Source organism: Macadamia integrifolia, chromosome 7 (assembly GCF_013358625.1).
Source record: "Macadamia integrifolia cultivar HAES 741 chromosome 7, SCU_Mint_v3, whole genome shotgun sequence".
NCBI classification, from domain to species: domain Eukaryota; kingdom Viridiplantae; phylum Streptophyta; class Magnoliopsida; order Proteales; family Proteaceae; genus Macadamia; species Macadamia integrifolia.
This window is the reverse complement of record NC_056563.1, coordinates 11,517,258-11,588,879: the sequence shown is the minus strand read 5'-3', so window position 1 is coordinate 11,588,879 and position 71,622 is coordinate 11,517,258. Positions and strand designations below refer to the sequence as shown.

General features: G+C 37.4%; 4 protein-coding genes and 3 pseudogenes across 4 annotated transcripts; 1 reads left to right on the top strand and 6 right to left on the bottom strand.

Annotated features, from left to right (window-relative positions):
• Positions 1-706: 706 nt before the first annotated feature.
• LOC122084739 lies at positions 707-9,927 on the bottom strand. The gene is made up of 3 exons (XM_042653179.1): positions 9,315-9,927; positions 818-900; positions 707-770 (listed from the first exon to the last, which is right to left on the bottom strand). Exons 1-3 carry the CDS (start codon positions 9,570-9,572, stop codon positions 707-709), a joined length of 405 nt encoding a protein of 134 aa, XP_042509113.1. The 5' UTR covers positions 9,573-9,927.
• A 1,066-nt stretch (positions 9,928-10,993) lies between these two features.
• LOC122085130 (actin-interacting protein 1-2-like) lies at positions 10,994-20,463 on the bottom strand. Its single transcript, XM_042653571.1, has 6 exons — positions 19,957-20,463; positions 16,785-16,946; positions 16,232-16,418; positions 15,693-16,115; positions 12,077-12,484; positions 10,994-11,672 (listed from the first exon to the last, which is right to left on the bottom strand). Exons 1-6 carry the CDS (start codon positions 20,346-20,348, stop codon positions 11,415-11,417), a joined length of 1,830 nt encoding a protein of 609 aa, XP_042509505.1. The 5' UTR covers positions 20,349-20,463; the 3' UTR covers positions 10,994-11,414.
• A 1,101-nt stretch (positions 20,464-21,564) lies between these two features.
• Positions 21,565-24,929, bottom strand: LOC122084738 (annotated as a pseudogene).
• Positions 24,930-34,751: 9,822 nt separating this feature from the next.
• LOC122084737 lies at positions 34,752-37,825 on the top strand (annotated as a pseudogene).
• An 845-nt stretch (positions 37,826-38,670) lies between these two features.
• On the bottom strand, positions 38,671-41,539 carry LOC122084736 (annotated as a pseudogene).
• Positions 41,540-50,905: 9,366 nt separating this feature from the next.
• Positions 50,906-54,660, bottom strand: LOC122083159 (multicopper oxidase LPR1 homolog 1-like). The gene is made up of 3 exons (XM_042650870.1): positions 54,300-54,660; positions 51,635-53,095; positions 50,906-51,172 (listed from the first exon to the last, which is right to left on the bottom strand). The coding sequence occupies exons 1-3, from the start codon at positions 54,531-54,533 to the stop codon at positions 51,119-51,121; spliced, it is 1,749 nt and encodes a 582-aa protein (XP_042506804.1). The 5' UTR covers positions 54,534-54,660; the 3' UTR covers positions 50,906-51,118.
• A 6,619-nt stretch (positions 54,661-61,279) lies between these two features.
• LOC122085192 (multicopper oxidase LPR1 homolog 1-like) lies at positions 61,280-64,716 on the bottom strand. The gene is made up of 3 exons (XM_042653655.1): positions 64,395-64,716; positions 61,708-63,165; positions 61,280-61,494 (listed from the first exon to the last, which is right to left on the bottom strand). Exons 1-3 carry the CDS (start codon positions 64,632-64,634, stop codon positions 61,441-61,443), a joined length of 1,752 nt encoding a protein of 583 aa, XP_042509589.1. The 5' UTR covers positions 64,635-64,716; the 3' UTR covers positions 61,280-61,440.
• Between the last annotated feature and the right edge of the window lie 6,906 nt (positions 64,717-71,622).

The following is a 71,622-nucleotide window of genomic DNA, read 5'->3' as shown; positions in this document are numbered from 1 at the left end:
AACCATTGGCCACTCCTGAGCAGTACAGAAGATTCTACAATGAATGGGAGACCCACTACCATAAATATTTCGACTGGGGTAAATATTGTGCCTATATCCAACAAAGAAAAAACTTAAGAACCCTCATCATTTTGAACATTTTCAACTCAATATATTTGTCTATCAATACGATACCCTCTACTTAAGTATTTATGCATTCTACATGTTATATATAGCTTTTTTTAACTGTTTTTTAATGCAAAAGTGTATAAAAATGTGTTCCCTATCCATTTATGTGTGTATCTTTAGCGTATTTTAGCGTATCTCCGATACGATACGATATCCTCCAATACGTATCTTAATTTTGATCGACCGATACGGTGACCGATACCAATACTTTAATCCTTGATCCCGCGTCCTAACTTTAGCCCCACTAAATATGGCTTATAAATTAGGCCCTTTACAATAAAACCGCAAAAATAATAATAATAATAATAATAATAATAATAATAATAATAATAATAATAATAATATTATTATTATTATTATTATTATTATTATTATTATTATTAAAAAAAATCCAAACCTATAATATATGTCAATTTCATCCCACTGAACTACCACCAACACCTTATGAGCCTCCCAAGCTTGGATATGGGCCTCCATATGGGATTAATGATACAACTGCATCATGTTGTAACGTAAGTACATTACAAATCATCAGTAATCAAATGCACATACAACTACAAGCACATAAATGGAACAGATTTCTGCTTGTTGTCATGGAATAACTGCACAGAGACACACCTCGAAAGAAAGATAAATGAATCAAACTAACCTGTTTGAGGAGCTATAATATACAAAATGAGGTCCAGGAGGGATCATCTTTATACCCTTAAAGACGGGCCCCACAGAGAACATCTGCAAGAAATATAAAAGAATGGTGTAGCTTTCCAAGATTGGATAACTTATAACAAACATGGAGGAAAAGGGAAAAGTATTACAATGCAACCATGCGTAGAATTACAGATCCAACAGAAACAGGTTTTTTTTGCTCCATATCAAAGAGCTTTATTGAAGAGGATAAAAGGAGAGACCAGTACAAGAATGTTTCCAACCCAAATAGGGATTCCAAAAGGATACAAAAAGAGAAAATTCTGAAGACAACATAACAGGATTGGCATACGCATATGCATCATCCCTTGTGATCACTTGTTCCACTATTTCATCAAAACAATTAGAGAACTGTATTCTCTCAAATGAAGAAAAACGCAAGACATAAGCATCTATGAGATCTCACAACAACCTCCAAGCGCACCCTGAGCAACGAGAATTAAATTGCTAAAGAAGAATCCCCCTTGGTAAGTGATCTCTTGGCAACTAATGAGAAAACCATTTGGTGACTAGACATCGCAATTACAGCACTAATGGGATTGCGTAGGAGGACTACATCTACAGCAGACAACAAAATCAAGTTTTACCTTGATACTATTATCCGCACTAGGACCAAATTCTAGCAATATCCACAAAAGCCTGGTTAGGGGGGGTGAAAGACCAGATCTCAAGTCTGTCATGCAAAAGAAGATTGCCTGTAGGTAATGCATCCAACTAAATATTTCGAAGCTAGGATAATTTATTAGTTAGATTTAGAATAAAAAAAGCATGTCCAACAAGGGAAATCTGCTAATAGGGTTCTGAAATTATAAATCAGATCAGGGCTAAATCAAGACTGACAAGGTTAATCAGGCACAAGGCACAAGCTAATAGTGATTGTCAAATCAGTCCTTTGAATAGAACATATGGTCTTGTATGGTCTCACACTCTCACCTAATTTTAAGAGTTCAAATAAAGATAAATCAAGGCATGATTTAATTGTAGTTGCTTTACATCGATATGGCATTAGACAATGACAAGAATGCAGGATACAATTATTTGTATCCATAGTGAAAAATGTTTCCTCCATACCAATTTCTGTCTCTCTTTCCAAGCATGCCCACCACTTTTGATCCACTCAGTAATTTGGCAGGCTGACCAGTGGAGAGACTTGGTGGCCACATATCAACCATATGGCCCACCATGTATGGGCCTTTAACCTTGATTTGCTGAGTTCATTTAGAATTTATTTTAAACCATTATAACAATACATGGGTATGCCCGATCAGTCTGAAAGTTTGATCTTCAATAGGTGATGGTATAGGTGATACGTCCATCAAGTATGGGGTCCGCTGAACTGCCATAGGGGAATAATCACGGGTATGACGAAAGGAGTTCCGGTTGCAGGTGTGACAGAACTTCACTTCCAAAATGAAAAATTTATTGTCCTAGTATCAATTAATACGGTGCTAATCCAGAAACATTGAAATCCAGTGGGAGATCAGCTTGCCAGGAAAAAAAAACAAAGAACAAACCAGATTTGAAAAGAAAACTCATAACAGAATAACAATAAGTCTGATTTGGCCAATAATCAAGTCAAGGGTCTGAATTTAGTGTAAAAAGATTTCTGCAGAGTGTGATCAAAATCTGATGGTCAGATTCACACTTATGTAGTAATCCTACTTGGGGAAGGGGAAAGGACAGCTCAGCAACTGCAGAATTGATGGACAGAATTAGGATTTAAACAGAGGTCCACTAAGGCTCTAATAACTGGTGGAATAACAACAGATATAGAAACAGAACAAAGAATTTGAAAATTGTATGAATTCTAGTTACAGTAGGATTTCAGGTTTTTAATTGGAAAGTTCAGATTTTGAAACCGTCACAAGATTCTGAACTTGGAGAAATCCAAGTTGAAGCAGGAAACTAGAATTCGATGGGAAAGATAAGTTATAAAAGAATAGATAAGAAAAATATATGATCAGGAATCACTACTTAATCACAGGGCTGGAGTCACCACCAGTACCCAACCTTGGAATTACCACTAAGGGTTCCTGGAGTCACCACCGGGAGCCTACAGAATCACCAAAACAGGGAATATTCTGAATCACCATAAAACCATAGGCAACAAGCCAAATTCATTACTCAAATTCGTGTGCAAGGCTATAGCCCCTTACAAACTTATAAAAGACTGAAAAAAGACTCAAACTCAAAAAAGGCCTAAACCAATGCAAAACTAATAAGGTAACATAACCTGACTAAGAAGCTGAAATAATAAAGGAAACTAACCCAAATAAGGACTCTAATTAAATTAATGAAGTAAATCCTGTATTCCTACCTTTTACCCATATTTTAGACTCATTAAAATGGCCTATTACAAAGAAAACCCATTTGACCAAAGGGCAAAGGCCCAACATATATAGAATCCACCCCAAGGCTTATTTTAGTTTCCAAGGCTTATTTCCATTAAAATAACCCCACATATATGATTTGTCTGGATCATTAATCCAAAAAATTGACCTAACAGCTAGATACAATGAGCAGATGAAATATTTACAAATCTAGTGGAGAAACGTATACAACACAAAACTCCTGAAGGAATGCTTTGTAAATCATGTGCATAAACTCATAAACCCAATATTCACCTCAAAAAATTGATTCAACTAGCTAAATTATCAGTAGCCCGATCTAAAAAACCCACGTTATGCAAGGCAAATAAATAGGGACCTAGAGCAGACCCTTATAGATTTGATAATAAAAATGCGAAAGAGGAGTTAATGGTTGTGACTCCTTCTAATCAGCAACGGTTTGTAACTTGGATAGAAGAAGGAATAAGAATATATTGCTCTTAAAATCAGAAGTAAAAAACCCAACGGGCTTAGTTTCTATGGATTTTTATAGAATCCGAAAAGTCCCAACTCTTCATAAAAAAATGCTTACAACATGCCTCTTCGGTAAAGTGTTCATAGGAGGTGATATTCAAAAATTGCGACTATTCACGTAGAGGTACCAAATCCTCTTGACCACTATCACGTTAATCTCTCTCTATCTTTCCAAGCAGTTAATATAAACACAACTCTTGGTAAAGTTACAAACCACTGCGAAAGTAACTCTTTCCCTACGGATTGGTTTAAATTTGAAAAGATGTAGTAATCTTATGTAACCAACTAATTATGTGATTCAAATATTGTTAACAAGATCTAACGTTCTCCTACTTAAAACAAATACAAAACTTTGAAAAGTTACTTACCATGATTTATTGACCATCTTGTGAAGCTTATGAGACTATTCATCCAAAAACTTAATTTATGTTAATTTCCCATATAACTGAATAATGCCATATTCATTTATATTAGAATTCAGGTGCCCCTGAATTTCCCTAATATATTCCATAAATATGTAAAAACCCCATAGATATCCTTTCAAAATTCAATACATTGTATCTAAGCTTTTAAGTCCTTAGATCCATCCTTGCCTCATGTTCTTTGAATCTCTCCAAAGTCAATCTTTTGGTCATAAAATTGGTTAAGCGTCATTCCACTATATCTTGTATCTAATGATAAATGACATCAATGTGTTTGCCCTTGGAACTATTTGTTCCACTTTTTATTAAAGAGATGGAAGACTCATTGGCACAAAACACATTAATATGTCTAGGGATCAACTCTAGTTTCAACTTGTCTATGATATGTCTGATCGATACTGTAAATGTTGTGATACTGCATGCAATATATTCAGTCACAGTACACCTTGCAAAACCTGTTTGGTTCTTGCTCGCCCAAGAAACTTTTGTTTCACCAATCAAGAGAACATGTCTGCAAGTGGATTCTCGGTCATTTGAATAACAGGCAAAATCTGAATCAGAGAATCCTAATACCTCAAGTTCACCAATACCAAAACATAGTTTTAGACCTTTGACAGCTTGCAAGTATCTTAAAATCTGCTTAATATCTTTTCAATGTCCCAATCCTGGATTAGATTGAAATTGGTTCACTAATCGAACTGCATAGCATATGTCAGGTCATCTACAAGTCATTTTATACATTATACCTGACCATTTTTCAGGGCACAATGACTTACTAAGCTTCTGTCACCTTTCTTAAAGGTGTACTAATTGCTTTATAAGTTTCCATCCCAATTTTTTTAAGCACTTTCTCAATATAATTCTAAGTTTTGATTCTTTGTCTCTAGATATCCTGACGTCAAAGACATATGAAGCTTCCCCCATGTCTTTCATCTCAAATATAGAGCTCAGATATGCCTTAGTCTTCTCTATAACATCCATGTCATTTCCTGCTAGCAATATATCATCCACTTATAATGACATAATGATAAATCCTGACCTTTAATGCTTTGTGCATACACAATGATTAGAGAAGTTTGCAACAAAACCAAACTCTAGCATGACCTTGTGAAAAGTCAAATACCATTGCCGACGAGATTACTTTAATCCTATAAGGATTTCTTCAACTGATGGACTTTGATTTCATAGTTTTTAACTTTAAAACCACCTAGTTGTTGCATATATATGTCTTCAGCTAAACTTCCATTTAGAAAAGCTGTTTTGACATGCATTTGGTCTAATTCCAAATCCATCCTTGCAGCGATTGCAATAATAATTAGTGACACAAGTATTGCAACGGGAGAATAATGTATCAAAAAATTTTATCTAGGGTTTTTGTGTAAAATCATTTGCAACTAACCTTGCCTTGTTATCTTTCTAGAGCACCGTTGACTTTAAGTCTCTTTTTAAGAAGCCCCTTACAATCAATGGATTTCCTGCCTTCTGAAAAATCTGTTAGTTCCCAAACTCCATTTTTTCAATGGACTCTTAACTCTTCTACAATGGAGTTTTTCCAGTCTTTTGGCATTTGCTAATTTCTAACCCCATTAGAAATATTTGAATCACATATAAAAGGGGTTTGATATAAACTTAACTCTTTAGTAGTTGGTTACCCAAAGATAACTGTAGAAAAAGCGAGAACCTAAAACAACGCAATAAAGAATGGAAATTGCAAACAAACAATCACACAATGCAAACACGAAGATTTGTGTGGCTCAACAAGACCGCCTACGTCCACAGTGAGATGATACCTGCTTCACTATCAATGGATAATAGGGTTACAACAGCTCATCCTCACACCTCAGATTGATCATAGAGAAAGAATTCTTGCTACAAATATATAATGAAACCCTATATAGGTAATTTACTGAAATACCCATACACTCCTAAAAAAAATTTCTTAGGGACTGCTACAGCCGAACCCCTATGAATTCATTAGCTCGCCAAGTCCCCAATTGTTTAGGGAACGATATCTTGTATTCCACTACTTTCATAAGTGGGCTGATTTCGAAGGGCTGTTAAGAGGCCAAAGGCCCCGAGTCCTAGAGGAATCGGCCCACTGTACAAGTTATCATCGTAACTAGCTGAGCCTCGATGAACTAGTGGGTCCATGTAGGGGTTCGAGGGTGGGAGCCCTGAGAAACATTTTTAGGGCTATATGGGTATTTCGGTAAAATTACCCATATAGGGTTTCACCATATATTTGTAGCGAGAATTCTTTCTCTATAACCATCTGAGAGGGGTGTGAGGACGAGCGGTTGTAATCCTATCTTTCATTGATGGTATAACAGCTCTCATCTCACCGTGGACGTAGGTAATTTTGTTGAACCATGTAAATCTTTGTGTGCATTGCGTGATTGTATACTTGCAATTTTCATTCTATTTTGCATTTTTATAGGTTTCGTTTACATCAGCAAATGAAGATAACACACAAGGTGGGCCAATTCCTCTAGGCCTCGAGGCATCAGGCCCTTTGGGCCCTCAACCATTTAATGACCCTTCCAAATCAGCCCACTTATGCAAGCGACAAAATACAATATATTGTATCTCCAAGATAACTACATCTATTCAAATTTAAACCGACTCATAGAAAAAGAGTTCTTCCCCAACAACGTGGAACTTTACTAAGAGTTGTGTTTAAATTAATTACTTAAAAAGATAAAGAGAGATAAAGTGATAGAGAGTGGTCGAGAAGAATCTATACCTCTACATGAAAAGTCATCTTTTTAAAATCTAACCTCCTACTAACACTTTATCAAAGAGGCACTTTGTAAGCACTCATTGGCGAAGAGTTGACACTTTTTAGATTCTATAAAATCCATGGTAAGTAAATTGTTGGGTTATTTACTTTCAATCTTAAAATCAAAATAATCCTTCCTCTCTAAATTGCAAACCATTGTGATTAAGAAGAGTCTCACAATCATTAACTCTTCTCTTTCTCATTTGTTATTAACAATTAACAATTCTATCTAGTAATCATAAAATTCACAGTTCACACAGCTGATTTCAGAATTGGCACAGCTAAGGGCCAACTTATGCTAGAGGGAGAAAAGAAACTTGACTAGCTAGTATATTTTGGGAGAACTGCTTCAAGGCTTTCTGCTCATCATTGCTCTCCCATTCTTGATAGGCTCCGTAAGAGACTCCAACTTTGAAAGAGAAAGATTCTCTCTTTTGTGGGTCGTTTGGAGCTTATTAGATCTGTCATGCAAAGCTCTTATATCTACTGATCTGGGATTTTTGGGCTCCCTACTGCAATCTCTTCTAAGATTGAGTCTCTTATGTCATCTTTTCTTTGGAAGGGTAACGATAGCACTAACTTTCTTCATCCTTTGAGTTGCGTCAAGGTTTGTCTTCCCAAGAAGGAGGGAGGTTTGGGCCTTCGTAGAGTTAAAGATGCCAATATTGTTGGTATTGTTAAGCTTATCTGGAAAGTGGCCTCAAAAAACAAGAGCATTTGGGTAGATTGGGTGTATTCAAGATACCTCAAAAGTGAGTCTATTTAGACTACCACCTACTCTACGGATGTCTTCTGGGCATGGAGGAAAATACTAAAATACTGCTACCTTGTCTCTGATCATATCAAATCTTTCATTGATGATGGTTCTAAGACTTATCTTTGGCTTGATAATTGGCACCATGATGGGGTTCTAATTGTTAAATATGGTGATAGAATTAGATGTGATATGGAATCGGATAGGTTGGCTAAGGTGTCTTCCATTCTTTGAGATGGCGTCTAGGACCCTGGTCTTGTACTTCAAATGTTTTGATTGAGATGTGGAACAAATTACCAAGTATTAAGTTGAGACCTAGGGGTAGTGGCGACACAATCCTGTCGATGGCTAATTCCTTTTGTTGCTTTACCTCAAACTCTGCTTGGAATTTGGTTCGTTCTATTGCCCTAGTTGTCCCATGGTACAAAATTGTTTGGTTCTCCTCTGCTATTCCGAGGCATTCATTCTCAATCTGAAGAGCTATGACCAATTGTCTTCCCACTCAAGAATTTGTTATGCATAGAAATATTTTTATTCCTAATTGTTGCCAATGTTGGAATTCCTTTGAAAGCCTTGAGCACTTTTTTTTTATTATCCTTTCTCTAAGTCGGTTTGGGGAAGCATTCTTTGCAAGCTTTGGTCGAGTCCTAGAATTATTCTTCCATTTGAAAGAGAATGGAAATCGATTTTAAATGCTTTTAATGGTAAAACCCTTTGTGATCATCTTGGCAAGCTGGCATTCAGTGCAACATTATATCATATTTGGTGGGAAAGGAACAAAAGAAGATGGACTACCAACTCTCATTCATTGGAGCAGATTAGGGATGCTATTACTTTTGATGTGAGGAATAAAATTCTTCATAATTTTGTTGTTTGCCCAGATACAAATAGAAATCGATTCCTGGCTTCTTCATGGGACCTTCCTCTCTTCTCTCCACCCCCTTAGATTAGGCATATTCTTGGGGCCTTCCTCTCTTCTATCCCTCCTACCCCATTTTCTTGTATCATTCTCCTTTTTATTATTTCTCCCCCACCCCCCCCCCTTTTGGGTTTGTCCCCTCTCTTAGGGGATTGAGACCCATCTATTTAGGGCTTGGTAGGGTTTTCACGCTGGTCTAGCCAATTTGGCTTTGTTGTTGTATTTGTTTTCTTTCCTGCTTTAATATAATTTTCATTCAACAAAAAAAAAATTTTTTTTTGGGAGAACTGGTCAACTTGGTGTCATGAATTCTTGCAGAAATTCGAACGACCGAACCGGGACCAGCTACAACATATCAACAATAGGCACAAGCATGTTGAAGAGTTTCAAAGAAAATTTCCAGTTACTTAATATTTAAGTTGAGCCATTCCTAAAGTTCTTATGGATACGAGGGAACATGACAGGTTCATGGTTCCCCAGAAATCCTCTATCAAATTTTGCTCCAAATAACCAAATATTAATTGAAAAATGGATCAAGCTCCCCAAAAATGCAAAGGGTAATATTAACTTTCAAAAGAGAACTGAGAAACAGAAAGTATACTCAAACTTTTCTATTCACACAAAAACAATACCACTTAATCTGCCATTTCCAATGGTTTCTTCAGTTCTCCTTGATAAACGAATAGAGACAAGCCTCAAACTTTACCTGAGTATCGATGCTGACGAGTGTGTATTGAGGGACGTCGAGGAGGAGAAGAGTAGCCCCTCGCTGTACAAGCCCTAAAGCCATTTGAGCATCCATTTGCAGGTTAAATGGAGCAGATTTTAGCTCGTTTTTTGCTTCCATTCGTGATTTTTTCTCTTGTCTCTGTTCAGAATGGCGGGATGAGAACCGAGGAAAGGGAACGAAATAAGGACCGAAAGGTGTCACTCCAGTGACCCAGTCTCGAGGTTCGTACTCCATAGTCGAGAAGGCTCCTTAAGTTGGATGAAATGACGGGAAATCTTTACGATTCCAAACATTGACAAGTATGTCCCAATGGGCTGTGCTACGAGTCCAGCTGTCTCTAGCACAAGAAGAAATGAGGTCATGAAGATGGATGCCCATGACTCTAGTGCCAATGTGGGGCCAATGAGGGGGTGTACATGGGTTTGTCCCCTCTCTTAGGGGTTTGAGGTCCATATCTAAATCGCGAGGATAGAACTCCGGTCCGAACACCACATGGTTCCCATCAAGCCACTCAGTCTTAGCAAATCAAATGAAGAAGAGAGACCCATTCAGGTTCGGTTCTCAGTTAGCCATGGATAGTATACCAGGTTCGGTTCTCAATTCAAACTGTTTTAGTGTCTGCAACACATAGAGAATGAGAGAGAGAGAGAGAGAGAGAGAGAGAGAGAGAGATTGGAAATAAAAACTCGACACTGGAAATTGAGAAGATTTTCCCGGAAAAGATCCCTGAAATTTTTTTAGATTTTAACTGTTCCAATTTTTGGCCAGAGTTGGACGTCTTTTTGGAGCTTAGAGTGAGAGATATTTTGAAATGAAAGATTTTCAGGTGATGGGGAGTCGAGGAGGAGGAGGAGGTAGAGTGTTCGGACTTCGGAGTAGACCGGAGAGCACGTCCGTTGCTGAATCAAACCCTGAAATGCCCACGCTGGGACATGCTCAACGCCAAGTTCTGCTACTACGACAACTATAATCTCTGTCAACTTCGCCATTTCTGCAAGAATTGTCAGAGGTACTGGAGCAAAGAGGGAGGGAGGGAGAAGAAGAGGGGAAAAAGAAGTTTAAACCCGCGCTCCATCTCCCATCTGATCCATGTGTCACGATCCAAAATCGTCTCCCCCAGATTCCTCTCCGTAGACGAGCTCGATCCGTACAGGGATATCAAGAAGTCGATTTTTCACATGAGTGGGGGCGTCATTTTGCAGCCCTGTTATTTGATTGTCAAAATACATTGAGGGAAGGAAATTGAAACCGTTATTGGGAATAAAAGTGGAGAAGCAAACATGATGAACTAAAAAAATGAGAACCTGAGGATTGCACATTTGGTAATCTTACCTCTGCTTGCCTTGTTTTCTACATGTAAAGCAGTTAGATCAATTGTTGCCTTTGTCTGAGTTCCTCCCAGTTTTGGAAAGAATCATAAGTGTTTGGGATAGATTCCGCTCCCAATTGTAGTGGCGTTGTAGGGTTTAGCAGGTTTTCTGTCGATGAAGTGTCGAAGAAGAAGAGGAGATTTCGATCAAGTTTTAACTTACTAGAAATCCCATTATGCAGCAAGCGACCTTCTCTGAAAGTGGCTCAAAACAATGGCCCGTAAACATCAGGGGTCTTAGGCACAATTCCAAAAAAAAAAAAATCAGAATATTCAAGAGGCAATCCAGAAAACTGTGGGTCCACTTAATCCATATAAAAAGCTGAAATAGAGGACACATTCTCTTCATAATTTAGAGTAGGCACATCACTGTGACATAATTAACAAACAAACATTACTGATTTTCTATTCTGTGACATCCATTTCTTTGTGGAAGCATGTTCATGAGCAATATTCATGATGAAACACTGCCTGGTGCCTGGCTTGAGATAGATACACACATTGAAGAGAATTACAATTTCATGCCCAATCGACCTATCCTTTTGTTTTTTTTTTTTTTTTTCCTCTTCCATCACCCCCCCCCCCAACACAAACCCCCAAAATGTAAAGCACAAACTCTCAACAAACAAAACCTGCATAAAACAACATTTCACACAATTTGCCAAACTTCTTATTGTCAGCATGAGATCTGCTTGAATTGCCACTCTCTACTGTGATGTCAACCTCCACAGTCTCACGCATGCATCCTCTCCTGAACTCACCAGACTCTGCTCATCTGTGAAAGCCACTCCATATACACCACCCAAGTGAGCTCCCTTAATGGTTATTCGACTGGATGCAGGCTTATCAACTTCGTATATGATAACACATGTGTCAAGTGATCCGGTTGCAACTTTAGTGTTATCAGGAGACCAAGCCAGACAGTTTACACGGGCAGTATGGTACAACATGTTCTTGAGCTTCACCTGAAAAAAGACAATTTGTCAGAAAGAAATGTTTGTTCAAGGAACCTGAATCCATATCTAGGTAGGAGAAGTATGCTCAAGATGTTCTATGTAAGTATTTCTTATTCTCCACTTTTTCTCCTTTCCCTACCCTCAAAGTGGGTGGGTGGGTGGGTGGGTGGGGGGGACGTTAAGATTGCTTGATTGCCAATTTTTTGTCAATCAGCAACCCGAAGGATTTATTAGAGAGAACAGAAAACTCAGGCAATAACGAGAAAGATTAACAAAAACAGAGATGAAACCAAACCACCAGAGATAGGAGAGGAAGATCAAATGCTACGATGTCTCCCCCCAAAAACAAACTCAGCTTATTGTTGAAGACCTAGAGGGAATACCAGACGAGTTTAAGAGAGCATTTGTTTTACCTCTCGAGATGCACGATCCCATACAACAGCTTCTCGATTAAGATCCCCTGAAGCAATCAGAGAAGAATCAGGCGAGTAACGAATAACATTTATAGCACCCCGGTGCTTCTCGAGGACTGTTTCTTCCATTAGTGTATCCCCTTTGATGGAATATACATGTAATTTACCATCCTGCGCACCCACGATAGCTTCACTTCCATCCGGTGAAATTGTTGATGCCGTCACGGCAAACCCAAGGTTGATTGTTGAAACTACTTTTGACCCACGAAGTAGAACTACTCCTGAATCAGTTGAAATCAAAGCAAGTTCAGGACAAAGAGGTGCAAGGCTCAAATCCTTGGGCTGACTGCCAACATCAATGGATTCTGCCTCTCCACATTGATCCCCAAGCAAAGTACTTCTCCTTACCTGAAATTTTGGGGAAAGGAAAAAAATAAATAAAAGAAAAAAGTTGAAGCTTACCCAATAAAATGTACAACAATTTTTTTAAAATAAATAGAATTTATGCCGATGATTTCAAGGAATTAAAAAAAAAAATATATATATATATATATAAATGAAATGCAGGGGCAGTTGCATCCAAATAAAACAGAAAGAGTTACGACAATGCATATGCTTGAACTTTGCAAGGGCCATGTTTAGGCTTCAATAAGCTTGTATACAACAAAAGGTAGACTAATTCTGCTAATTGCTCTTCCTGATAGACTTAGTAAGTTAAATGGGATCTAATCATGGGAAAAATGAGGATGTTACTCGTAAGGCAGAATAAAACCACCAATTTTGCATTAGCCATGACTTTCAAATCAAAAGAATCAAAAGCAAATTATAATTTATAACTCCTCTGTGATCCAACAAGGTTGGTATGAGAGGATATTATCATAAGACTAGTAACGATGCAACACCCATACAAGTTCCCTTCTTGAAGTAAAACAAAGCCAATTATTTGAGATCAGAGAAATTTGAAGCTATTGGAGTAATGGATAATTCTCGAATGTATAGCAGAAATTTTAGGGTTCGGTCAAAGAGTAGATAGAAAGAAGACCATTGAAAAAAATTGATCCTAAAGGAATAGAAAATTGATTATCTCTTTCAAGAAACAAAAAATATGATATAAGCAAACATTTTCTTATTTTAAAGTTTAATTTTAAAAGAAGCAGAATAAACAGAACTTCACAAATAAAAGACCGATACTATAATACCAAAATTTGGTCAATCACCTCGTAGTGGGTGTATCAAGTTGTTAGGCATCTAAAGAAGAGTTAAATGTGAGAAGTTGCAAAACCAACTCTTGTTTGTATTTAGAATTCCAAAAAGTTAAATGAACTACTTCAACCACAGTTGACATATCAGTAATTTTATGAAAAAAAGGTAATGTATGCAAGTTGGAATTCGCAAACACAATACAATTGTAACCACTAGTGAACCACCAAATATTAGTATAGAAAAGTAATTTTTGTATTACACTTATCTGGATTCAAGTGCTGATTGAATAATTTTGAGAATACAATGTTGTTCTTCCAACAACAGCTAACCTCAGTAAATGTAGGACTTCCCAACATTCTGCCAGCAAAAGACAAGAAAATGGCTATATATATTGACAGTTCAATTCTTAAGTCCGGATGAGCATCAGCCTATTCTGAAATGGTAACTGGGTGCTCCAAAGCAGTCATAAGTATGGAAGCGGGCCGGAGGTCCTGAAAGATATCACCCGCAGAAGATGATTCCTATATAGATTGTTGGCATTGTTAAAGCTCTAGGGGCAATTCTGTCCTGTCGAGCTTAGGTTATTATTATTAGTTTCCTTTCATTTATTGTAATAAGTAGGATAGGGATATTTTAGTCCCCTTACCTCTCTTTTTGGACACATATATATATGTGTGTGTGTGTGTGTGTGTGTGGAGTAGCCTGCGATAGGTAATAATTCACTATCATAGGCTGCCTCCAAGGCTCCAACACAAGTTCGGTAGTCTCTCTCTCTCGCTCTCTCTTTGTTGTCTCTTGGTTTGATTACTCAGATTCTGGTTTGTAACATGGAATCAGAGCATAAGTAATCAGATTAAGGTTTTTCCTTCTCCCTTCTGCTGATTTCGATTCTTGTTTCACTCTATTGAGGTGTGCAGCCACCTATTGCTGCCTATACTATGGATTAAGCCTCATTTGTAATTGATGGAATGCTCTTATATTGTCTACTTGATGATTTACTACTGCTAGGTAGGAGAGATCTCCCTAGTCTTATATCAATTTTCCTCTCATATAGGAAAAATCGATTTCTTTTAGGGTTATTTCCCTAAATCGATTGTTGTGCTTCTTCTTGGTTGATGTCTGTGGCTGCTTTGTGGTTATGTTTGGTATTTCCACTGTGGTTGCTGGTCGTCTTGCCTTATAATCTTTTAGTAAATAACTCTAAAAGGATTTGTGCTCCCTTGGTTGATGCCCCATCAAAGAATCGATTATTTTTAAAGGGTTTTTTTCCCTAAATCGATTGTGATGTTTCTATTTGGTTGATGTCTGTGGCTGCTTTGTGGGATATATTTGGTACTTCTATCATGCTTACCGGTCTCCTTCCCTTATAATCGTCTGGCAAATCACTCTACCAGGATTTGTGGTCCCTTGGTTGATGCCCCATCAAAACCCTGAGAAATCGTTTTCTCCATGTGACTTATTTAGGGCCTTCTCTGCTACTTGGGAGATAATCTACTGCTGGTTTGTTCTTCCAGCTCTACTCTACCATCAATCTGGTATGATTTACAGTTGATTATTTGGACTCTGTGCTACTATCTATTACCTATAGATTTGGGGTGGTTTCAAAACCCTGAAACCCTAATCGATTTTGTTCTTGGGATTGGTTTTACTTCCTTTGTTGCTGATCATTGTTGTAGCCACCTTGTTTTTGTTGCTATGGCTGATAATGTACGGGATCCCAATTGTCACCCACTATTTCAAACTGCAGCAACAGAAATCACCTCACAAAACCATATTGATCTGAAACTATACCCTAGAGGCCTAGACAGATAACAGAATGACATCAAAAATCCATTTACTAAAGCAGTTGATACCTGTGATAGTTCCTACAGGAAAAGAGTTCCTTATACAAATGCTTCTCACATATCTGCTTCATTTATGCCCTGAATCTCACTAAAAGAAATGAACAACTTGGCAAAAAATTCTGATTTGGTTTTGGAACTTTACAACGTCATGCAAATAGTCCTGGAAGTAGATGCAAGTGTGTGCTTACTGTAGTCTACCGATTTAGACTTTAAGCTGTATAATTTCAGAAAGTTAAGGCAGTAAACCAGAGGACTATGTTCTATTTTCAGTGGTAGAGCATGTGCATAATACAATAAACATTGCGACTAGTTATTTGAGGGTGTAGTATAATAGATATTCATGAAGCGATAAACATAAGTTAAAGTTCAGAATGCCTCAATTCTATTCTGCATATTCAAAAATCAACTGAAATATAACACTACACAAAGGAAAACCTAGTGCTCTGACACTGTACTTACATAGAACATATAAAATAACCAGAATGAAAACAAATTTGAGAAGAATGCCTTAAATTGGTTTATCACTGCTGAAAAACCAAATCAGAAGCATATAGATCTGCATGACTCACCTTATTATCAAATCCAGATGAAACAATCTCTTCTTCAACAGCAATAAAACACTTAATTTGAGAAGCATCTTTCCTTTCTAATTTACCACTGTAACCAATTCCTTGAATCCATCTAACAATTATGCCATCGTAGCTGCTAGACAAGATGACTTTTGGGTTGCTTTGAAGTACAGCTAATGAACTGACACTCTTCATATGCCCAGACAATGATAGTGGGGTTTTATCTGGATCACTTGCTGAAAATAAATTAATTGTACCACCAAGAGAAACAGTGACAAGATGGTTATTCTGCCATAGACATCCAACTAGCATATCATCCACTCCTCCCGATCCAGGACATGCTAGTGTCTTCTTCACCTTCCCATTACCATCCTCTGAGATTTCCCATATTTTTGCAGACTTATCAGCAGAAACTGTCAGCACCTGAAACAGTTAACATTACTACTTTGACTCGGTACGTAAAAAGTTAAATGAAGAGATGTTTCAGGCATTCAGAAGAAAGAAAATAAACACAGGAAGGATATGAACTCAATGTTAACCTGTTTACTATCAGGACTCCAACTAACAGCATATATGGTGCCCCCGTGGCCATCTTCAGATGACAGCTGTCCAATCTTTTCTCCAGTCTTGCCATCATATATTATTCCCTTCTTATCTGAGCTTACACTGATGAATTTGCTTCCATCAGGAGAAAATCTGATACAATTGACAAAATTTGAATGGTCCCTGCAGATTCACAACAGATTTTCAGGAATGCAGCATAAATCACCATCCTGATCTAGTAACATACAATACCAAGATTTCTAGTAAGTCAGTTGCAGAGGAAAATCCTAAATGCAACTACCAAAATTGATACTCAGAATCATGCTCTAACAGATGCATTTCTTAGACTGTAAAACATGAAAGGAATATCATTTAAGGTTTTGATTGCGGTTGAATTTCCTAATCCACGACAGGATTGGATGATCCACTTGGATCTATCTGAACCAACAAATGAGTCAATCCTGGATTGGTCCCAGCTATATCGAGATATGCTAATTCTTAAACCATAATATCATAACAATCTGGTTGTGCTTATAAAGCTTATCAAACCTGTGAGACTGCTTGAATTTAAATGGTGGTCCTTCATAGAAATTCACCAAAAAATCCTCGCCACACGTGACAATGCGAAATGGTCTTGTTGGCTTAAATGCGCAACTCAATACACGCTTTGAATGGCCATCAAACTGCCCCACATTAGTGCCTGAATCCCACCTACAAAAGAATATGCCCTTGATCATTTAATCGCCAACAACCATAACACTGTAAAAAAGCATAAAATTGAGCCACGAAGGAAAAAGAAAAAAAAAAATATGCATGAGACACAATAGCAGTTACAGAGATAGAGAAGTTACAAATTCGTATTGCATGCAATGAGACTGCAGATTTGCAAAAAGCAAAACTAATGGAAGGAGATGTTATATTCACTAAAAACCTCATATTACAAATTACATATAATTGGAGCATGCATTTGCCAGAAACTAGCACCAGATCATCTTATGTCAGTATTGGTAAATTCAAATTCACCCAAGAAATTTTTTTGTACGAAAGATCACGGACTGAGTACCCTTCCGTCCATTAGATTTCTAGTAAACTTCCACAGTCAGTGTCTTGGACAAAGATGACCAAGTAATGGTTGATTTCTGATTTGCAGGTACAATAAAGAATCAAGCCCTGTGCCAATTTTTTATTTCTTCCTTTTCCTGTTTTTGGGATTAAATGATGAATTTATAAAGAATAGACTACATATTCAAGAAAGAAGAAGCCACCACAGCAAATTTTGAGGAATATGTTCACGTGTATCGATGTCTTCTGGTACTAATCTTTTTTTAACCTTAAAGACTGCTGTACAACACCAAGGATGTGCATTGAATTATTCTTGAAGTTGTTAAAAAGAAAAGGAAAGCCTTGTATGGTTAGACACTTTCCTTATTATAAGATATTTTTTGCATTCAAATTCAGCAAATTTCTTTTTTGTTTTTTGGGGCCTCCAGCCCCCTCGCACTCATGCTTGTGGCCTTTGCAAACTCTACAAGCCTGGTTTATAGTAATTTTCAGAGTATGGGTTTATTTTCTGCTTTTATCGAATGATAACTATAATAGTATATCTACAGCGGTTACTCCAATGTTCGCAGTGAATGATCCTCTTTTTGGAAGGACTGACCCGCATTGTGGCTTCAACCCAAGCTAGGTAAGCGTTCTAGTAGCAGCTGTTGCTGCAGTTTCTCAAGATCTCTGAGTAATCTGCCTTTCTAGATGGCATTAATGTAATGTAGCAAAGATTTTTTTTTTTCTTTTCTTTTCAGTTCCAGCTGCAACTATTAGAAATAGGCTAGCGAACTGAGCGGATAAAGGCAAGAACCAGGCCAAGCCAAACAATCATCAAAATGAAAGACACAAGCACGTTGCGAAAAACCAAAATGCTGAAAAAATAATATAAAAGAGAACAGTTTAGCAATTTCCAAGCATAGTAGTAAAATGTTTTTCATTTATTTCTAGGATTTACAGTACACATATGACAAATTAAAAAAGGTGAATGGGGAATAGGGTTCTCTTAACAAATATGAGAGTAAAATTTATGATAAATCAGAGGAAAAATGTATGACAGGAAAGGCGAGCCAAATCCCAAACATCTCATACCTAGCTTACCACACAACAGGAGGAAAGTCAGGAAATATAATTCGACAACAGTCTCTCTGCTTGATCTAATATTTTAAAAGAATAACAATAACAATAAATGAAAAACACTCATACAGTAATAAACTTTTTTGATATTCTTATAATTAACAGTAGATTGCATTGGAAACAAATAAATAACAAGTACAGGAAAGATCAGTGCAAAGACAACTTGTGAAGAAAGGAAACACATCAACACATTGCAGTGGCAGTAAAATTCCATAAATCATGGCAGATATGGTTATGCCCTGTCATAACAGAAGTAAGCCCCAACTGTCACCACTGAGATGAGATGCTCATCAAGGATGCAAATGCATAACCTTTTTATGCCAATTAGCTTAGCAATGAGCACTGCAATTTGTGGGTCATTGGTGTAGGCGACAGAATTCTGGAACAGAAAAATCAACTTATTGGGGAATATGTATATAATATTCTGTGTTAACCCACACTGTGGTCCAATGCAAGGTAAAAGCAATCAATTTGATGCAAAAGGGGAAAGAAGGAAAAATCAACAAGCGTAAAATTCCACAAAAAGGAGCATATAAAGTTTTCTAGAACAGAGCCTTGGTAATATAAATTGGTACCCATATCAATGTCCCTTGGTATGGATGCAAATACCTCCATTGAAGTGCACCGAGAGATTCTTAAAACCAAAAATAAAGATTACACTGTGGAAAATCTATAACTTAACTGTAACTACCACTTTACATTGTTACTTAAGTATAGTTGTTAGTTTGAAATAAGTTTTTAAAACAAATGAAGATTCAAAATAGTTTAAAATAATTGTTTAAATACAAAAGAAGTTTCACAACACTTGTCTCTTCATTTACTCATCACTTCAGTTCTTCATTGGATGAACTTATGTCTCTTCATGAAAGCTTCTTAAAGGCATTGTTTCTTCAGTTTTGTGAGATCTAATGCTTCCCCTGTAGAAATAGAGGGAAGCTTTAGCCTTTTGAGCAATGAATCAAGTCCCTCTGCAGTCATCAGTGTGTATGTGTGGCTATTCTTGCTCTTCTCTGTTTTTGAGTTTTGAAAGTGATACTACCATAAATATTTTCCTTTTAGTTTGACCACAACCTTGTAGTACTTGAAGGGGTCTAGTCATCGAGTGAATGATTACTAGGGAAGCCAGTGGACTGTTTTATCTTAGAGGCCAATTCATAGTACTCCTGGTTGCACTGTAGGGAGTGTCTAAGGTCTTAAGGAAATTGTCAAGTGAAACGACTCAGTCCGTCAATTTTTCTAACGATTTCTGTTACAGGTCTATGAAAAGTCTATGATAATTTCTTGCAAGTGATTGATCCAAAGTTTTCCTACCATAAAGACAACAGTTAGGTTTGATCTCTCAATATCCTGACATATAATTCCTACAATAGTTTAATTGCATTAGAACATGATCGAGTGGGGAAAATGAAAAATTAAAATTAATTTCACCTGTCCAATTTCAAAATGCAACCATAATCAATAGAAACTAGAAAAAAAAAAACCCTTTGGAGCCTACAATCACTTCCAATAGAACCAAATGAAAATGAAGCATGAAACTCACATGAAAGCTCGCACAAGTGATTTGCCCTTGCCGTCACCAGAAGCAACAATCCTCTGACCATCAGGCGACCACTGGAGATCATCGATCCGACCAGAAAGAACCCTAAATTCTTTCTTGAGGACGTGATCGTTATGCGCCCCCCAAATTTTGACTGTCCCAGAAACATCGGCGGAAGCGATCCACTCACCATTGGGGGAAAAGCGAGCAACGGTGGCAGGATAAGCATGTTCACCATAGATAGAAACTTCAAGAGGCCTGTCAAGATAGCGAATTATAACAGATCTGCCATTACAGTAGACTATTGAGTTCGACTTGGGATCGCCTGAGATTAAGATCCCTCGCCCTCGCTCTGTCGACGGAACACAAGCGTACGTCTCTGAAAGCTCAGCCATTTCTACTCTCTCTCTCTCTCTTGTTCTTCTATAAGAGCAGAGAGAGGGGTCGAGTGGAATTTGAGAATGGAAGATAGTTTTCAGCAAGTTGAAGACAGTTTGCTACGTGCACTATGTAAAGTAGTAAAAACTAGTCCTTTTAATTTCTTCAATTCTGACTTTCTGGTCTCAATAAAAAAAAAAGACTTTCTGGCTGTCTGTGCCACATAATACGGGTCTTGATACCAAATCCGACCAAAAACGAATCCGGATCTTCTGTGTCCATCTGCTCTCTCTCTACGTTTCCATAGAACATGGAAAGGAAAGGTTGGGTGAAAAAAAAAAAAAAGAGACCAGAGTGATAGAATCATTGATCCGAAAACTGTAAAAGATCAAAATTGACTGTTTGAATCGAATGAGAAAATTTGAATTTTTTATTTTATTTTGTAAATTCAAAAAAAAAAAAATTTAAATAGGAAATGACTAGCACATCATTTGTATGTCGGAAGCTAATGCTCGATGGGTTTATCTTTCTCTTCCCCCTTTGAAATGATCCCTATCTCCGGAGTTTTACACGAAAACAATTTATCATACATTGGATGTGAAAGCATATAAGGATTGTAGGCATTCTCACCTTAACGGTTAGCTTTTAAAGATGAATGTTTAAAAGAATTATTTCTTTATGGTCGGTAGAGGGCAACACTTTTTAGTTTGGGCCTCATATTTATCCTATAAACCATGTTCGTATGGTGGCAGAATGTTCCACATGAATCCAAGTTGGAAGGATTCACTGAATCAGTCTCACAATTCTTTGAAACTGGTTGTTTTTCCAAGCATCGAGGGAATTGACACTATTCGGCACGATAACAGACTTGAACTACCCAAGTCTTGATAAGTAGTCTTTGTTGGAATTCATCCCACACTAAAGACAATGTAAAAAGAAATCTATACCATACACCAACGAAGGGTTGGAGAATTATATCATTCATATGAAGTCCACATGGGTTAATATATTTAAAAGTTGAAAGAGTATGAATGTGATCCCCACTATTTATTATGTAAGAATAGTATAAAAGAAATTGCACAAAGGTAGTGTAAGCAATCATTTTATAAAATAATTAGTAAAAGGTAGTGTAAACACTCATTTTTCCAATATTTTATTTAAATTTTGAAGAATTCTGCTGGAAAACCAAATTACAATATTAAGAACCCTTCCATAGCTCAGTTCATTGTCTTGTCAATTAACTATATTCAATGGTTGCATCATATCGTATTCTTCATGGTCCAAATTTTGGATTCACGATAATCATGATTCATTCAAATTAATTAATGATAACTGGCTTGCTCGGTTAGGCACAAGTAAAGAAAGCCTAACAGAGGATCCTTTTAACCAAACAGATTCAATGAAATTGCAAAAACTAAGAAGAGGAGGACGGGGAGGAGTTGCGAAAGATTTACATTACAGGTAGAGGTGACATGGAGATAGAGAAGTGCTGGGCCGAATTTCTTAAAATCCTAGTCCAATATTAGGTCCTTAAAATTCAACCTAGGTTCAACCCAATCCTATTGGATCCAAGTTGATGCCTAACCCTGTTGGACTCATACAAACCCAACCCCTCCTAGTTGACCCTAATTGGGTCGGGTTGACTATGATTTTTGTCAAGGGTTAACCCTGAATTGATCATGTTTTTGCAATTGAAGTCAGGGTTTGGGTTACACTAGAGAAATATATTGAACATTGGAAGTAATTATGAAATTTTGTATTTGGCGAAGTTAGAAACTTTCGTATAAGTTAGGTATATAAAAATCAATGACCAAGATTTCATTATTCTAAATAAAAGGATAAGATAATGACTTAAACTATATTATATAAGTCAAGGTTAAACTCAAGGCTAGGTTGGGCCTAGCTTCAACCAAATCTAGCACAACCTTGACCAATGGTCAGTGTTTTACAACTCCAACTCACCTTTAGGATCATAAATCTTAATCCAAATTTTATTCAAGCTCATACAAGTTTGGACCGTCAAAACGAAAGTAAACCCCAATATCCAAGTTAGATCTAAAAAGGCTTACATTAAAGTCGTCACCAGTTTTTCTTAATATTTCCAACTTACAAGGTCAACAAGAAAGCCAGCCATTCATATCTTCTTGAAGAATATATTATGACAAATTTTCAGAAATAATTTTTTTGATTCTATAATATCTTGACTGGAGAACATGGTCTTAGGTCATCCTCCTCCACCCATTTCCACCCCCAACTCTTGCTATCCTTATGGGATGCCATCCCCGTGGATTAAGGAGTCTTGATGAAATATATATATACATGGGCAGGAACCAATCACAAAATGGGGAAAGAAAAAAAAGATCATGAATCTAATTGCACCATGGGGTAAGGACATATTACGAAATGGGAAATTACATATATATATATATATATATATCACTGTCCAATTTACATGGGGCAATGACTTGGCATATGAATACATTATACAAATAAATAAATACATAAATAATAGAAATAATTACATCAATTTGGATGAAAGTTTCCTCTAAAAGCAATGTAAGAAAAAAAATTTACACACTACGCCAGTGAATGATCGAAGAATGATATCATCCTTGTGGGGTTCACATGGATTGATATATTCAAAATAGTAAAGAGTACGTGTCATTGTGGACCTCACTCCTACATGAAATTGCAAAAGCTAAGAAAAGGAGGAAAATGAGCAGTAGAAATTAAGGCTTACATGACAGTGATAGACGTATCCAGGTTCAGCTGTTGCGTCGAAGGGATACGTTCCATTGGTCTTCACCATATTAAAATTGACGACCACAGTAGTTTGATATCCAGGCATTATCTTTACTACATTCTTCCATATCTTCTCATTCTCTGCTATACTTAGCAATGGCCCACTTGCATGGGTTGTCACGTTGCATGCAATTGCATCATTCCTTACGTTCATGCAATTCATGAACGTATCAAAATCCAATAGTTGCTGCACCTTGATCGCTTGAAATGTAGCCAAGTGTTATGTGCAATGGGTGATTATTGGGGTTAGATTGATCACCTCCCACACCTCCTTTGTACCCATTTTTGGCATTTCCGTCACCGGATCCGAGAACCTCTTCCCATTAATATAGATATGGGTCGGGTTACCCGTCTGATTACTATCATACTCATACAACGTTATGTACCTTGTAGTCGCTGCACCATTGATTGTTGCCACCGGGTAATTCACTAGGCTTGCCGGGATCTGTGAAATATCATATTTCTTATTCGGAAAAACAATGAACTTCATTATTTTCCCACTTAGATGATCCGCCGGGCTTCCTGACGTGTACGGGTATGGAGCATTATTGGTCAACACGATCTCTTTGGTTGTAGAGGTAAAGAAATCTATGACAACGTCTGCACTCTCAGCTGGAGCCAGGAGTATATTTTGGTCTGTGACGGGTGAGTTTAGGTAAAATGCATCAGATCCCACTTGGACGAATGAGAGGCCGCCATCATCTAAGGAGAAGTTATAGTAGCGCGCATTGGAGGCGTTGGTGATCCTGAAACGATACTTCCGTCGTTGCACCTTAAGGAATGGCCAGATTTTACCATGGACAATAATTGTATCACCGTAATATTCGGGTTGCCATTGTGGGTGGATGGACGGGTTATCACCCGTTGAATTGATGTAGAGAGACCCATTTTTGTAGAAGCTCCGGTCAAAGACCATCAAATTCCGACCCTGTTCCGATCCTGTTGGGAGATTCCAAGGGTTTTCCATCCAAGGGTCATGGATGGTATAAGGGCCGAGGAGGCCCGCAAGAAGATTGACACGTGTTATCCCATGAGCGTGAACATGATACCAAAGGTTCCCAGCATTTTGGACATTCGGATAGGTCTAAGTCTTTTGGGTCCACCCGGATCCGGTCTCTTTGAAATGGGAGGTGTACCAGGCAAGTGGGTTGCCATCGACTTGAGATGGGTGGATACCACCGTGGAGATGGGCTACTGTGGGGACCCCACCATACTTAGCTTTAGCGGTGGGTAAGGTTGGGTCCCATGGGAGGATGTGGCTTCGATGGAGATGATTTTCCCATGTCACTGAAGTTGATACCCCTTTCAAGGCCTCGATCATGGGTCCGGGTAAGGTAGCTGTAGCTTTGGATGTACCGCATGCGAAAACTGTGGTTGGACGTCAGTCACGGTGGAACTTCTGTATTTGAAGGGATAGAAGAAAAATAGAATTAGTAACTAACCATATATGAGGGCTGGGTCAGGTTTGAAACTGGACCGTCTGCTCACCCTTAACTTCTTAAAAGTTTGATAGGAATGGGGTGGAATTTGGAAGAAAGTCATACCCATTTCTTCTGGAACATGCCTATGGTGAGAAATCCGGTTACTGCATAGCCGTTTCGCATTGAGTAACCGTTGACCTTGGGAATTTGTGGGAGTTCATCAACAAACATTTGCAGAGAAGATGGCACTTGTTCAAGGGTTGTTCGAGTCACCGGAGGTGGTGATGGTGCTGGTGCTATTGCTTGAGTAGCCAAGCTAACATGGATCATGAGAGTGAACAATATAAGGGCTGATAACACTTCAATAGACTTCATTGATGACCAAAAGCAGATCCTAATGGATGTGACAACTTTGATGTGCCTCAAAAAATGAAGAAAAACCCTCAATGAATAAAGCTTTGTATTCTTTGATTAATGGGTAATTTTTAAGATAAAGATCAATACAGGGGTATTGGAGAAAGGCAATAAGATCTAGATTTTCATATATCAATATCTATTAGGAATAAGGCAAATATGCATACTAGAGGAGAGGAGGCTGAACACAAGATTGATGATGAAGGGCATCACAGCTTCGCCCACTATATATGAACTCTTAGGGCATGATTGGGCTGCCACCTTTTAATACTTTTAGGACTCAGTAAGCGAGGAAAGAGTTCAATTAGAATCCACATCAAATTTTCCCCAATAGAATTGATCGATTCCAAAATTATTCTGACCCCAATTTTTGACACTTGTCAAACAAATTTTAACTCTTCCTGTTTTGTCGTGTCGTATCTTGTTTTGTTTTGTTCCTTGTTTTTGAAGTATAACTGCACTAGATAACAACTCCCAAGTCCCAACCTTCCAATGCAAGCATTTGAATAAACCAAAAAAAAAAAAAAAAAATGATTGATTAAGTGGTCGTAATTGCATCTCAACATTTTTGGGGTAAAGCTACATAGTTATCCTTGCTCCCTTGGACCTCAAACATGCAAAAGCCTCGTGCATTGGATACGTCAATTTATTTATTGATTAAACTTTAATATTGTGTGGTTTAAACATAAACAATCAATATTCAAACTTTAAAGAAATAAAGAATTACTTTTTAATTGGGAACGTCTTATTTAGTGATAACATGTAATCCGTGTCTTTTTCGTTTCCATGTTTTATTTTGAAATCTTTTTTTTTTTTTCTTCATTGATTAGTGAACTCAGACTGGATCATTCTCTTAGGGGAAGAAAACATTCTAAGAAAAATTTTGATAGTTGAATTCAAATTTCAGAGTTCATTCTGAAATGAAATATTGACTTAGTTGAACAATTTAAACAACTCGTTTACGCCGTAAACCCAATTAGAAGTTTTTGAAACAGTTTTTGATAATGTGTATAAAGGAATTCTCACATATTATCTCACCAACTATTGTTATGATATCAATTACTTACTGATTCAATGGGGCTTTAACTTGATGTGTTTTTTTTTTTCCCATCTCTTTGACCTGGAAATGTATTGGTTTATCACAATTGGGCTGGGTAAAATATATATAAAAGAAGATAATCAAAATAGTATATATGGGTTATCACTTCATAAATGTATTTTATAAATATTTTCACATTTGCTCGCACTGATGCTTTGATTGTTTATTTTAATATTCTAGCATAAATAATACACATTTTATTACAATTTTCTTAATACATATCATCTTTTAGCCAATAAATATATAAAATTAGAAATATATATCATCAAATTTATTTAAGAAAAAAGAAAAATTGTACAAATAAGAGGGCCTTTACCCTTGATCAGTGAGAGGGGCCCAAAAGGACATAGGACATATATAAGAGGGCATACAACCCAAAAGTAAATAGGAAGATTCTTCCGTTACAACACCTTTTGTTTTCCTTAATGGTCAGAAAATTGCACTTAAAAGAAAAGGATAAAATAGAATACATAGTTAACGTCTAGGCATTCCAAGATGGATACAAAAATAGAGAAAAAACTCTGAAACTCCCACCTTTGGCATTGCCATCAGCAGGAAAAGACTTAGCCCCTTCAATAATAAACGATCAAAAAATGACTAGAGAAGTAGAAACGCAGTCTCTCAATTGTAATATTTTGGATTTCATTCTGAATAGATAAGAGGAAGATCAACCCCGTGGAGTTTATCCCAAGTTTTGCAGCCTCTTTAGCTAAGAAATCTGCAATTGGATTAGATTCCCTAACACAATGTGTAATCTTCTATTGGATAGAGACCAAATAAGATTTCAAAGAAACCCACGACTGTCAAAGAAATCAAGGCACAATTTCGTGAACCAAGATAACAACAACAACAACAGTCACATTTGATCCACAAGTTGTCAATTCTTAACTCTTTAGCCATAGAAATGCTGGTCATTAGAGCAGTAAATTCAGCAACAGAGTTTGGGGAATCACCCAAAAACTCCTTAAAAGAAGAAATCACATAGCCCAAATGATCTCCTAATACGCCACCTACTCTTGCTCTTCTCGGATTACCAAGCACCCATCCGTGTCAAATTTAATACATCTACAGGCGGCTTACACCAAAAGACCTCTAAAATAGAAGTAGCTTAACCTGGGAGCACAAATAGTCCTAACTTCCTTGAGCATAAAAGATCTAAAGCTGATTTAATAGATCCCTTGAGTTTGTGCTCTGCCTCATATAAATCACGTTGAATCATCCAGAAAATGATTCCTACGTCTCTATTTCTACCTTCATATCTTCGAGAGGTCCATTCTAAACACAAATGATAAGGAATAAGCACCAAACCAGCGAGCTAAGCCCCATGGAGTGGCAATATTCTACTCTTACTTTTCCACCAACTTAGTCAAGAAACGTAGAAAGTGGCTGCCATGATATCTCAAGCAGTCCACAACTCCTGAGCGAACCCACATTCCATAACTAAATTCGACGCGTTTTCAGAATGAGACGTGCATAGATCACATCAGGTGGCAAGGGAAATACTTTTACTAGATACATTATCATCCATTGGAAGCTTACCATGAAACATCCTCCATCCGAATACAGAATGCCTTGGAATCATTGAATACTTAAAGACACATCAACAATCCATAAATCTACTATTCCTGTATGATGACTTCCATGGAAGATGATGAGATGATACTTAACTTTAATATAAAATATGATTATAAGAATAATAGTCAGCTTTGGTCTTATCTTGTTGAAGATTAGATGAACGTTTATCTTTGTTATGGTTTTGGAAGAACTCAACCCCATAAATCGACTTATAACCTGAGGGGACCTAATATCATATCAACCCACATATATGGAAATCGATGTAGAATCAACCCCCATAATCTGATATGAGATCGTAATAATTTTCTTTCAAGTATGACAAACAGTAGCACAGAACGTAAGCTTACCAATATCGCCAATTTTACTACATTCACCAAAGGTTTTGCTCCAGGCACCAGTTATATGTTTCTTTTGAGGAGTTTTTGGAGTAGGGAGAAACACATGTACGAATGAGACACAAAATCTTTTACCCTTGTGAAAAAAAAAAAAACAATCCTAAAAAAACAAAGAAAACACATCATCGAGATGAATAGTTATTACAGATCCACCCTTCGTCCCCCCCCCCCCCCCCCCCCCCCCTTTTTTTTTTCCTGGCTCAAGGACCAAACTTTATTACGTCAAAAATCTAAAAGCAGAAAGACAAAAACCTGCAATACAAGCAATCAAAGAAGCATACGAAAGAAAAAGACCTGTCCAAATCGCTAGGACAAGGAGAGCCTCCCACATTTAGCTTCGCCATTAGCAGGAAGACCACTCAATCACTAACGGTAGCGATATCTAGGTCTACTCATGCTATTAGCAGGGATATTCGATCCTTGATTTGCTTAATTACACACTTTAATAAACATCTTCATTTTGGGATATTTTATTTTATATATATATTTTTTGTTAATGATGGGTATCTAGGCCTTCGGCCTGACTAATCCCGTGGGTCCATACTAACCACACAACTGCATGGACCGGATCATACCGGGGTTGAATGAGAACCATTCAACTTTCATTGAAAGCAATGAAAAGCACTAAACACCCCCTTGTGAGTGACCCAAGGTGTGCCTCATGCGAGTCGAACTTAGGACGTCCGAATTTACGACTCTTACCAAGTTCGTTGCTTATCATCTTCATTTTGGGCATGATATCGAAAATCCCCATGGACAATTCTTCATATACTACCATTCCCACGCTCTTTACAATCCTTGGTACACGGCTCTTGACTCTGCTTGTTGCGAATTCTCTATGAAAACTACATTCCATAGAAACAACAAAATGTTTCTTTTTATAAGCATGAGGATCCAGGCATGCCTCATTTGCTCATGGACGATCATGCACGTATATGCGTGAGGCACCCCGGCCAGGTTGTGGATGGGTAATTTTTTCTGTTATTTTTTTTTAAATTAATCATTTTTATTGGAAAAAAAGAAAAGAAGAAGAAGAGGAAATATTAATTACTCTCAATCGATGTAAGGCCGATTTTGAAACACCTTATATTGCCATGAAGAACTTCTCAAGAATCTTCTCAAGAATTCATACATACAATAATCAAAGTCAGATTCTACTAGGGAAGTGTTAAAAAATGGAAAGGAAAGTGAGGAATCCACAAAATAGTTCTTTGAATTAGGGCCCTGGTGCCGCCCTGAGCCCGCATAGGGCTAGGTCCAAAAAATCTGGTCTCGAGGGCCGGCTTGACCTGAAATTTTTTTGCCCTAAGTCAAAGTTAAGGTGGGTAAGAGTTGATGTATGTGGCCCGCCATAAGTTCGACCTTGATTTTTTACCTTGACTTTTGCCCTTATTTGGCCCTGCCTGACCCTGATTTTTTTACCCTGCTTATTAAGTGTTTGATGATCAATTTTTGATGTTTGGTAATCATTATCCCCATGGTTGTATAAACTACTTAAATTTCTTATCAAATGATTTTTTTAGATTTAATATTTATTTTAGTTTTCAATTCCAAGGGATTTATGACTTCTTAGAAATTTCATATTTTATAGGGTCAAGGTCAAGATATACCCTGACCTTGATGGCAAATCAATGACATCTTGACTTGGCCCCTATCCAATCAAGACCAATCAGGCAAGGCCTGTGCCGGGTTAAACCCTATAGAATTAGGATATGATTGAAGTTTTTAGGCCCTGAGTCAAGTTTCAGTGCGAGCATGAGCTAACTAGTGGGACACAGAGTTACACTATGATTTTAAAAAGCCGGCCCGACATAACCCTGTTGCAGCCATAGTTTGAATTGATCGAGAATAAAACGATATCGAATTAAGATGAAATTTAGGCATGAGCTTAAAATATCCAAATAAAATTTTCCCAACCGTCCTAACTCAAACTGGAAAGTTTCTGATGTTGAAATTATGGCAGGGACAAACGTCACATGAATGAACGCAATGTTACACACGAGGAAAATGGTTAAATAAAACTAAATTAAAGAATTTTTTTTTTTCCATTAAATTGTAGAGGTATGGATACCGAGAAAAATGGAACATGGATCTAATTGCACCATGGGGTAGGAACCCATCACAGAATAGGAAATTACCTAACACACTCCTTATTTATTTATTTATTTTTCTAAGAATCCGCAATGATTTTATTAATAAAAGTTTGAGACCAAAGATGGAGAGAACAAAAATAAATAAATAAATAAATAAATAAATAAAAATTAAAAATTATTAATTTATTTTCCACCTTCGGCATGGTCATCAATAGAAAAGAAACCCAACCAAAGAAAAATACAATCAAATGGTTACTAGAACCTAAATCTGTGTCTCAATTGAGCATCCCAAGTAACATCAGATATAATTAAGAAAAGATAGAATCACATCTCAAATAGAAGAAAATCTAGTTGAGGCAACATGTTTTGCGAGTTTGTCCACTACACAGTTGACCTCACGAAAGCGGGGGAATATGTATCATAAACAAGAATTTAAGTAGCTCTTAATATATCACCATTCCTGCTAAAACACCCTTGGAATTTTTTTGTTCTTGATGCACATTACGACAGCACACTCCAATTTACCTTATTTATTGGAATTTTTATTTTTATTATTATTATGATGATGCAAGGGGAGCCCATAATGGGCAACACGAGGCCCATAGGAGCCGGAAGCCCACGAAGGGGCAGACCCATAATTTGGGCCAGAAGGGGGCCAAGAGGCAAGAGGACCTGGCTTGTCACTCAATTTGGACATTATTGGCTTCGGTCCAGGTTCTGGACGATTTTGATTGGTTGTAGCCAGGTATTGGATAGAATTCCACTAGGGATAATATTTTGGCTGCGTTTGGTTGCAAGGGAAATGGGAAAGAAAAGGGAAGTGAAGGGAAGGGAAGGGAATGAATTTTTTTCCCTCTTTTGAGTTGTTTGGTTGCAACAAAAGTGAAGTGAACTTAATTTACCGGAGGTTTGACCTGCTTGTGTTGCTTGTGGGTCTAAACGAAGAGAAAGAGATTGACTAAGATGAGAGTTGCAAGCAGGGTGAGAGAGAAAGAGATCATTTTCCGTGAGCTGAGTGAGAGTCGCGAGCAAGGAGAGAGGGAGAGAGAGATCGTGAGAGTAGGGTTTTATTTTTTCTTCTTATTTTGGTGGGAAAATAAAAAGGGAAATTTTATTGCATAAGTGAAATTGTTTTTACATGTAAAATATATTTTTCTTGCAATCAAACATCTAAAATTTATTTCCCCTGGGAAAAAAATTAATTCCATTTCACATAAAAAATTTGCATTCCCCTTACAACCAAACGAAGCTTTAAGGAAAAAGTTTTCCTTCAGTATGCGTGAAAATAAAATTTAGAAAAAGATAGCCAAGCCTCTTATTTATGAAATGGTCCAAACTATCACTTAATATTGCACGATATCCTATGAACACTATTCAAACCCCTTAGTTTCTCTTGATTGTGGGTGTGGGAAAATTCAGTCTTATTTATAATGTTCTTAAAAAAAAAAAAAATGATAATCGAGCTCGACCATTTAAATATGCAATATTATATGTTTTAAATTGATTATTATAATTTTGTAATATATAGATATATGTAGCATCGTATGTTTTAAGTGAAAAAATGGTGATCACGGAGATAAGTTACAGGAGTTGTCCCTTATTTTTAATAGCTTAAAATATCATATGATGGCAAAGATATGATTGATTAAGGAAATAATTCAAAAGTAATTTCAAAAGTTAGTAAATGAACGGTGAGATTGGGGGAACGAAGTTTGCAAACGACAGTGAGATTGAGGGAACACAGTTTGCGAGCGAATGAAGCAAAGATTAGAAAGAGAAGACAACAACTGCCTATTGCAGTGGGCGAGTTGTGGTGTGTAAAAAGTCTATACTCACCAAGAGGCTCAAACTCATAAACTCGAGCCTCCCAGCTGTTATCTACTTTTCTTCTCTACCCAAAAAAAAAAAAAAAAAAAAAGGAGCTCATGGTGAGTTCAAAGAGACCCACTGCCCCTTGTACCTCGATTTTCAGTTGGCGTTTGATCCATGAAGAACTTCCTATGAATGATCAAGTGATGGCCCTCTCGGTGCAGATGGCGTCTATATGCTGTCTCCGCTTGGTAGCTTGTGAATCCCTTCATCATACATTTCTTGATTGCAGGTTTACATGTATGGTGTGGTCAAAATTATTAAAGATTTTTTATCTGAGATGGCGTGGTCTTACTTTTATCGAAGAACTTTTCTCCTTATGCAAAAAGAAAACTAGGGTTTCTCCCTTGAGACAAATCTGGTCCGCTTGCCTATTGTATACCTTGCATCAGATTTGTAATAAGTGAAATCAACGGAGATTTTGAAAACATTTGCAGACTAGCATCCTTGATTATGAAAGCTGTGGTGCATGACCTTCAAGACTTCTCGCCACTGGCTGGTCTTGGAGTCCAAATGCTGAGGGATCTCCAAATCTCTGTTGCGCTTTGTTTGGTGAGAGCTCTTGTTACTAGGAAAGTGTACAAAGAACTGATTTTGACAGATCCTCCTATGGATGCTATAAGATTGATATTGACGGTTGATCCCTGGGTAATTTGGAATATGCAGGCAATTCTAGGAGGTATAGTGACTTATGGCCACTTCAAAATAATTGTTAGGGTTTCATTAAAGGTTCTAGAGCCTCCATATCACTCCAAATCTGGCACTTCCTATCCATTCTTGATTGTTTCTTCAATCTTGATCAGAATTCCCTGCGCTGCCGCTTCAATATCCTCTCCTGTCATTACATAGTTAGTGAGTAGAATAAGCATTCGTTTTGTGAGAATACAATGGTTGCCCAACGGGATATTTTAAGAGACATGTTGGATACAATAGTTATAATCAACACATTGTCAGAAAAATATGGCATTTGTGTTCTGATATCAAATCTGGGTTCAATATCCATCACCTTTAAGTGATCTGATTTCTCACCATTTATCTGAGCAATCTAGGAATTCACATGACTCATTACAAGAAGAGGATTTCGGGATTTTGATCCCATTGTGACCATATTCCTATGCTTCCACAAAAGCAACAAGTTATGCTGAAAGTGTGAAAGAAGGCCACCAAATCATTCTTTAAGAGAGTATGCGTGTTATAAAAATATGTTATTAAATTGATTAACAGAAAGAAAAATGCAAACACTCAACTTTAAACCCAATGGGCTCGTAGTCTAGATTCCTTATAAGAACACACAGGTAAGGAAAATTTGCTGAGGTTGGCGAGGCATGCAGTTGCAACCCGATTTTCAGTAGTTTGGAGCACCCCTCCTCGGTTCTCAGCTATTGATATCGATTGGGATGCCTCAGCCACGGTTCTGTCGTTGTGAAAGCTGAAAGCTCTCTGAGCTTTTTTGTTTGATAAGTTAGAGGCCGAAGTGGAGATAAAGGCTACTCTCTAGCTTATATTTTTACTGTGCCCCATCTCTACTGGCAATGCCATAGGTGGAGTTGGTGGCTCAGGCCAATTTTTCTAGTGGCTTGGTGGCCTTGTAATCCTTTAATTCTTTCTAATAAAAAATTTTCTTACTGACCTTAAGCGAAAAAATATAAGGCCTATGTCCTTTTGGTCTCCTCTCCCTGATTAAGGGTAAAGGCCTTGTTACTTGAATAATTTTTCATTTTCTTAAATAAATTTGATGATAAAATTTTATAATTTTTCATTTTCTTAAATAAATTTGATGATGTATCAAGAAATTGTAATAAAATATGTATTGTTGATGTTAAATATTAAAAATATTAAAATAAACAATCAAAGTATCAGTGCAAAAAAATAAGAAAATATTTATAAAATACATTTATGAAGTGATAACCCATATATATTATTTGATTCTCTTCTTTTGTATATATTTTACCTAGCCCAATTTTGATAAACCAATGAAGTTCTAGGGTCAAAGAGATGAAGAAAAACATGTCAAGTTAAAAGCCCCATTGAATCAGTAAGTAATTGATATCATAACAATAATTAGTGAGATAATTTGTGAGAATTCCTTTATACACATTAATTGCCAAAAGCTGTTTCAAAAACTTCTAATTGGGTTTTCTGTTTAAACGAGTTGTTTAAATTGTTCAACTAAGTCAATATTTCATTTCAGAATCAACTCTGGAAATTTGAATTCAACTATCAAAATTTTTCTTAGAATGTTTTTCTTAGAATTCAACTATCCATTATTAATATTGATATTCAAACTTTCATTAAAGTTTGAATATTGATTGTTTATGTTTACCCCACACAATATTAAAGCTTAATAAAAAAAAAAAAATGATGTATCTAATGTACGAGGCTTTTGCATGTACGAGGTCTGAGGAAAGGAGGATAACTATACACACTGTTTTACCCCCAAAATGTCGAGAGGCAGTTGCGACCACTTAATCAATGATTTTTTTTTTGTTTTTTTGGTTTATTCAAGTGCTTTTTTATTTATTCAACTGCTTGCAATGGAATCGATCGATTCTATTGGGTAAAAATTGGTGCGGATTCTAATTAAACTCTTTCCTCGCTTACTGAGTCCTAAAAGTGTAAAAAAGTGGCAGACCAATCATGCTCTAAGAGTTTATAGATATAGTGGGCAAAGCTTTATTCTTTGAGGGTTTTTCTTCATTCTCCGAGGCACATCAGAGTTGTCACGTCGACTGCGATCTGCTTTTGGTCATCAATGAAGTCTATTGAAGTGTTACCAGCCCTTATATTGTTCACTCTCATGATCCATGTTAGCTTGGCTACTCAAGCAATAGCACCAGCACCATCACCACCTCCGGTGACTCAAACAATCCTTGAACAAGTGGCATCTTCTCTGCAAATGTTTGTTGATGAACTTCCACAAATTCCCAAGGTCAACGGTTACTCAATGCGAAACGGCTCTGCAGTAACCGGATTTCTCACCAAAGGCATGTTCCAGAAGAAATGGGTATGACTTCTTCCAAATTCCACCCCATTCCTATTAAACTTTTAAGAAGTTAAGGGTGAGCGGATGGTCTAGTTTCAAACCTGACCCAGTCCTCATATATGGTTAGTTGCTAATTCTATTTTTCTTCTATCCCTTCATATACAGAAGTTCCACGGTGACTTACCTCCAACCACAGTTTTCGCATACGGCACATCCAAAGCTACAGCTAGGGGTGTCAATCGGTCGGGCTGGTTCGGTTTTGGTCGGGCTTAATCGGGCTTGAAGACTTTCAAAGGCTACACCGTGTCCGCCCATTTAACTAATCGGGCTTAGTTATTGAGGGCATGGTACACTTTATATTCGGTCGGTCGGTCTCGGGCTATAATCGGGCTACCTTAATCGGGCTTTAGTCGGGCCTTAACCGGGCTACGGACATGTTTAATGTTAAACGGGCTTTAATCGATTTTTAAACGGACCCTCTTTAAAATGTGCTCTTATATTCCGGCCCACTCATGCAAGCCCAAAAAAATGACAATAAATCAATAAATGATACCAAATATAACCATTATTTAAAATGTGAACATGTCTTTTACTTTTTAGTTTTTATTCTTTAATTTGGGGGGTAAAAATAGGTATTCTACAATCATTAAAGGGTCGGGCCAAGTCGGTGCACAATAGGCCGGTCTCAGTCGGGCATTATTCGATCGGTCTCGATCTGGCGCCCGACGGTCCAAGTAGCAAAACCGAGATTGACCATTTATAAACGGGCCGGGTTCAAGCCCGACACGTTTAATAAACGGTCCGGGCCAGGCTGGTCTATAAACGGTCGGTCCGGATCGGTTTAGTCGGGTCGGGCCACGAATTGACACCCCTAGCTACAGCTACCGTACCCGAACCCATGATCGAGGCCTTGAAAGGGGTATCAATTTCAGTGACATGGGAAAATCATCTCCCTTGAAGCCACATCCTCCCATGGGACCCAACCTTACCCACTGCTAAACCTATGTATGGTGGGGTCCCCACAGTAGCCCATCTCCACGGTGGTATCCACCCACCTCAAGTCGATGGCAACCCACTTGCCTGGTACACCTCCCATTTCAAAGAGACCGGATCCGGGTGGACCCAAAAGACTTACACCTATCCGAATGTCCAAAATGCTGGGAACCTTTGGTATCATGATCACGCTCATGGATAACACGTGTCAATCTTCTTGCGGGCCTCCTCGGCCCTTATACCATCCATGACCCTTGGATGGAAAACCCTTGGAATCTCCCAACAGGGTCGGAATTCGATCGGAATTTGATGGTCTTTGACCGGAGCTTCTACAAAAATGGGTCTCTCTACATCAATTCAACAGGTGATAACCCGTCCATCCACCCACAATGGCAACCCGAATATTACGGTGATACAATTATCGTTAATGGTAAGATCTGGCCATTTCTTAAGGTGCAACGATGGAAGTATCGTTTCAGGATCACCAACGCCTCCAATGCACGCTACTATAACTTCTCCTTAGATGATGGCGCCCTCTCATTCGTCCAACTGGGATCTAATGCATCTTACCTAAACTCACCCGTCACAGCCCAAAATATACTCCTGGCTCCAGCTGAGAGTGCAGACGTTGTCATAGATTTCTCTACCTCTACAACCAAAGAGATCGTGTTGACCAATAATGCTTCATACCCGTACCCGTCTGGAAGCCCGGCAGATCATCTAAGTGGTAAAATAATGAAGTTCATTGTTTTACCGAATAAGAAGCACGATAATTCAAAGATCCCGGCAAGCCTAGTGAATTACCCGGCGGCAACAACCAATGGTGCGGCGACTACAAGGTACATAACGTTGTATGAGTATTGATATGGTAGAATTTGTCACCCCATAAGGCGAAGACACATAGCATCTGAGGGAGGAACACGTGTCGCCCATCCGATAGAGGCCGTAAAGCTTCAAACCACATGAGGAGAGGGGTTCCCAAAACCCTAGGCTGAGAAACCCTATAAGAGGGAACCCGAAAGAAACTTGGAGGGAGGTACGTCAATATCCACCATTACTCCTGTAAAAATACTGTTCTGCCGATCACTAACTTGGGCATCGGAGGACTAATCCTGGAGATACATCTGAGCCTCTGCCTTCTGTGTTTGTGCAGGGTCGGCTCATACGAATTTTCGACAGTAACAAGTATAACAGTAATAAGACGGGCAACCCGACCCATATCTATATTAATGGGAAGAGCTTCTCTGATCCAGTGACGGAAATGCCAAAAACGGAAATGCCAAAAATGGGTGCAAAGGAGGTGTGGGAGGTGATCAACCTTACCCCAGATAATCACCCACCCATTGCATATACACTTGGCTACCTTTCAAGCGATCAAGGTGCAGCAACTATTGGATTTTGATACGTTCATGAATTGCATGAACGTAACGAATGATGCAATTGCATGCAACGTGACAGCCCATGCAAGTGGGCCATTGCTAGGTATAGCAGAGAATGAGAAGAAATGGAATAATGTAGTAAAGATAATGCCTGGATATCAAACTACTGTGATCGTCAATTTTAATATGATGGAGACCAATGGAACGTATCCCTTCGACGCAACAACTGAACCTGGATACGTCTATCACTGTCATGTAAGCCTTAATATCTACTGCTTATTTTCCTCCTTTTCTTAGCTTTTGCAATTTCATGTAGGATCTCTTTAGATGAAAGCTAGGAAAATTAACCTCTGCTGTGTCTAGCTAGCCATTATTATTTAATCTGACTGAGTCTTATGACGATTTTCGGGAATGCAGATTTTGGACCATGAAGATAACGATATGATGCGACCACTGAAGATGGTTCGTTGACAAAGACAATTAACTGAAGCTAATTATGGAAGGGTTTTTTATATTTTAAATTAAAAATTGGTCAAAGATTGTTTCCCTTACCTTTGTAAAGATTCATTTACACTCTTCTTACATAATAAGAAGTGAGATCCACATTGATGCGTACTCTCTCCTATAAGTGAGGTCCACATTGATGCGTACTCTCTCCTATTTTGAACATGTCAACCCATGTGGATTCATAAGGATGATATTAGTCTTTAATCATTCATTGGTGTAGCGTGCAGATTCTTTTTTACACTTTCCTTGGAAGAAACCTTCCCCATATTGATGTAATTATATTCATTATTTATTTATTTAAGTTGATAATGTAGTCATATGCCAATCTAGGGTATCCCTAGACTTTAATCCTGTATTGCATGTTTTCTTTAATTCCATTTTGCTGAAAATTAACAAAACTAGTGGGAACCTAAGACCTGGTCGTGACAATATTTTTCTTTGTGGAAGATTGAAAATTCTCTTGAGACTAATCAAATCTCTCGTAGCACCCAAGAGACCTTCACAAGTTAGGCTAAAAGAGAGGAAAACAAGCAAAGAGTTATGCTTTAATTTAAAAAAGTGTATGTTGATTCGATTACAATATTTGATTGTAGAATTCCATGGCCGACCCATTTGAAGAATTATACAATAACAATCAATCCAAAACCAGAAAACTATAAATACAAAGTTTAGAGAAGTTGATGATGTTCTTTAATTTATTAATAACTTAAGATAAATGACAATCAAAAGAAAGTTACAAGTTCTACATACACCTTTTAACGCGTCACTTAAACGAAAAAAAAAAAAAAAAAGAGGGGAGTTGGGTATTTTTAACAAACAACCATCTTCAATGGTCTTATCATCTCATTATCTTCATGGTCTAAAATCTGCATATATGAGAAAAAAAAGAATTTAAGTCAGATACCAACCAAAATTATATAATTAACCAAGAGGATAATTAATTAAAGAGACTTACATGACAATGATAGACATATCCAGGTGCAGCAGTCACATTGAAAGGATAATTTGAATTAGTCTCCACCAAATTAAACTTGACAACCACAGTAGTTTGAAATCCAGAAGCTATCTTCACTACATTCTTCCATGTCTTCTCATAGTTAGGCACAGTTAGCAATCTCCCAGTTGCATGGGATGTCACATTGCATGCAATTGCATCATTCTTTATTGTCATGCAGTTGGTGAATTGGGTGAGATTTACCAGTTCTTGAGTCTTGATTGCCTGGAATGAAGCCAAGTGTACATGCAATGGGTGATTATCTGGGGTTAGGTTGATCACCTCCCACACCTCCGTTGTACCGGATTTCGGGGTTTCCGTCGCCGGATCTAGGTTCTTTTCCCATTAACATAGAGATGGATAGGGTTTCCGGTAGCACTATCATACTCATAAAACACAATATACCTTGTCTTCACTGCACCTTCTGTCGTTGCTATCGGATAATTCACGAGGCTCGCCGGAATCTTCGAGTTATCGGGAGGGATCGGAATTCGCGGTGCAATGATGAACTTCATTACAGTTCCACTCAACTGGTCCACCGGACTGCCGGACGGGAATGGGTAAGGTGCACTATTAGCTAAGACAGACTCATTAGTCTTAGAAGTTGAAAAGTCAATTACTACATCAGCAATCTCAGGAGTATACTTTGAGTCTGGACTGGGGAATTGAGGTAGGAAGCATCTGATGCCAGTTGGAAGAATAGGAGTCCATTAGTTAAATTGAAGTTAAAGTATCGGGCATTGGAGGCATTGATGATCCTAAACCGATACTTCCTTCTTTGGACCCTAAGATAAGGCCATGCCTTACCATTAACTATAATGGCAGTACCAAAATATTCTGGTTGCCATTGTGGGTGAATGGATGGGTTATCACCAGTTGAGTTAATATAAATGGATCCATTCTTGTAGAAGCTTCTGTCAAAGACCATTAGGACCCGATCAAACTCTGACCCGGATGGGAGTTTCAAAGGTTTTTCTACCTTAGGATCACATATGACATAAGGGCCAATAAGACCTGCTAGGAGGTTGACACGTGTTAACCCGAGTGCGTGATCGTGATACCATAGGTCACCGGCGGCTTGGACGTTCGGGTATGTGTAGGTTGCTTGGGTCCAGGCGGATCCGGTATGTCGAAAACGGGAGGTGAACCAGGCGAGCGGGTTACCATCGTCTTGTGGTGGGTGAATGCCACCATGGAGATGGACAACCGTTGGAACTCCACCATTTTTAGGGATAGCAGTGGTAACGGTGAGATCTCATGAGAAGATGTGATTTTGAGGAAGGTGATTTTCCCATGTCACTGATGTTGGCAACCCTTTTAGGGCCACGATCATTGGTCCAGGTATGGTGGCTGTTTTTGTCGATATACCATATGCGAAGACTGTTGTTAGAGGTAAATCACGATGGAATTTCTGCATAAAAAAGAGTACTAGTAAGTAATTGATCATTCTGACCATGAGGCCATGAGGGCACTGTCTCCGACAGGTGGGACAGTCTGGCCCAATTTTGATTCATGAATACAAGATCAAGGTTTGGCATTCATGAGCTTTTCTTGTTCCTCTGAATAAATTCACTTTCACCGAAAATGATCATTGAAACATACACTAGTTGGACTTTTGGACAATTTTTTCACGAGTGGAGTTCCTATGCACAACATGCATGTAAGGTGCCAGCACTTGTCCCATTTCCTGCCATTTATGCGTAGGTGAATGTATGTGCAAGGATTGATCGAAATTGTTTTTCACTATCAAATACAAGATTTTTTTGTAAAGCAGGATTTTGTTTGTGTGACAGTTCTCTTAGCAAGTGACATAAGAATAACATCAATAAAAAGAGATGAAACAGTTTGTACATTGAAGAGTCGAGAGATCATCTCATGTGAAGAGAAGGAAATAGAGAGCTATGAGATCCTTTTCCCATTTTTTTTAGTGCCCAACTTATAAGCAAGAAGTTGCGTCCAAAAGCAGAAGGTCCCATTAACTTAGTTTGAAATCTTTACCACCAAAATGAAAAACACAGCTCCTAGCCAAATAAATGAAATAACTCATTTTTTTTGGGTTCACAAATACTCTCATAGGTTTTTGTATTTTTTAAAAGGGAAAAGGTTGGGTATGCCGCCGATATCAAGTATGCTAGCACCTATTGTGTGTCTCTCTCTTTCTTTTTTCAGAAATGACCCTCATATCCTTCCTAAATGATACTCTATTATGTGATCCTATTGGTGTTATTCGCTAGCATACTTGATATCGGCAGCATACCTATCCCTCTCCCTTTTTAAAATATCCTTCAAAATTCCATTTCTTTGACTGAGAGCCTGGGCAGCAAGAGAGTTCCTCCAGCCCAGGTATCCAAAATTTCCACCAAAAACACCAAAATCTAAAGGGGGAGGGGCGTTTATCTATAGTGAGATTATAGGAGGAAGAATTTATATACCCATTTCTTCTCAAACATGCCTATGGTGAGATGACCAGGTGCTGGTGAGCCATATTTCATTGAATGACCATAAAGCTTTGGAATTTGCGGGAGCTCATCAACAAACATATTCAGAGAAGCAGCTACTAGCTGAAGGGTTGCTCCAGTAACCGGAGTTGATGCAGCCGTTGATAGTTCCGCGGTGGCTGCCGTTCCCCCACAAATCGTCATACTTAACATTATAATGACTAGTAACAATCTGCTGGCTCCCATTCTTGTGGTGTTGATGTTTCTGTAAACAACTGCCAAAGGAAAACAGGTCAGTGAGTTATGGTACTTCTTGTTGTGAGTTGCACCTTGTTTGGAAACAAAGAGTAATGCTCAAGGCCTAGTGTCTTATGGTTGAGATGAAGATGACAAATAGAAAGTATTGTACTAAGTACCCAACAATTAGTAGAACTAAGAACATCGAACAAACCTTTGAGAATGAAAATTAGCTGGAGAAAGAGCAGATGAGACACAATGCATGTGGGTGAGAATACAAGAATGATGAAGAATAGGCTGTCCTGCTCACTCTATAAGTAATCTAACAATGGCTTAATTACGTGGTTAGCTAATGATCCATCTGGGGCGACCAAATTGGCTGCCTAAGCAATATGGTCGGATTCGAGTTGAATTCTTTAACAATTTTTTTTCTGAAGGTTATTAGTAGGCAGCTGTACCAGATGATCCCTTCCCTTGCATTCATAAATATTAATCTTGGTGGCGTCGCCAATGCACCAGTGCATGATCAATCAGGGAAAGTGCATAGACATCCAATTAGGGGTAGGGTAATCTTTTTGTCACCTTTGTGTATGGTTGTAAGCGTGTGATCGATCAGGTAGCAATCTTTTCCTTATATTAATTTTAGGGGTGAAAAAACTTTGTCGATCTGACTCAGGAAATGCTAGACACGTGGGCCAATGAGATCATAAGCAGGAGCATCTTCAATGCACGCAAGGGGGGGAAAGCACAATCTTTTCATACCTGCTTGTGTCTATGCGTTTCCTGCGCCAAACCGGTAGGGTTCTTTTCCCCTAATTTTAGGGCTGGGGATTACTTGGCTACTGCACTAGTGTAGGAACCAAGTATCCAACCAACGGAGACATATAGATATCCAACCAGGGGCAGAATGGTCTTTTTCCCTTAATAATCTTTTAGCCTTGATTTTAATACAATTGTGACTCTAAGCTATACTTTTAAGTCAGTCAGTCGAAGGTCCTCATAACTAACTTCTAGGTTTTCCTTCTCTTTCTTTTCAGGGCTCCATCTTCTTTACGTGGGTGCGGGAGTTGGGGTGTGTGTGGATCTGTGGACCCAAAAGGGTCTGGTTTCATAGGCAAAAGAGACATGACCTAAGAGTCCATTATTACAATGAATGATAAAGGCACATAAACTGAACAACTTGATCAGGATCAGTTTGAATGCAGGGAATTCTATTCTTTTTCCCATTTGTTTATTAAGGATTGACAATAAACAGAGCAATTAAGGGCCTTTGATGATTCTCCACTTTCCGAATTCAATCTTGTTTATTCCTAAAAAGTTGTTTTGGTCGGTCAAATAAGGAAGAAAAGAGGAGGGAGGAGGGAGGAGGGGGGAGGGGGGAGGGGGGAAGGAGCCCACTTCTGCTGTTCTGCACTTTGAAACCTAAAAATTCATATTCGCATATTGCTTTGAAGTTGAGTCCTAAATATTTTAATATTTAGGTTAATACCCACCATTACTAAAGAGAAAAACTATGGGCCCGTTTGATAACGTTTCAAGGAACGTATTTCTGCCGTTTCTATGTCTAGAAATGACAGAAATGGAACAAAAAACGTTTGATAAAATTATTTCGTTTCACTTGTTTTCAGAAATGGAAATAGAAATTTTTACCTATTTTATGATTCAAGAAACGATTCAGGCTCGCCGTTTCTGGAAACAACTCATGGTCATTCTTTTGTTGGTTACTATCGACTTCTAGAAACATGACTTATCAAATACCTTCAATTTTGTTTTTGTTTCTAAAAACAAAAATTTATGTTTCTACCGTTTCTTGAAATAGAAACAACAGAAACGTTATCAAACAGGCTTATATATAATGTCATAATAATAGAATTGCTTCAATTATGTATGCACTGGCCCTATTGATTTCTTGTTATCTTAATAGGGTGCCACAAATTAGGTTAGGTGGTGTGGATCTCTGACTTGGATGCAATTAAGAAAGGCCTGACAGGTCAAAAAGGATCCCTACTTTTTCTTGAAATTTTTTTATTGTCATCCGTACACAATGGTAAGCTTCCATTGTTCATGAATATGCTTAATAGTATTGAAGCTGGTTTCAATATTCTCCATATCCACAGTCAATTCATAACTGTATAGATCTTAAATGACAACCTAATCACCAAACTTGTGTGAGAGGGGGAAACTACTTATCGGGTTGGGGATTGGTACTTGGTCACGTGGTCACTACAGCAGTGTGGGGATCAATCAGGTAAGTTGCTCAAGCATCCAATTAGGGGGTACGGTGGTCTTTTCTCTACCCCTATGTCTAGTATAGGAGTGCACAGTTATATAGTGATTTTTTCTTTATCTTATTTATGGAAACAATTTTGTTGCTACCTAAGTCCCTGCTACTGGGGTCATAACCAAAGAAATGAAATAATTCACTTTTCCTTCGGGTTCACAAATACCTTTTTAGGTTTTTGTATTTTTCAAATTACCCTGTAAGATTCTCAAACCAGTCCCTACCGATTCTCCTGATCTTCTTGCTTGGGGCTATTGCAATTCTATGGTCACTTCATGGCTTATTCACTCCACCATTCCTTCGATTGCTAATAGCATTCTTTGGACAACAACTGCCAGAGATGTTTGGACTGATCTCCATGCACCGTTTTCTTAGCAAAATGCCCCTCGCCTCTTTGAGATCAGATGCTTCATCGCCAATCTCACACAAGGCACTGACTCCATCTCCTCATATTATACTACTTTGAAGGCTTTCCGCGATGAACTGTCCTCCTATCGGTCTCCTCCATCTTGCACTTATGGTGCTGTTACCACACTAAATGCTCACATTGACATTGATGCCTTGATGGATTTCCTCCAAGGCCTAAATGGTTCATTCTCCACTGTCCGCAGCCAAATACTTCTCATGGACCTGCTTCCTCCTATGGCTAAGGCTTACTCTCTTCTTCTTCAAGAGGAGCGCTAGTGTTTGTTACAGGGCTCTCAGCCAATCCCACTCGAGCAGGTCGCCTTGGCCGCCTAGCACACCACTTCTCGGACTAACTCTAAAGGCACGAATAAACCTCGCTATCATTGTAATTACTGTAATATGGATGGCCATTCTGATTCGCGTTGTTTCAAACAGCATGGGTATCCTCCAAATTGGACTCCTCGAAATGGTGATAGCACTAAATAGGAACCACAACCTGGCCATGCCACTCCACGTTCTCCCTCTATCAACAAGACACATGCCATTGACTCTACTGCTGCTCCTACTATTACTGTTGACCAACTTCAACAGCTACTTGCTTTGCTCCCATCTGGTAACACACATCCAGTGGCCAACGTCGCAGGTACCACCCTTTTTGCCATACTCCATTTCTCTGTATGGATTACTGATACTGGGGCTACGGATCATATGATCTCCAACCCCCTTTTATTTTCCTCATCCACTTCATCCCCAAAACCCTCTACCATACGCTTACCCAATGGTTCTGCAGCTCCAGTTACCCATATTGGGAATGTTTCATTATTTTCCCATCTCTCTCTTTCCAATGTCTTACTTGTCTCTTCCTTTCAGTATAATCTCCTCTCTGTATGTAGGCTTACTAATCAAACACCTTGTCTCGTTACCTTCTCTAATGGCATAGGAGTGCACTGGCATCTTGGTCACCCCTCTCTTTCTATTTTTCCCCACTTAAAATTTGTGATGCTAATATTTCCCTTTCCAATAAGCACATTTGTACTGTCTGCCCTCTAGCAAAACAGTCTCATTTACCATTTCCGAATAGTAGTATTTCAACTATACATTGTTTTAATTTGAAGCATATGGATATATGGGGCTCCCATCACACTCCCTCCTTACAAGGGGCTCCTTACTTTCTAACTACCGTGGATGATTTTTCACGTGCTACATGGGTATAAATCTGAAACCCAAACCATTTTACAAATTTATTTTCAAATGGTAAATACTCAGTTTCATGCTAAAATTCGACGAGTACGCTCTGATAATGGCCGTGAATTTTTCAATAAAGATACCCTCCCATTTTTCAAAAAATTAGGGGTGCTACAAGAGTCCAGTTGTGTCAAAACCCCACAACAAAACGGAATAGTTGAGCGTAAACATCACCATGTTCTCACTGTTGCCAGAGCCTTACGCTTTCATGCCAACTTACCTTTAGTCTTTTGGGGGGATTGTGTACTCACCGCTTGTTATTTAATTAACCGTTTGCCCACTAAGGTACTTCATGGAAAAACTCCACATAAATTCTTTTTCCAAAAAAACCCCTTCTCTCCAATCTCAAAGTGTTTGGCTGCTTCTGTTTTGCTCACCAACCAAATATAAAGCAAAAGTTTGACCACAGGGCTCTTCCTGGCATTTTCCTTGGCAATCCCCATGCCCAAAAGGGATACAAGGTATATGATCTGACCACCAAGGTCAGTTATGTTTCTCATGATGTTATATTTCATGAACATGTTTTCCCATTCCATTTGCACTCTGACCCTTCCCCATCCCCCTCTTTTGTTTTTCCCATTCCCATTTTAGATACTGATGTTACATTACCTATCCAACCCACCCATTATCCTACCCCAACAGCCATTCCAATCCCTGCGGCCACCCTTACCCCCGCGGTTTCTCCTCCAGATACTACACAACCATCCCCTTCCCCAACTACTACATCCACCTCCTCTCTTCCCGCTCCCAATTGCACCCACCCCTCCTGCACTATTAAACCACCAAGTTATCTCCAAGATTACTACTTGTCTCTTGCCCAAGCAAATTCGTCTTCGACTATTGGTCAAGGTATGTCTCATCCTCTTTCTAAACATTTAAGTTATCATTGTTTTCCCCCTCCCCATATGTCTTTTCTAATTTCCCTTACAGTTACCACTGAACCTACTACCTTCGTCAAGGCCATGAAACATCCTGAATGGCATGGCGCTATGTAAAGTGAGATTGCTGCTCTCACCTCCAATAACACTTGGTCTTTGGTTTCGTTACCATATGGGAAGAAAGCAATTGGCTCCAAATGGGTTTTTAAAATCAAATGGTGTGCGAACAGTACTGTGGAATGTTACAAAGCAAGCCTCGTGGAAAAAGGCTGCACTCAACTCGAGGGCATTGATTATCATGAGACTTTTGCCCCAGTTGCTAAACTTGTTACCGTTTAGGTGCTTCTCACCATTGCTGTTGCCTCCAGATGGTCTATTCATCAGTTAGATGTCCATAATGAATTCGTGCATGGGGACGTTATGGAGGATGTATATATGACTCCTCCTGGATATCGATGAAAGGGGGAGCCTGTTGTTTGCAAATTACAATGCTCCTTATATGGCCTAAAGCAGGCCTCCCACAAGTGGTTTGCCAAACTCTCTACAACCCTACTAAGCTTTGGTTTCACTCAATCACAGGCAGATCATTCACTTTTTATGCTTCACTAGCAAAAAGCAATTGTCTTCATCCTTATCTATGTGGATGACATCGTCGTCACTGGCTCTGATGATGCCTTAATAAAGATTGTCAAAAGCCAAATCTGTACTCAGTTTCATACCAAAGACATCAGTGCGCTCAAATACTTTCTTGGTATCGAGGTTGACCGATCCCGCCAAGGACTCTATCTTTGCCAAAGAAAGTATACTCTGGACATTCTCAGTGATAGTGGTGTCACAGGAACTTGGCCAGTCGACTTTCCAATGGAGCAACAGCTCAAGCTCTTTGACTCGAATGGACTGGTTCTCAGCGATCCCTCTCCATATCGACAATTGATTGGGCGCCTAATTTATCTCAAGGTCACCCATCCTGACATCGTGTATACTGTGAATATTTTAAGTAAGTTCATGCATACACCACGCCAACCACATATGGATGCTGCTCATCGCTTACTGCGTTATTTAAAAGGCACTCCAGGGCAAGGCATTCTTCTTCCTTGCAAGAATAGTCTCAACTTGACAGGGTGGTATGACTCCGATTGGGCAAGTTGTCCTATAACTAGACGCTTACCACTGGCTATTGCATTTTCTAAGGCTCTAGTCCAATCTCATGGAAAACAAAAAAGCAACCTACAGTATCACGATTTTCTGCTGAGGCAGAATACCGCGCTATGGCAGTTGCTACTTGTGAAATTACATGGCTCTCTTTTCTCCTACAAGATCTTGGCATATCCTCACAGCAACCCATTCCCTTGATAACCAGGCCGCTTTTCATATTGCTGTGAATCCGGTTTATCACGAACGCACCAAGCACATTGAAATAGACCATCATGTTGTTCATGAGAACATACAACAGAGCCTTATTTGCACTGCCAAGATTCATTTGGCAGATCAACTTGCCGATCGTTTTACTAAGTCACTTGGTCGAGCTTCTTTCCATCATCTCAAGTCCAAGCTGGGCATTCAGAACCTTCATGCTCCACCTTGAGGGGGAGTGTTTGCGCTAGCTGTATCATCAGATAAGTCTTGTAATACGCTGGTGTATCATTGTATAAATCAAGTGACTCATCCATATCTCCCACATCATCTGTACATATCTATAGAGTAAAATTAGGAAACTATTTGGTTTAGATTAGATTTTTTTTCTTTTATTTCATGGAGACAATCACTCCATTATTCTGTAAATTAGGAAACTATTTGATTTAGATTAGATTTTTCCTATTATTTCATGGAGACAATCACTCCATTATTTTGTATATATATCTTCCTTTTTCAGTCAATGAAACATATCAGATTACTTTCCAAGCACAACTTAACACTTAACATGGACTATTTATATGAGGATTAGGATTATGTGTGTCAAATATGAATTTTGCTATTTACCTTATTTCTCAGATGAACCACATTTAGCTTTACAAGATGTTTCAAACGAATTAGTATTTATAAGTAGAACCAACTTAAAAACAACCAAACAATTAAAAAAAAAAAAAGATTATTGTGTTTCCCATCAACTATGTAGTCTTCACTTTCTAATGCTCATGAATAAATTTCTTTCTACCAAAAGAGGTGGGGGGGGGTGTTATCATTGTCCCTCTCCCTTCCTTAACATTAATGTTTTAAAACTCAACAACAATTGCCTAGTGCAGTTGGTGAACTTTTATATGAAAAAACCCACTCTCATTAGAAGGTCTTGAGTTCAAGCCTCCTTAGTATTATCTACTTCTGTTCCCTACCTATCCAAAAAATAGAAAAGTTTAGAACCCAAAAACTCGGCTCTAAACTCTATATGGTTGAGTACACTTGATCTACATGTAGCAAGGATGAAAATTAGGTTGGGCTAACACAAGGCCCATGGGCCAACTAGGATAACAGGCCAAAGGCAACCAAGTGGTGTCTCAACTCAAGGAAGGCTCGGTCCTAGTTTGCACCAATGTCCATAAACCATGCATGTTGAGGGAAAGACGGATGTAACTATAAATTTAATATATCTCTACCATGAAAAAAAGAAAAACCTATAACATTTAGGGCCCGTTTGATAACGTTTCTACCGTTTCTGTTTCAAGAAACGGAAAAAACATAAATTCTTGTTTTTTGGAACAGAAATGGAATTTTGGGTGTTTGATAAACCTTTGTTTCTTGTAGAACTTTTTTTCCCTTCCCGGAGAAGACTTGCCAAAAAGCTGGCTGAGGTAAGATTGCTGCTTGATCTGGCCAACTGATTTCTAATGCACAATACAAAACAAAAATAATTAAACAAAATGAAACCAGACTCATAAACTTCATGCGCATGGAAATCCACAGTAGCAAAGAAGTACTTGTGCAAAGAAAGAAAAATCATTCCAAATAAAACAAACAGAGAAGTAGTAACATAGGTGAGGGTAATCAATAATGGTTAAAATCACTTACTTGTAGGTGTTCCCCTTATTAATCTTCAAGATAAGGCTTTGATTCACTCCGATCTGTAGAAGTCGAAAGACAACAGCGAAAATGGCTCAAAAAAACCCTAACAGATATCCACAGCTTTCTACAAAATTAGAATAGAAAAATGCAGACTCAGAACCTTCACTAACCGAAATCATAAACCTGCAACAAGAATCTAGGGTTTCTGTCAAAATCGAAAGAAGATTTTGCCTACCGAATAGAGAAGAGATCGCTGGCTTAACTTGAAGTGATGTTAGGGTTCTTGAACTTTTCCTTAGTGCACCAAATTTTTTGATGGAAGCTCGATTGACCTCACCTTTCTTGTATAGTTCCGTTTTCTTCCTTTACAACTCACTTGTGGTACGATTTGCACCCTGCGATGAATCTTGGCAGATGAGGAGACATGATGAAGGTTCACGGGTGCTCCAGTCGTCTTCACGAGGGTGAAAATCAGTGGAATCGCTGCTCTGGGAGGTGCAGCTTTGTGGAGTGGTACGATGGGGGAGGTTGTATTCACAACAGAGGGAATGGGGCACTGTTGACTGTCGAAGGAAAATGTCGGGTTTTGGGGTTAAAATGACCCTCATTTCTATTTCAAGAAACGGCGTCATTTCTATTTCTTAGACCATAAATCAATATAAATTCTTATTTATGTTTCAAAAAACGACAAAAAGGGAATAGGTTTATCAAACGCTTTTTGTTCTGTTTCTGTCATTTCTTGACATAGAAACGGTAGAAATGTGTTTCTGGAAACGTTATCAAACGGGCCCTTAATATAGGACAATTGCCTCTAAATAAAGGTGAAAGTTTTTCCTTCATTTGGAAGAACCCCTTCATGACCACTGGTCATATGCCCATGCGATGGGAGAGTTCCATTAGAAATTCCTACACCCATTTTTTGGGGTCGAAACCACCCTCCCTTGGGCATCGGAATTTCGTTTGGATCAGTTCCTACTCTATAGAAAGGGGGAGGAGGGAGATAACGGTCAAAAGACTCAAACTCAAGACCCCATGATAAGCGTAGATTTAAGGCACGACAGCGCTACACCATCTGAGGCATTCCATCTAATACGTGACTACAGCCAAGCAAATTTGGATTGAGGTCCATATTCTCCAAATTAGACCACAAGCCCGGCCCTAGTCAGAGCAGGCTGAGTGCCTGACCCAGTTACAGATATACTATGGAGCCATGGATGGATGATGAAATAGACATGGAATGTTTGGCCATATGACAATGTGTTGCAAAACCGTTTGTGAGGCTGATTTTCTATGAAACTATATTTGACTCATCTTTCTTTGAAAATATCTTTCCCACTATTTTCAAATATTGACTTATATACCATTTTTTTAAATCTTAGTTCTGGCACGTGGTGAAATCCTCTTGGCCTGAAATTTAACAACTTGAGTGTAGGGAAAGAATTTGAAGAAAATGATTTGAAATCCAAGCTATTGCCATGCGCCTAAATTAATAAATTATACTTAGAAAAAAAAAGGTGTACCTGGTGCACGAGGATCTCGCATGATAACTTGCACTCTCGATAAATGATCTAAAATTATATCCTTTATTTATCAATAATATAACAGAAACATCTATGAAAACATTATTTGATGTAGTTTTGTTGACTGTATTACAATATTTGAAGATTTCTACCATAACAATGAATCCAAAATTTTAGAGAACTACAGACTACATGAGTTTAGAGGAAGAGAAGGTTCTATAGCTTATTAGTAACTTAAGTTTGGCTTCCTTTCTTCTTTTCAAAGAGTCATCTTCAATGGTCGTATCATCTCATTATCTTCATGGTCCAAAATCTGCACAAGTGAGAAATAAAAGAATTCAGTCAGATATTTGGTTTGTTCAGAAGTAAGGAGATTACATAATTGTACTTGGTTTGCCAAGAGGATGAGATCTCAAAATGAGCTTGTTGTTGCTCCTTTTGGGATGATCCAGTTTTCTTTGTCTGGCCGACCTAGGGTTGATGTTTTATTTTTATTGTATTTTTTGTCCGAGGCCTAAAGCCCCTTGTGGCATCTTTGTCCTGTATTTTCCCCTTTCTTTAGAGATTAATATATTTATGGGACAAAGTTTTATGTCCGAGAGCGACCCCTACGCCATAGACAAATAAAGACACAATGACTACGGTGCACGTCCTGTGTCTAGGCGTAGGAGTCTCTATCGACACTTGCCCTATATTTATTTTTTCACAAAAAAAGAAAAAAAAAAAAAAAAAAAAAAAAAAAAAAAATCCTAAGAGGGTGATTAGAAAGGCTTACATGACAATGGTAGACATAACCAGGTGCAGCAGTCGCATTGAATGGATATGTTGTACTCGTCCCCACCAAATTAAATTTGACTACCACAGTAGTTTGATATCCAGGCACTATCTTGACTACATTCTTCCATGTCTTCTCATAATCTGGTATGGTTAGAACTTGCCCAGTTGCATAATCTGTCACATTGCATGCAATTGCATCATTCTTTGCTGTCATGCAGTCGGTGAACGTAGTGAGATTTACAATCTCTTGAACCTTGATTGCCTGAAAGGTGGCCAAGTGTATATGCAATGGGTGATTATCTGGAGTAAGGTTGATCACCTCCCACACCTCCGTTGTACCAACTTTTGGGGTCTCTGTCACCGGATCAGAGAAGCTCTTCCCATTGATATAGAGATGGGTTGGGTTCCCAGTAGCACTATCATACTCATACAACACAATATACCTCGTCTCCACCGCACCTTCTGTCGTCGCCGCCGTATAATTCACGAGCCTCGCCGGAATCTTAGAGTTATCGGGAGAGGTTGGATTACCGGAGGCAATGACAAACTTCATGACATTTCCATTCAACTGGTTTGCTGGGCTTCCTGATGGGTATGGGTAAGGTGCACTATTGGTTAAGATAGTCTGATTGGTTTTAGAAGATGAGAAGTCTATCACTACATCGGCTATCTCAGCTGGGGCTAAGAGTATACACTGAGTCTGGACTGGGGAGTTGAGGTAGGAAGCATCAGATCCTATTTGGTTGAATGGGAGACCATTGGATAATGAGAAGTTAAAATATCGTGCATTGGAGGCATTTATGATCCTAAAACGATACTTCCTTCTTTGGACCTTAAGATATGGCCAAGCTTTACCATTAACTATAATGGCATCACCAAAGTATTCTGGTTGCCACTGTGGGTGAATGGAAGGGTTATCACCAGTTGAGTTAATGTAAATGGAACCATTCTTGAAGAAGCTTCTGTCAATGATCATTAGATGCTGATCAAACTCTGAACCAGATGGGAGGTTCAAAGGGTTTTCTACTTTTGGATCACGGATGACATAAGGGCCAATCAGACCTGCTAAAAGGTTGACACGTGTTAACCCAAGTGCATGATCATGGTACCATAGGTCACCAGCGGCTTGGACGTTTGGGTATGTGTAGGTTGCTTGGGTCCAGGAAGATCCGGTGTCTTTGAAATTGGAGGTGAACCAGGCAAGTGGGTTGCCATCATCTTGTGGTGGGTGGATGCCACCATGGAGATGGACAACTGTTGGAACTCCACCATGCTTAGGGATAGCAGTGGTGATGGTTGGGTCCCATGAGAAGATGTGGTTTTGAGGAAGGTGATTCTCCCATGTCACTGATGTTGATACATTTTTCATGGCCTCGATTACTGGTCCAGGTATGGTGGCCTCCTCTGTCGATGTACCATATGCGAAGACTCTGGTTTGAGGTAAATCACGGTGGAATTTCTGCATGAATATGAAAAAATACTATTAATAAGTGATTAATCATTAAAGGGTTTACTATCACTCTCCTACAATTGGCCTATATTTACTAGAATTTCTCTACTTTTTACTTTTTTACTGATACTCCCTTGCTTTTTAATTCTTAATTCTCTTTCTCCCATACTCTTTTGAAATATTTAGATCACCCTTCTTTTTCACTCGTAATCTATTACATTTTTTTCAAATTGATTGATTTAAAACATGGTTTGAATCAAACCAGTTACAAGTTTTGTCTCATCCAATCATCAAGAATATTGACATAGCTGATGTATCATTAAATATAGTATTTATTTATTATTATGATTATTATTTTATCTCATCAATCGTCACAAATTTAACAATCTATTTTTTTTTTTATCGATATTAGATTGATATCAGTCTCAATCAATCTAAGGATTAAAAAAAAGTAAAAAACATGTGGTACCCGATTGGAAAATATGATACCAATATATATATATATATATATAGATTGGATGCAAAATTATTATTTTTTGAATTTACAATATCCTTGATGATTGGATAAGACAAAACTTGTTAGTGGTTTTGAACCAATTAATTTGAAAAAAGTGTAATAGGTTACAAGTGAAAAAGAAGGATAATCTGGGTATTTAAAAAGAGCAGGGGAAAGAGATGTAAAAATAAAAAAGCAGGGGAGTATCAGTAAAAAGGTAAAAGGTAGGGGAGTTTTAGTAAATAGAGTCCAAGTGTAGGGGAGTGATAGTAAATTCCCCTTTTAACATACAATAGATAGACTTTTTGAACCAATTTTCACCACCAGATACAAACTTCCTTTGGAAAGCTGGTTTAGGGTTTCTGCATATCTCATGATAAGAAATAGTTTTTCAAAATAAATAGGCATAAAAAATTAATGATCAAATAAAATTATTTCGTTTGAAATCTTTGCTATCAAAATTCTAGTCTTTAAAGAAACATTATAGGTTTTCTTAAGTATTTGGTCGATTGTCTACTTTGGGGGTGGTTTTCTTTGCTAATGGCAATGCCGAAGGTGGGGAGGAATACCTCAGTTCTATAGTTTTTATAGGACTCCGATTGGAGCTCTCCATGTACTCTTATTATTTTATTTTAATTTAATTATATTGATTGATCTTAAGCCAAAAAAAAAAAATATATAGTGGAATTGAGATTGGAGGTCGAAGAATTTATATACCCATTTCTTCTGGAACATGCCTATGGTGAGATATCCAGGAGCTGATAAGCCATTCTGCATTGAATAACCATAAAGCTTAGGAATTCGTGGGAGCTCATCAACATACATTTTCAGAGAAGCAGCGACTTGCTGAAGGGTTGCATCAGTCACCGGAGGTGGCGCTGGGGTGGCTGCTCCGCCACAAATCGTCATGATTAACAGCATAAAGATTGGTAACAATCTGATATCCCCCATTTTTCTTTCCTGTAAGCAACAACTAAAGAAAAATAAGTCAGTTTATGGAATGGAAGTCATTGAGAGAAGGTGGTGGTGCAATATAGTCTCAGTAGCTATGGGTTTGGAGTTGCACCCTTGAGGAAAAACCTAGAGAGAGGAATGGTGGTAGTAGTAGGAGTACGTAGAATTAAGATAATCAAAACTGACCCTTGAGAATGAAACCTATCTGGAGAAAGAATGGATGAGACAAGCTTGAGGCGTGTGGTGAGCACAAGGATGATGATGAATTGGCCATCCTACTCACCCTATAAATAATGGAGGAATGACTCACGCGTTTAGTTGAATTCATTGAACAAATTGGAAATTTTTTAAAAAATTATCAGTATGAAAACTGCACCAGATGGTCCCTTCCCTTATGATCATTAGAAATATTTAATTAATATAATTGTGCACGGCTAGGGCCAGCTCAACGAATCACTAGTACAGGAAACAATGGAAAGGATTATTTTAAGTAAGTGGAAGGTCCTCAAACTAAATTCTACCTTTGCCTTCACTTTCTTCTCTCTATGTGGGTGCTAGGGTTGGTGAGTGTGGAAAAAGAAGAGTGGTTGAGTTTCTTAGGACAAAAGTGACATGACTAAGAGTCCATTAATACCCTGTTCGTAAACACACGTTTGATTAGGATCAATTTGAATGCATGGACTCTCTTAAATTCACTTATTAGGGATTAATGTGAATCAAAGCAATTAATGGCCTTTGATGATTTTCCACTTCCCTAATTAAATCTTGTTTATTCCCAAAGTTGTGTGGGTTAGGTAAAATACGGAAGAAAAAAAGGAGTCCTACGTCTGCTGTTCTGCACTTTGAAACCTAAAAATGCATGTTGTCCTCTTACTTTGAAGTTCAGTCCACGCGTACATCTTTAATATTGTATCATAAAGCCTAGCTATTCAGCTATTAGTTGGTGCATTGACAAACACATCGTGGGTTAAGTTTTAAAATTTTTTTTTTTGGGTAAAGACATCATGGGTTAATCTCACTGCCCACTACAGTGGCCAAATAATATTTGGAAGAGGGATTTATTGTTGGGAGTACTATGATGTCTTGTATTTTGTCATATGAGTTTATCGGTATTTCGGTCAAATTATACCTATATATGTTTGGATATGAATTACAATGAGAATTTTTTGGTATCTGAGAGAGATGTAAAAAAGAGTAGTTGTAATCCTATTTTCCATTGATATTAAAACAAGTCTCATCTCATTGTGAACATAGAAATTTTTTTCCGAGCCACATAAATCTTTGCATTATGTGATTTGTTTGTTTGTGATTTACATTCTTTTCTACATCTTTTTAGGTTTCATTTCTACCTTTATACCCTACACATTTATATTGGCACATCTCACTTTCTAAATTTATAGTGATTAACTAAATAGTAGATTTAATGAGATTTAAAAACAGAAAAATACCAACATAATTAATGAGGACAAAAAAATTGTAAAAAGATATTTGGCTGCTACCCGGGTTGCAACCCCTATTGGTAACCAAAGAAATGAAATAATTCACTTCTCCTTAAAGTTCACAAATACCCTCTTAGAGATTACAATATTTTCCAAAATACCCTTTTAGAGTCTATTTATTGGGCTGCTGTAGGAGTTATTGTGACTTGACTGCAACTCAAGCAATGGCTAAATTTTGTTCAAAAGATAGAATATACTACCCTAAGTATTTTGGACCTAAAATTAAGAAATAATACTTGGTAAAATAGATTTTCCTTTTCCTCTTTCACTTCCAATTTCTAGTAGAATCAAACTCTTGATTTATAATCTACTAGTTCTTTGACTGGATCTGCTTTCATAACCATTGATTCTTGTGATCTTGTTTCAAAAAGAAAGCCAGCTGTTTCTTAGCCATTTAGGTTTCTTGTTCAACCTTTTGAAGTTGCACGCCACGAACAGCTCAAAACGTCATTGAGGATGTCATTTGCCTTAGAGACTCACATTCTGTATACACTTTGACAAAGTCTTTGAATATCTAGAACTTAATTAAATAAATAAATATTATACCATTTGGTGTTCATAAGGGATAAAGCCATTAATCCAAATCTTACTTCCATGACGTAACTTGAGAGAATATCATTTAAAAAAAGAAAAAAACACTTGAGAGAATATAAAGCAACGTATCTTATTTACATATTTATACGTGAAAGCTCTGTTACCTAATCATAACATCCAGTTTAATTATAACTATTATCTAAATATAGAGAGTCTCACTTTCAGATAATGACTTCTTTTATAGGTATATTTGGAAGACATGTAAATTCTTTGATTGCTTTTTGTCAAATTCTAAAAATCTAATGATTTTTTTTTTTTTAAAGTTTTTATGGGTAAACTTCTTCTCTTATTCTTAAAAATTCTTTAAGTTGACTTGTAAACAAGTTTGACTCTTTATTTAATTTTCATTTTTAATTCTGTATAAAAAAGAAAATTCAAAATTATTTAAAAGTAGGATAATGTTCCCCTCAATCGCCCAGTGAGGTTCATAGTATTGTTCAGTGGTCCAGAAATCACGTCCTCTCCTCTTACATCCTTGATTCGAGTTAGGAAAGAGTAGTGATTCCTTGTACCATCTTATGGCATTGCAATTGTAAAAATGCAACCCTAAAATGATGCAGAAGACAATCGAAAAAAAATAACAACTAATGCACACAGGTTTACAAAATTCAGCAAGATTGCCTACATCCTCGATGACATGAGATCCTGCTTCACTATCAATGTAGAATAGGGTTACAGCGCTCGTCTTCATACTTCTTAGTATTTCTTACATTACAGAAAAAGAAACCCTTGCTACATATATATAACGAAAAACCTTAATCCGAAAAGTATATAACTGCACTCTAATAAAAAATTCGAGTTGGGGCCGAGCCTCCTGCCCCCCTTACAACCCCCATGGCCCGTTAACCGGTTAGTAGGGTCGCCGTCTTTCCTGTTGAGGCGCCTGCATAGATATTCCCTGGATTAAACTGTGACGGAATACAAGACATTGTACATCGACATGTAATATCCATCACTTACGTTAGTGTAAGGAAAGGACCTAACCCATAACTATACGAAGGAAAAGCCACAACATTTTTCATATATATATATATATATTTTTTTTTTTTTAACCTGAAGCACAATCTACCAATACCAGTACATCCAAAGTGACTTCGCAATCCAATTGAGCAATTGAGAGGGCCTATCGACGAGAGAGATTAAATATAGTGTTTTTTTCCACCAAAAACGAAGAGGGCTACAAATTCTTAGGTGAATATTATTAATCACTATCTTATCTTCAAATTTTGAATTGTCTTTCAACTTTTGAATTTGAATTGAATAAGATACGACAGCTGTAATGGTAGCTGGAGGTTGAACTTTATTTTGTAACGCTAGATGTTTCCAAATTTTGAAGATCATGATAGTGATTAATACAAATTACAGACAACTGACATGGTAACTCACTCTCCCAAATTCTCTTAACATTGGTTGTTATAAACCCAACTGAGTAATGCCTCAATGGCTCTTAATTTGAATTCGGTTTAAGTACAGTATAGAAAAAAAGAAGAGAAAGCAAAGAACTAAATGTTACCACGTAGTGTTTTTCCCTTTCACATAAGAACTAATGCGAACAGCTAGGAGACTATTTAATTTTTATTAGATAGAAGATATTTGAACTCAGTCATAAATAAAGAAGATGATATAGGGGAAAGACTTGCTATTTTTGGATGCATTATTCTGTGTTCATTTTGACGGAGCCCTTTTTTGTTCTTATGTGATTCGTATGTTTAGTATCCATTGTTTAAGAGTATAGTAGAATTTAACTAGGCATAGTCAACTTTTTTTTTTTTCCTTGCTAGAAGATCATGTATATTAAATTAAAAATAAAAAAACGAAAAAATGTACAAACACAACATCTGCCACCGAGAAGGCAAACAGAGCTACAAATAAAAGAAGGAAGGCCTTAGACCCTCTATCCCACCTTCGGCATTGCCATCAGTAGGAAAAGGAACCAAGACACCTCTAACTACACTATCATCATCTATGTAAATCAAAATCGAGGACGATGCATAGCATCCATTTCCAATCAATAGACCCCCAAGCTGGCCAATTTATTATTGGATCCACAATTTCAAATCTAACTGCAGACTTGGCATAGTCAACTCATAACTATGTAGATGTGAGATGTCAACCAAATGAGGTAACTTGAGAGAGGACGAAAGAACGTATCTTATTTCCATATTCATACGTGAAAGGTCAGTGCCTAATCATAATCTATAACTATCTCATTGTATCATCGAGATTGGTTTGAATGACATTTTTATAGGTATATTTGAAAAACGTAAACTTTTTTGGATGGTTCTTTGTCTTGTTCCTAAAAGTTTTCTTAAGTCAAGAGTGAAAGATGATTTTCAAAATTATTTGTAAATAAATTACTATTATATTGTTTTTAAGAACTATTTTTGTCTTGTTTTGCAAATTTTTTTTAGATGCATATGTGAAATGTTATATGAAAGGAGCAAGAAATAAATAAATAAATAAGGTTACAAATGTTTTTACCACTCAAGGAATGTCAATTTGAAAATTGAAATCCAACATTTAAAAAATTAAAAAACTGAATCTTACTGAGGCAAAATCATTCGGTGTGAACTAAACCGTGCCAAAATTACCTATTCCCAAACCGAACCAGGTGTATACATGTATAATTATAATTTATGTACCTTAGTGTATTATATGGGAAGACTACCTGCTTGTGTTCCCCACACCTAGACATATGAGGAAGTGAGGGCCGGGACAGGGGTATCTTTTCACGGCCCACTCCCACTTCCCCAAAGGAGTGGGGAAGGCATGCCGGTAACATTATTTCACCCATGTTATATATATATCACATATATAATATATGACATACATATTGACACTGTATTGATACCGAATAAGGAACCATTCATAAAACCTAATAAATGCAGACAAGTTAGCGAAACATGCCTCTGCTACTTATACTTCATCAATCTAGGATGGTGCATGGTCCTAACTTTATAGTCTCTGATCTAGATTGGGACTGTCTCCAAAGACCAAGGTTCTGGTTTTTGTAATTTTCTTCTTTTGCTTTGATCTTTTACTCTGTTGATATCCATGCCGAAGGTGGAGTAAGAACTTGAAGAGTTCTTTTATATTCTCACATTTTTTTTTAATTTATTTATTAATATACACTTGCTGATCTTTAGCAAAAAATAAAAGTGAATAAAAATTGTGCTGAAAACTGAACTGATTTGATAGTATTGAAATTGAATTTGAGTTCCTAGTACAATACAGTTTAGTTTCTCCTTTTTGTCTCCTACACTGAATGGAAATCGTATTAAATTCCCAAAATGTTACCAATTGACACACTTATGGGAGAGGGTTTCTCATTTTGTCAGTGTAAGAAAGAATGTGCATGCTACACCAATTATTCTCCCTTATGATTCTTTCTCTCCATCATTCTCTATTTTTTGAAACTCTTCCAACTTTCTTTTGAAGCCGGATTTCCGTCCCTTATTGTTTTCTCTATGTCTCATTATTCTCTCTCCGTTATTCTCCCTTAATGGTCTATGTCCTAAATTTAGAACGTCAGTGTTTTGAAAGAAGTGTGATCGAGGAAAGGTCTCGGCTCTTCTACTGTGCAATTGAGGCAGCAGCTTAGATTTAACGACTTAGAACGTCTCAACATAAAATCCAATACATGGGAACTTACCTTAAGATGCTCGAGGGCGTTAGATCTGAGTCGCCACCTCTATTATGCAGTAGAGGAGCCCTGCCCAGAACACATTCTCTGTTTCACAAATAACTGATGCAGTGAACATGCCTAAATGTATCTCTTATTAGGGCACATGTTTTATTTGGAGAATTGATAAGAGGCTATCAAGAAATGCACGCAAAGGGCTTATAACAGTAATTGCAAGGGACATTGGAGATGGAATGCATATGCGATCTAAAAATTTGGACAGGTTGGTGTGCATTTGGTTGGCTGGTTTCATTTCAACAGTCGAGTTTTTTGGGCTTGGGACTTGTTCTGCTGTTTATTAATTGTGTCAAGAGCTCTATCTTAGCCTTTTTAGTCTGTATATATTTGTTCTTGGCTTGCACTATGAATTGTCTATTTAAGAAATTAGTAGGGTTAAGTCAGGTTCGTTCAGGTTCCGAGTTTTAGCTGGGTTTCTACTAATCGGGTTGATCAAGTAGTAATTGGGCCTTAATCGAACCTTAAATGGGCCTTAAATGGACATTAATTGTCTTTGATTTTACAGAATTTAATATATTTGTAGTTTAAAAAACACTTTACAATTAATTAAATTCAATATATCAATATAAACCTTATCCTAAAAAAATATATATCAAAATATACTATATAAATGATCGTGCTAGTAAGTTGGGCCAAGTTGAGCTTATAAATGTGTTGAATCAGTCGAACTTACACCATGCATCATTAACTGTCTATTTATAAATGTGTCGGGCTTGATCAGGCCTAGAATTGACCCCTCTAGATGCTTACCTCAATAGCTGATAAGCTAGCCTCCAGGGTTCGTTTGTCACCTGATCCTTGCTGGTCCAATCCTATTAGGGGCCATGGGTCAACTAGCGGGAGAGCATTTCCAAGAGAGAGAGAGATCATAAATAAATAAATAAATAAAAAATTGTATATATTTAACAACTATAAAGAAAAAGGGAAATTTAGGCATTAAAAAAGGAGAATGTAAACAAACAAAATGTCATACATTTAATACCTATTAAAAAAAAAAAGTATAAAATTTAATATAGACTACAGTATTGAGGAGGAGTGGGTGATGTTCTTCGTATACTGGTAGCTAAAGTTTGGCTAGTTACTAGTATTAGATGGAGCTTCGGGATCCTCTTCAAGAAACCATCTTCAATGGTCGTATCATCTGGTTATCTTCATGGTCTAAAATCTGCATATGTGTGAAACAAAAGAGTTCAGTAAAGAGGTGATGACTGTGGATCAGGTTCTCAGAATCATTTTCGCACGGTCTGATTCACACAGATGGAATCCATTACAGGGTTTTTTCTTTATGAATCAATCCCGTATGAAAATGATCCTCATACGAGGACCTGATCTGCGCCAGAGATGATTAGTTACCAAAATAATGATTAGAAAAGCTTACATGACAATGGTATACATATCCAGGTGCACCTGTAGCATTAAATGGATACGTTGCATTCGTCTCCACCATATTAAATTTGACTATCGCAGTAGTTTGATATCCAGGCACTATCTTTACTACATTCTTCCATGTCTTCTCATAATCTGGTATACTTAGGACTTGCCCAGTTGCATAATCTGTCACATTGCATGCAATTGCATCATTCTTTCTTGTCATGCAGTCAGTGAACGTAGTGAGATTTACAATCTCTTGAACCTTGATTGCCTGAAAGGTTGCCAAGTGAATGTGCAATGGGTGATTATCTGGGGTAAGGTTGATCACCTTCCACACCTCTGTTGTACCGACTTTCGGAGTCTCCGTCGCCGGATCTTTGAAGCTCTTCCCATTAATATATAAATGGGTTGGGTCCCCGGTAGCACTATCATACTCATACAACACAATATACCTCTTCTTCACCGCACCTTCTTTCGTCGCTACCGGATAATTAACGAGGCTCGCCGGAATCTTAGAGTTATCTGGTGCCCTATTGCCCGGTGCAATTATGAACTTCATGACATTTCCGGTGAGATTGTCCACCGGATCTCCTGTTGGGTAGGGGTAAGGTGCACTATTGGTTAAGATAGACTTATTAGTTTTAGAATATGAGAAGTCAATTACTACATCAGCAGACTCAGATGGGGCTAAGAGGATACTCTTTGTGTGGACTGGGGAGTTGAGGTAGGAAGCATCAGATCCTACTTGGGTGAATGGGAGGCCATTGGATAATGAGAAGTTAAAGAATCTTGCATTGCAGGCATTGATGATTCTAAAACGATACTTCCTTCTTTGGACCTTAAGATATGGCCAAGCCTTACCATTAACTATAATGGCATCACCAAAGTATTCTGGTTGCCATTGTGGGTGAATGGAAGGGTTATCACCAGTTGAGTTAATGTAAATGGAACCATTTTTTAAAAAGCTTCGGTCTATCACCATAAGGTGACGATCAAATTCTGGTCCAGATGGGAGTTTCAAAGGTTTTTCTAGCTTAGGATCACGGATGACATATGGGCCAATCAGACCTGCTAGGAGATTGACACGTGTTAAACCAAGTGCATGATCATGGTACCATAGGTTACCGGCATGTTGGACGTTTGGGTAAGTGTAGGTTGATTGGGTCCAGGCGGATCCGGTTTCTTGAAAACCAGCGGTGAACCAAGCCAATGGGTTGCCGTCGTCTTGTGGTGGGTGGAGGCCACCGTGGAGATGGGCAACTGTTGGTACCCCACCATGTTTAGGGATGGCATTTGTAACGGTGGGATCCCATGAGAGGAAATGGTGTTGAGGAAGGTGATTTTCCCATGTCACTGATATATGTACCCCTTTCAAGGCCTCAATCAGTGGTCCAGGAACAGTGGCCACCTTCGACGATATACCATATGCGAAAACTGTCGTTGCAGGTAAGTCACGGTGGAATTTCTGCATGAACATGGAAAAATGTACTAGTAAATGATAGATCATTGAAGAATGCAATAGGTTAACTATTTACAATTTTTTAAAAAATTACACGTTTTAACTTTTTACATGAGATCCCAACATTCATAGAGTATCATACCATAAGCCAATGATGTATTAATTTTCCTAACTCGTAGTCTGGATACTCCTTGGGTAGAAGAATCCCATGTCACGAGGATAGCTCTTCTTCCCATGTGGGGAGCTGATCTAGGCTCTAAAAAATTGCTTGATTTGAAATAAAGCTGGATCACTTGTCGTGCCTTATGGGCAAGAAGCTGTTTCTGTTTGGCATGATTCTTAGAATACAATTCACAGCAATCCAATAAGATTAGTTTAGAGGCTGCTTTTGCTTGAGAGCATTCTTATAATCCAATTTATGGCAATTCAGTAAGATTAATTTAGAAGCTGATTTTGCTTGAGAGAATTCTTATAATCTAATTTATGTTAATCCAATAAGATTAGTTTAGAGGCTGCTTTTGCTTGAAAGCATTCGGATAATCCAATTTAAGGCAGCCTAATATGATTAGTTGTCTAAAACATTTACCACTTAAAGGGCGCCACAATCTTTAGAATCAAGGAGCAGTGCTTCTTACTTATGATACTAAAATATTTCAAAAATAATAATAATAATAATCGACAATAAAAGATTTCAAAAAAAAATAATCTCACTATGTCTACCCATTGGCTTCTACATGTTACAAAAGCTAAAGTAAATATGCAAGCAACCTTTTGTTTATATGGGTACGTTATAAAAAGGGGGTAGGGGAAAGATAACAATCAAGAGATTCGAATTCAAGATCTCCTAGTGAGCTAGAACTTGAAAGCATTCGGATTAATGGTGCCTGCCTCCTCTGCTAAGGGTCCTGTCCCTTGGTTAGCAGGTCTGCACCGTTAATCCTAATCAGTCTAGGTTGGCTACCTTAGGCTTGTGTATTTTTTCCATGAAATATAACATATTATTAATTTATGAAAGAACCTACGTAACTAACTTGAAACAGAGGAAATTGGTGGGTAGGTGGTCGATGTGATGGGTCCAAATTTCCAAAGTTCAAATATACTAAATAATGCTAGAAGTTTTTAACCATCTTCTCCTCATCGTACGATTTTTCATGAGATCTTACTGTTCATGGTTATTAAATTTTAAATCATTAATTCATTAATAATAGTAAAATTAGGAGAGAGAATTTATGTACCCATTTCTTCTTGAACATGCCTATGGTGAGATTTCCGGGTGCTGCTTTCCCTCGTCGAATTGAATAACCAAAGAGCTTCGGAATATGTGGGAGCTCATCAACATACATTTTCAGAGAAGCAGCCACTTGCTGAAGGGTTGCATCGGTTACCGGAGGTGGCGCAGCCTTTGATGTCGTTCCACTACAAACCCTTATACTTAACAATATAAGGATTGGTAGTAACAATCTGATAGCCTCCATTCTTGCAGTATTGATTTCTCAGTAAGCACTATCCGAGGCACTTCTGTTAGAGAAGGTAGTGGTAGTAGGAGAGGAGGCAATGCGTGTGACAAGCACAAGATTGAAGATGAATTAGGCAACATAGACACCCAATATATATAACAAGTTAAGAATGCTTTATGGCCATCTTCCCTACCACGTTTTCTCCTAGGGTTTTTCTGGAGCATAGTAACCATGATTTTGACTTGTAATTGTATAATCGTATGTGCCAATCAACTTTCTTTGGCTGACGGCAACAATGTGAGTAGTATTTAGAATAATTAAGCTAAGGTAGGGAGGGTGAACTAGGGTAGACATTAGTATTAGAGCAAGGTAAGGAGGAGAGATGCCATCAGCAGCCCGAACTTGATGGTAGCCACCCCACCTCATCTCACACTGTCCGTGGGTGTGGGGTCCCCATAGGGATGGTTTGAGATGGGATGGGATGGGCCCCACATCCATGGATGGTGTGAGATGAAGTGGGGTGAGGTGGTTTTCCGCAAGGGAGAGGAACCTGATTTTCGCCGGTCAGCCACTTGAGTTCTCAACAACGTAACCTTTTTTTTGTTTTTTTGATAGGTAGACGTTAACTAACCTGAGGAACCTTTTCTTTAATCAAGTTTTAAAAAACTTGAAATTGGGGTACAGGATCGGACTCCATTGATTCTGATTTAACATTGACTCAGTAAGCAAAGAATCATGTTCTAATTTTCTAACATTTTGCAAGTATAACTGCACCAGATAAGGGCTTCGTCTAGACTTCCGTTGTAAGCATTACAAAGCTTTATCATATCGGATCAGGGTAAGCAATCAATATTCAAACATGAAGGCAATTAATTTAGAATGGGGAAGATCCTCTTTAGAGATTACAAAGTTATCAATTCAAGTCATATTTGTATATATTTTAATGGCATTGTAAAGGAGAATAGGTCATAAGAAAGATTGGGTCAAATGGTAGAATATGGGTGGTAAGTTAGTTGATTACACCAATGAAGAAAGGTTTAAGTAATTTTATTTCACTTCACTCGTATTTTATATCATGACTTATCACACCTTATCATGCATAGTGTTGATTTTTTTAGTCCAAAAGACATCTACAATAATATATCCTACCATCTAGTACTAAGACTATTTTGTTTTGCCATTATTTTGAAATTTGTGGGTGAATTTTTGTATTAAATGATATTTAACAAATGAATTAAAAATAAATAAATTTTGTCATAGGTGGTCTTTGAAATTGTGTCTATACATTGTAGAAAAGTACATCTAAATATAAGTATGGATAAGTATATCTTCTACAAGCATCTAGAGGGATCTACACGTGGAGAGGTATCACATAACATAAGGACAAGTATATTCTGGAAAAGTTGAATGGTTCTCATTCAATCCCGACATGATTTGATCCATACGGTTGTAGGGTGAGTATGAACCCGCGGGATTAATCAAGCCAAAGGCTTGGATACCAGTCGTTAGCACCCCCAAAATATATATATATATATATATATATAGACCTACACACTAGGTATGTGGGTAACTCTAAAAATATTTGCTCGTTCACCCCTAGAGTGTGTATACCATAAAATGACTCATCTCACATGTGTCTTGGACGTGTGTATCAGTTATGATTTCAAACAATAAGTTGGTGATCGAAGAAATCCCATCTACTCTGTGAAGACAAAATAATGCTGCCATACAGATAAGTTCATTCTCTCAGTTTAATATTATCTATATTGAATTATAACTTGGAAATAATTCTAAAATGTGTTTGTGCAAAGGATGCTTATCTTTAGATTAGATTGGTCACCTTCCACACCTTGGTCCTATTTGCTTTCATGGTTTCCATCACTGGATCCAAGAAGATTTTCCATTAATATATAGATGAGTTGGGTTCCTGTTAGCACTATCATACTTATACAAGACAGTATAGAAGTTGATAAAATTAATAGTACAATGTGAGCTCTCTGCTTCATGTCCTCCATGATTACTTTCATCGAATTGAATGGCAAATAACTCATTGTTATAGCAAAGTTAATCTCATTGCTGACTTCTTTGCAAATTCGGCCACAAAATTAGAAGCAACATTCGACTCTATTTCTTGGCAAAAGAAGATCTTTAAGTAAATGCCTAGGGTAGAGCAAGATTTCAATTTGTTCAGCCCTGTTGGTTTAGATTTTAGTGCTTTCTGGTCTTTTCCCTATCGATGGCATTGTCGAAGGTGGGGATTAGACTAGTGAGGCAATTATTATATATCTAATTTGTTTCATATTCTTTTGGTATTCTATTTTATTATTATTATTTTTTTTAGTATAAACGAATTTTAGCAAAAAAATAAAAAATCCTCAACAAAGATCAAAGATAAAGAAAACAAGTTAATTCATTATCAATTGATAAGCATTGGTTCAAGAAAAACTGTGCATTTATACACTAGAGGAGGCAGAACTCTGAATGAGGTATATGCTCAAATATTGTGGTCATTGAAGTGAATTAAGATAGCTCTTTTGTGAGAGGTGGTAGTGCAATATATTATGTCATTGTTTGTTTTGGGTTGGACCCTTTTTTCAAAATCAAGAGTAATGTTCAATGATATTCAATGGAAGTGTCTCCCATTAGTGTTTGTATATATATATATTTTTTTCTTTCGTACTTTTATTACAAATGATCTTTTAGCGAAAAAAAATTATTAATAATTTTCTACAATTGAATTAGGTGGGTCACGACTAGATTTATGATGATGAATTGAATTGGCCATTCTACCAACCCTATAAATAATTGAACAATGGCTAACATGCCCATTTAACCACAGACAACATGAATCTATTTCATACCAAGAGCCAAAGGTGGGAGTTACTAATCTCTTTCTTCCTGTGTTCTTGCATCTAGCGGATGCCTAGATGTTAATCATGTACTCTATTTTATCTTTTTCTCTTTTAATACAATTTTCTGACCATTTAAAAGAAAATTTCTATTTCAAACCAAGAACAGTGTGGTGCCTAAGAAATTTAAGTTGGAGTCAAGTTGGATTCGTTAAACAATGGAATTTTAAAAATATTTATTGGTAAGCAGCTGCACCACATGGTGCCTTCCCTTGCAATGATTATAATTTATGTGACTATCGACTTTGGCTAGGTTTAGCACAAGTAATCAACATAGAAAACAAAGAAAAGAATTACTTTTTGGATTAAGTAGAAAGTCTCCATAACTACCTTCTACTATTTCCTTCTCTTTCTTCTCCAGCCATCATCTGCTAGGGGTCTAAGCTGATTATGAATAGGTCGAAATAATGTAATGTGTTCAAAGACAAAATTGGGACTCCTTCCCCCACCCCCCTTTTTTTTTTTAATTTTTATTTTACCTAACCACAACAACTATTAAGGATTAAACAAGATTGATTAGGGAAGTGGAAAGGCTTCAAAGGTGTGTCTATGAACCCTAGCCTCTTCTTTCAGTGTATTTATGGACTCTTAGGTCATGTCCATTTTGCCTATGAAACCAAACCCCTCTTGTTTCCTTGATATGAAGACTTTGAAGCCTCAAAATGTATGATATTGGGCTATTTATTGATGCATTGACAAACAAATATCATTGGTTAGTTCCCTTCATTACCTACAGCTTATTTTTCAGCAAATCGAAATTAAAGTGCTTGATCGACAGTCCCTGCCCTGCTCCTATGATAGTAGCTCCCTGTACACGAAGGCTTTGTGTATGATTTCGGGATGATACATGTCCTTTGTTTTCATAAAATGCCCTTCTATACAGCCGTTAAGAAAGATTAGAAAGATATTTTGAAAAAAAAAAAAAAAGAACATGTGTTGCCATGAAACCCCACATGAAGAGTTGTGGGAAATTAATCTGAACTCGTTGATTGTTGTGAACTTATTTCAAAAGAAAGCCAGCTGGTCCTAGCTATTTTGTTTAAGTTTTTAGTTCAACCACTTGGGATTGCACAACACGAATGATGATTTCAATTGTGGTAGAGATATTCTGTCTTGAATTTATTAAACTAACTTTTTGGATATCTAAAAGTTAATTATTTTTATGGAGATTTTCTTATTGACACCTTTTAAGGTGTCACATAATTTATAATCTTATATCTTCATCATTTCTTAACAAAATATAATATATTATATATTTTTAATGAGAATAATTCTTGCCATTTCACATGTGTATTTAAAAATTATATAAGACAACGACTACTTTTGATAATGACAAAATAGTAAATCACTTTCAAACTGTTTGAAAATATTTTTTATCCTGGACTTAAATAACTGTTAGGAACATGAAAAGAGATTGGATGAAATAAAGTTGTTTGGAATATAGAAGCAGATGGATCTCCAAGTCCAAACTGGTTTTCTGATCATTAGAACATTGGTTGTTGGGAGATTCAACAATCAAAATTGTCAAGCTCTAAATAAACCAATAAAAGTGTCATTTAGAAAATCCTATTTTTATTTTTATTGAACCTTTTGCTCTTCAAATGACAATGCCATCAATCCAGATTTTGTTTTTCTTATAGGTTGTGTGGGTTTTTGACTTTGAAACAATTATGAAATGTTTAGCCCTTTTTTTTTTTGGGTTTTGTAATTACTCATATATACATTTATATAGATATATATATATATATATATATTTATGATTAAACAAAAAAATGGGATAAAAGAAAAGAATAAAAATCAAACATACAGTAGTATCTTTATCTTATCTTGGGAAACATATTAAGACTTGAGATACACCTAGAAAGTAGAAATCAACAAAGAAAGCCAAAAAAATATAATAAAAATAACATTTCTATTTTGATCATCGGTGCAGAATAATATGCATATTCACAGTTAATTCAAATGGCTGACTTGAGAGAAGAGGAGACAATGTATCTTATTTACTTATTTACTTATATCACGTCAAAGTTTTTTTTTTTTTTTCCTTATAGGATTTATGTAGGGGATTCTTTACCATAGGATCATATGAATAACTCCATTAATGTTAGAATACTAGAATCATAAACTAATCATAAAAGATTAACTATAGGTATAGTCCCTAAACCAAGAACACACAAATATATAAATTTACCCCATACATGATAATCAATTAGAGTAGAAGAATATATATGTGTAAGTTTAGAAGTCCCATAAGTATTGATCACGTAACTTTCTCTCTCATGTGCTTGAAGATTAGTCCCATGAAGATTGTAACAAAGAACTACACAATTGAGTTCTAGCCGCTAAGATCTTCTACAACCTTTTACCCTTGGAATACTCTCACATGCACTATTCCTATGGGGGAGTCTGTGCTTCAAAAACTATGAAAGTGTTAAAGTAACAGTTGCAGGGACCTTTAGCTTCTATTTATAATAGAATCCCTAAAACTCTAATTCATTCCCACAATGGATTGGGCTAGGAGTTTCCCAATCAAAGTGGATCTATAATTGCTTAGGCCCAATAGATCAATCGGTATCAGTTAAGCCTACATAAAAATCCTAACAATCTCTCACTTGGGCTATACTGATACTGATGTCTTTCCATTGACACCCGACCAAATAATCCCAAGACTGAACACCACTCAAACAAACTTTGATTCAATCAATAATCTCTACTGTTGAACAATAGTAGAACATACACCTCAATATATCGCATATAACTATCTAATGTTACAAACAATAGAAAATTATCAATCCAAATTGCCTGAAAACATATATATATATATATATATATATATAAAGAATTGATATCATACCTGTGATCACATGAATATATATTTTCTTATAGGTCTTTTCCTAATCTAAAGATCAGTCTACCTTAAAAACCTCACAAGTAGTAAACTTTGATATTAATCAACACTTAAGAAAATCGTCATTTTTTTGAATTAATATCTTACTTTGACATATCGTCATGACTAACCGCCACTTCCATGGATTTAGGTTAAATATCACTATAAATCATAAACTTTGACAAACCGCCTGTGATTCATCACCACTACCATGGATCTATGTTAAATACCATAAATCACAAACTTTGGGTAAATACTACCATACATCATGAATCCTGACGAAATACCGTCAATTACCTTAACTTATCATCAATTACTTTGGCTAAGCACTGCCAATAAACCTTAGCAAGTACAACCTTTAAACTTTGGCTGTTGCCACCATGATATCTTTGGTTAAATGAGATTATAAAACTCCCACTAACTAAGCATATCAAAAACCTCAATAATACCAATATCAAAAAACATAACTCTTGAGCACTTTTTTGATAAACTTCGGTGACATCACCTTTGGGAAAAAATCACATTTATCTTGGTTAACACACAATTGAACTGAATGTACCACTTTGGTGGGTTTCACTCATTTCTATCATGCTTTCTACACTTGAGATGAATATATGTATAGAAATATATGCTTTAATGTGTTTCTTACACAACTAGGGACAACACAAACAAATGAAGCATCAATATACATAAATAATTTAGAGAACAAAATTTAAGATAAAATCTTTCTAAAATTACTCCAAAATCATTATAAACTTAATAGGGTAACAAAATTGATCATATTTCTCTTCGATTGTGCCTTGATCAATAACAACACCTATTTGGGTTCTCTGAGAGCTAAAACCAGATGTGAAACATGCACACCAAATAATCGGGCTTGAAAATGTAATATGTTCAACTAGCAAATAAATTACACAAGAGTCACAGCCATAACTATGTTCCTATCCTTTGGGCTAAGAATGCACTGATCCTCTTGTAAGTTCAAATTTACTATGAAAATAGAATTATTTTTATCACTATTGGGCTTAGACGCCTCTAGGTTATATTCATTTCCATTCATGTATTTTCTTTAACTTGGGTGACATCACCTTTGGGCAAATGTCACCAACTTTGCTACGCTTGAAAAAACTATGAAAAAATAAGATGCGCCACTTTGGTGGATTCCACCAAATCCTTTCATAGAGTCTTAGAAATATACTGTGCAGCATAA

Excerpts from the sequence above, each read along its gene's own strand:
- LOC122084739 (XM_042653179.1), bottom strand. The coding sequence starts at position 9,572 with ATGGAGTACGAACCTCGAGACTGGGTCACTGGAGTGACACCTTTCGGT. Across the intron at positions 901-9,314 it reads TCGTCAGCATCGATACTCAG|ATGTTCTCTGTGGGGCCCGT; the intron begins GTAAAGTTTGAG and ends TATTTCTTGCAG. Across the intron at positions 771-817 it reads TATTATAGCTCCTCAAACAG|TTATTCCATGACAACAAGCA; the intron begins GTTAGTTTGATT and ends GTCTCTGTGCAG.
- LOC122085130 (XM_042653571.1), bottom strand. The coding sequence starts at position 20,348 with ATGGCTGAGCTTTCAGAGACGTACGCTTGTGTTCCGTCGACAGAGCGA. Across the intron at positions 16,419-16,784 it reads AAATTCAAGCAGTCTCACAG|GGACCATTCAAATTTTGTCA; the intron begins GTTTGATAAGCT and ends GTGAATCTGCAG. Across the intron at positions 16,116-16,231 it reads GGAGTCCTGATAGTAAACAG|GTGCTGACAGTTTCTGCTGA; the intron begins GTTAACATTGAG and ends TAACTGTTTCAG.
- LOC122083159 (XM_042650870.1), bottom strand. The coding sequence starts at position 54,533 with ATGGGGGATATCAGATTGTTACCAATCTTTATGCTGTTAATCATGACG. Across the intron at positions 53,096-54,299 it reads GCATGTTCCAGAAGAAATGG|AAATTCCACCGTGATTTACC; the intron begins GTATATAAATTC and ends ATATTCATGCAG. Across the intron at positions 51,173-51,634 it reads GTTATGTCTACCATTGTCAT|ATTTTGGACCATGAAGATAA; the intron begins GTAAGCCTTTCT and ends TCACTTGTGCAG.
- LOC122085192 (XM_042653655.1), bottom strand. The coding sequence starts at position 64,634 with ATGGAGGCTATCAGATTGTTACTACCAATCCTTATATTGTTAAGTATA. Across the intron at positions 63,166-64,394 it reads GCATGTTCAAGAAGAAATGG|AAATTCCACCGTGACTTACC; the intron begins GTACATAAATTC and ends ATGTTCATGCAG. Across the intron at positions 61,495-61,707 it reads GATATGTATACCATTGTCAT|ATTTTAGACCATGAAGATAA; the intron begins GTAAGCTTTTCT and ends ACACATATGCAG.